Here is a 72,089-nt window from a genome sequence, read left to right on the forward strand (position 1 = left end):
AGTTCATGTTCAGAGTCCTGTTATGACTCCAATCAACCTTGTTCAACAGAGAGTATCTGAAAGCTGAACAGGTGGGCTGGAGATCTTTCCTCCAGGACCCGCAAGAGTTTGGCTCATTCTGCCTGGCAAGAAGCAGACTGCAAAGGGAAGGGATGCAGCTGCTGCCCCAGCAAAGAGCTAAAAGAAGAATTTTGAGGGGAGAAGAGTTACTGAGTTTGACGGTAGAAGAGATGAAGTTATAAAGCCTCAATATGTGTTTCAGCTGGAATTAGAGGTTCCTCCACCATGAAAGGAGCAAGGTTGTGGGGCACCCTCCAATTTAAAGGAGATCCATTCACTGCCACATGAGAAGCAAGGACACCTTCTCCTTGCCCAACATCAAAACCAGAGACCTTTTTTAATTCCAGCTGGTGAGCCCAGTAATGCTTTCGTGCCCAAATAAATGTATGACATAGACCTGCTCACACTCTACAGCTTTGTTTAGGGGACAAGAGCTGCCCTCAGGAGCTGGCAGTCTTACCCCACCAGCTGTAGAAGGATGGCCTCTTCATCCCAGTATCGGCTTTTCAGCCTCTGCTCTTCTCCTGAAGGTCTTCCTTTTATTCTGCTTTTTGTCCCTTTCCAGACATCAGCATGCATAACGCTCTGCCTCCTGCTATTCCCCCAGCACCTCCCACCCCTAAGGTCTCCACAGGTGCCTTATGCATGCGTGTGGAGAGCAATCAGTGCCTCACCTCCAGTAATTGGAGCTGAACCTCAGGAGATGAGAGATGAATTTGATCTCTGCTGTTCTGCATGTGAGGGATGAGCCAGGAGCCGAGTGCTGCTGATTGCGGTGCGCTCAGGAGAATTCGCACTGTGCCGCGGAGATCAGGACATCCCAACAGGACACGAGTGTGCTCCTCTCCCACCCCCTGGACTCTGCTCATCTGCTCTGAGGGGGTCCAGCTCCTTCTAAATGAAAAACACTGATTGCTCCGAAGCAGCTTTATTCCTCTAGCCTCTATCTAGGATATTGGTATTGGTGCGCCATGCTGCACTGCTCCTTGTAGAGTGGCATTGCCATCAGCGTGCTGCTACAGGCACAGATAGCCCCACTGCCTGTGCAAAAAGCCACATACATCCAAGAATTGACACAGCAACTTGTGCACACCTCCATGGGCCTGTATATACACATGTGGCTGTGATTTTAAGGTGGCCTCACCTGCAGACAGATACTCGGGTGTGAATATCTGAAGCTGTTTTAGCACAACGCATCCTCTTGCATGTGCACAAGAAGTCAGGGGATGCAGGAAAGGCCGACCACAAATCGTCTCCTCCCCTTGCACAGCACCACCTGCATCCTGACCAGGGCTGGGATCCACAGGGGAGGAGAGTCCAATCCCCACAGGTGCCATCACATTTAGGCAGGCGGTGGCATGTGCAAAAACATGTTCTTCCGTAACACTGGAGCAAATTACTGTCTGGTGATTATTTATATGAAGATGTGTTTGTGGATGAATTACCAACCAGCCTGGAGCAGGGAAACGGAGCAGTCACTCCACCTAACATCTCAGCAGGCGAGCCAACAACACACTCGGGGTAATCATTAACAAATTAACTGATCACCCAGGTCTCTCCCTCCCCACAGGGGTTCTGTGTGCCGTGAAGCCCAAAGCAGCAGATGTGCATTTGCAACATCAGTGCATCGGCAGCAGGTTGGGGCTGGCTGGCAGCAGTCGGGGCTGGGCAAGGCCATGCCAAATCCAACTTGCAAAGCACAGTCTGTGAATAAGAGAAGAAGAAAGACCCGAGGAGCAAAGAAAAGAAAGGGGAAGGCTCCTTGAGGGGCAGAGGGAGGGAGTCTGAGATGAAATGAGGAAGTGAAAAAAAAAAATTAACAGCCTTTTTTATTCCTTTTCATTTATAGACAATATTATGCTTCTGCACAGAAGGACTAATTTAGCCCTCCATGCAGCCCCAGTGACCCTTCCTAATAGAAACCATTTAAATCTTTAAACAATTTACATGAAAATGTAACTTTGCTGTGAATATATTTCTTCCCCCTCCTTCTCCCATCACAAGTGCAATCCTTCAAATCTCTGACAGCCTCCATTATCTCTTAATGAAGTGAGAGCATCTTTCTTAGGAGACGCGCCGGCCCCGAGGTTAATCGCCAGAATGAGGTTCACAAATAAAAATCAGAGGAGGGAAAAGAGAAGGAAGAGCTCCAGTGGGCGGCTCCATCACATGAGCCCCCACATCCAGCAGGAAGATCAAATCCTCCCTGGGAGCAGCAAGGGCCACCATGGCCAGGCCAGAGAGGCTGTCCTGGGCTTATCCCGTCAGGAGCAGATCACAATGCAATCACAGAGGTTGGAAATGACCTCAAGGATCCCCAGGTCCAACTCCACCCCATCCACTGATCACTTCCCTCAGTGCCACATCTCCACGGTTCTGGGACACCTCCAGGGATGGGGAGTCCTCCACCTCCCTGTGCAGCTGTGCCACTGCATCACTGCTCTTTGGGAGAAGATGGCACGGCCATCCAGACAGTATTTTACCCAGCTAAGTGTGCACATGACCAAGCCACGGGCTGTCAGCTCCTACAGGAGAGTCAAAAGCTTTACTAAATTCCAGGCAGACTTTATCCACAGCCTTTCCCTCATCCACCACGCAGTCACCCGCTCACAGAAGGAGCTCAGGTTGGTCAAGCTGGAACACGAGATTGGTCAAGATTTTGCAGGAGCCACCCACACTTCCAGGCCAAGCACCAACTGCAAACCCCTCCGTGTATTTGCTTTCTGAAAACAAACGAGCCTCTGGGGCTGATGTGGGGAGCGACGGCAGAAGCGCACAGGGCAAAGCGGGGGCTGTGCTCAGGCTCTGCCGTCTACCGGTTGCTCTCTGCTCCTCTCCAGGCTGGCAGGCTGCTTTGCACAAGCCTTTGTGGCGATGTGGGGGAGGTTTAAGAGAGAGGAGGTAATGAAAAATAAATGTAAAGGGCTGAAAATGAGGAGAGAAAGGCTGAAAAACTATTGAGCTGACAGGAGCCAGTACAGAAAAGGGGAAAAAAATCAGGAAGGTCTCAGGGGAAAACAGACTCACAAGAAGGGGGACTACAGACTCAAACAGAAGAGAGATGAAAGCTGAAAGCAACAGCATAGGAAAATAAATAGCTATTTCCAGAGAAACAATAAAGTTTGAAATATTCAGAGCCAGAAGGAAGAAAAAAAAAATAACAACAAAAAAAATAACACCAAGAGATAACAGTTCTGGCTGTAGAAGTTGCTTAAGTAAAGAGGAAAAAAAAAAAGCAGGAAAATGGAAGCACCAAAGTGCAGAAACAAGGAGATGAGTGAGGCAGGGAGCTTCATCATGGTGCAGCCTGCCCCACTCTGTGCTCCAGCATGGGACGTGGCAGCATCAAAGCACAGCACTGGAGCTCCCTGAGCACAGCATCTTTTCCAAGCTCAGAGCATTGAAGAGATTCTGTGTGGCCTCGGCGCAGTTCCATCCAATTGCCTCCAAAGAGAAGGACGGAGGAGCCTCTGGCCACAACTGGAGTATGTTTACGTCCTGTCTGACCTTAACACAACCTCACTGCTGCCCAGCAAACCCAGTGCTCCAAGAACACCCACTGCTCACCTGCAGCGGGGCTGGGAGCTGCTCCTGTGGCACCATGCATCAAATCCTGCATCTACGAAACCTACAGCCCCAAGTGGATGACAGATCTCCTTGCTGATAAGCACACAAGACAGCTATCAATCGCACCTAAGTGGAGGCAAATCAGTCCTTATCTGTGCTGCTTGGCTTTCCCAGCTGGTGTCAAATCAAACGTGACTGTGAGTGCTGCTCTGCAGCTCCAGGATGTCAGAACATGACGTGTCACCCAGATGTCCCATGGTGGGGCTGAGCCTGGGGTGCACAGGGTACACCCAGAGCCCTGACTGCTGGTGTCAGTGCTGCAAATAGGCAAAGAGAGGGACCTGGTGCATGCCCAAGGCTTAGCATCACATTGGGGTTGCACGGAGCTCTCCTGTTCACATCCCATAGACGCATACAATCACAGAACCATTAAGGTTAGAAAAGACCTCTAAGACCCCCAAGTCCAACCCCAGCCCAGCCCACCATGCCCACTGACCACATCACGCAGTGCCACATCTCCATGGTTCTGGAACACCTCCAGGAACAGGGACTCCCCCCATCCTGTGCAGCTGTGCCTCTGCAGCACCACTCCTCTGCAGAAGAAATTGTTCCCAATATCCAACCTGAACCTCCCTTGGCGCAGCTTAAGGCCATTAGCCTTCACAGATTTGTTGCCCTTGCATGGACATCACTGCCATTCATCCGCTTCTTTTCACGTTGAAGGGCATCAGTGGTGTCCCCTCTTGTTCTGGACACAGGTCCTCCATTCCGTTTGGAATTTAACTCCTCCCTCAGGGGAGGAGAGGGGCTGCAGGGACCCCATCCAGGAGGGATGGGAGGTGAACCATCAGGGGATGGGGGAAGTCAGTCTCTTCCTCCGCCACCTCCCTGGCTTCTCACTGAGTTCCCTCCCCGCAGCACAGAGAGGCACAAACAGCTCTCGTTAGGTGAAGAGGGTTTTGGAGGGTGAGTGGGTGGCAAATAACAGTCGCATGTCAGGCCTGAGTGCCTACAGCCCAGCAGTCAGCTCCAGCAGGGCTTTTAGCTGCTCCCTCCCGCCCACCTTCCCCTCTCCCTGCGCACGGTGAGCAGGAGCGAGTTAACCCCACAACCTTTAATCAAGGGCTTGTGTACACGGACGGGGATTGATGGAGCTTGCCTCCCTCACGGCCTCACACCACGGCTCCGATTACACCATTAACTCCCCAAGCTGAGTGCCTGGGCCAATATTGGCAGCCAAGAAATAATGGGCCTGAAAAATGCATTACGGAGAGATCACAGGGAAGTGGCGGGCTGCAGAAATGGGCATTTCCACCTGCAGGTGCTGCGGGGATGTGAGGAAGCCAGGAGCTGCCCATAGGAGGGGGAAGTCAAGGGCCCTGGCCATCCTGAGTGCATGGTTACAGCTCACCCAGGTCTGATGAAGGAGGCACATCCCAGAGAATGCGGACACCCCATCACCAGCTCTGAGCAAACCACCAAAGCCAGGGGACTGCAGAAACCAGGGCACCCCATGCCCACCTCGTGTCTGAACCCTAGACCTTCTCCCCCTCTGTTTCAAGGACTAATTGGGTCTTTATAGATTTTGTGACCCAAAAGAGAGATCTCTCATCGCCACACAGGGCAGTGAATGCAGCTGGGATGCAGATCTGTGGGTCTGCATATGCAAAAAGGAAGCACTGAGCATCACTGATACTGAAAGTTGTGGAGGCAGCCCTGTGTTGATCTGGGGAAAGCTGAATTATTAAGGTCAGCCAGAACATGTCCAGCAGCAGAACTAAAAGGATGCACACAATGTGGCAGGCAGCGGCTCCAGTCTGGACCATGAACAAGGAGAGCCCTGCAGCTGTACATAGGGCCATAGTTATGGACTGACTGGCTCTTCTGGGGCACTGGAGTTCTTGTTCCTCCTGGTTTGAGTCAGAAGTGTCACCCCTAGAAGTGTCACTGGTACAGAGAAAATCTGTGCTGGTAAAAGACCAGCCACCTTGGCCAAACTCAACAAGCACTCAGCACAGAGCCAGCTCTGCACGGCTTGGTTGCTGCTCAGTGTATTGCTGCAGCTCCTGCAGTGGAAGCATCCCTCCCTGCAGCTCCATGGGGTGCCATAACCCACTCGGGGAGCAGTGCTCCGAGCACGATGGGGCTGTTGGCACCGTATGATGACAGCCCCGAGCCACTCTCCTGGAGCAGCGGCCCATGGGGTGCCTGGGGACAGCGCTGCTCTTCATGGAGGAGGCTCAGCCTCCTGCCTCCACGTCCATGAGCAGCTGGGAAGTGGGATGCTACTGACACCCAGTGGCTCCCTGCATCCTGCAGAAGGGGAGCAGCTCCTTCACAGGTGGAGGAGACCTGTCCATCCTCCCCCCGTGGTTGACGCTGGCCTCTGGGGGGATCTGGGGTTCTCATCTTTGGGTCTCATCTGTGAAAGAAGAGGTTGAAAGCCCTGGGTCACCACGCAGGGTTGGCAGAGGGACCCCAGCAGAGTGGCTTTGCTGGGTGGCAAATGGGACACGGGGCAGAAGTGGGAGGATCCCTGAGGGCTGTGGCCCCACTCTCATTCTGTACTGCCCACCTCACAGCACAGGATGGGAGATTCTGTGCAGCCTCCTCACAGCTGTGCCCACCTCTGCAAATGGCGAAATAATTCTCTTCTAGAAGCTTTCATGTGCCAAATAAATGCTGGAGGATGGGAGGAGGAGAGAGGTTGGGTTTAGTTTCCTCTGCAATGTTCTGGTTACCGCTTCCCTGATTGCTCCATCAGCTCTGGGCAGCTGCTCCAAGCTCTGCAGACAGCACACACAGCACAGGGGTGGCTGGGGCTTCAGGAGGAGCTCCATGGCACGCTGCACACATGAGCTGTCCCCTCACAAACATGTTGATTGCAGGCAAAGAAGCAGATTAGAGCTGGAAGAGGATCAGACTCCATCAGGAAGTCCCACTTGCATTCCAGAAGAAGGCCGTCTATGTAGGGAGCTATTTTGGAGCAGCAGTGGAGATTTGCAATCCACTCCACGTCATTTCAGCCCCCAAAATCAAACAAGCAAGCAAACAGCAAGGAAAAATAACAACAAACTGCCTGCATTTGGCACCCTGCAGTGCAGAACCAGAGCAAATACAGCCTCTGACCTGACAAATAGCAACAGATAAGATGGACACAGGGTAGAATAAAGAAGGGGCTTGGGAGCTACAATTCACAGCTGAGAGAAGCACAATTTTTCATGGCCTTTCACACTGACAAGCTCTTGTTTTAGCTACGGAGCGTGCCCAGAGATTGCTGGAACTGAACTGCATTTTTAATTATTTGTTTTTATCAATTGCTTTGCATTTAGAGGCTGCTGATAACAGGAGCCCACTGCACTGTGTGAGCAGACGCTGACTGCACAAGGGCAGTGATTCACCTGAGGAGGATTATCTCGGAGTCCCACAGGGGACTGGCATCACCCCTACGGGATCACAGGAACAGGGATGCTTCCTCTGCAAGAGCCTAAATCAAGCGGCGGGTGGAGAAAAAGAAGCAGAAGCAATAAATGAAAGTGATGGTGGTCACAGCGCATGGTGCACAGGTTTTGTGAGCTTTCCTTCAGGAAGGGTTGTGGCTCTCTGATTACAGGACTGAGGAGTGCTTGTTGGAAATACAGCACCAAATGTGAGCTGCAGACAGGCACAGAAGGCAAAATGTGGAGTTTGTATCTGTTTCCAGGCTTGCATTACCCCTCATCATGCTGTGTGTGCCATGCCTTGAGGATGACTCTGCAGTGTCCAAGGAGTGCAAAGGAACGCACCGGCTGAATTAATGCATCATTTCCATCTGTAATTTCTCACCCAAATGAGTCTTGTTGGCATACACTTGCAGGCACGCACATCTAATTCTGGAAACAAAGGGGCTGATTAGCATCGACCCTATTATCATTACTATGGGCAGAGACAGCTGATCGATGCCTACTCAATAAGGCAGAGCTGAGTGCCAGTCTCTCAGTGACACCTCTGTCCCCCCTGTGAGGACAGGTCCACAAAGGACCCACATGGGGAGGACAGCTGCCAGGTGTTCCCAAAGCTATGATGACAGCTTGATCTCAGGCATCAGGGCCCTGCTTGCAGCTGCCTTCCTCATGGCAGGACCTCAGCCACCCCCAGTCAGGACGTGGATGTGCCCAAGCACACGGTCTGCACCCAGGGATGAGGATGAAAGCTCTGTGTTGCTCCACACTCCCCTTGCCCAGCTTGGTAAACATCTTGTGCCAAAGGATTAAAACATAAAGATCCTGAGCCGACCTTTCAGCTGGCCCTGGCTACATCCTGCAAGCTGTGGCTCGGCATTAATAAATAGCTCTGCTCTGCCTTCCCACTCTTCCCAACCTGACACTTTTTCAATAGCCTTATTTTCTTCGGTTTGTTTTGTTCCCTGCAAGCGCTCCCAAACTCTTCGCTTCTGCTTCTTCTGCACAAATTGTCTTTCTCTCCTGTACTGTCTGGAGGGTGGCAAAAACCCCAAGGTCAGCTTCAAACCCCAGCTGAACCCCAGCTCAACCCAAATCCCAGTGCTCCCCTGTCAGAGCCTCCATGCCCTTCCCTTGGCTCAGACCCAGCGTGGGGACCATCCCTGGTGTGGACTGGACAGGCAGGGCTGCTCGAGGGCTGCGCCTGCAGCTCACAGTGCTGTCATCTGGCCAAGGGGCGATGAAGTCATGAATTACTTCAGCCAGGTCGTTATCTGCCGGGATGAGGTAGAAGCTCCTTGCCAGTTAGGGCTGACAGAGGGCATCGATCACGGCCGTTCCCTTGCGAGAGGAATCCAGAAGCACAGCCAACACCGGGTTGTGGGTGGGGAGTGACCAAGAAGAGGCATTCCCAGGGGAAGCTGCAGACTCTCCAAACTGCCTTCTCACCCATGTTGCTCAGATCCAGCCTCCCGTGCATGAGGACACTGTATCACCGCCCTGGCCTGGTGCCACTGCTGCCAGCTGAGGCAGCCCCATCCTGCCTGCTCCAGAAGGCTGCACGAGGACACCGGCCGGCCCCAGGCAGTGGGAGAGCATCCATCGGTGGCACTCAGGTCCCTGCAGCTCACGCTCAGCTGAGATCCAGGTGCCGAGAGGACTGGGCAGCAGCTTGCCAGATGAGCGTGTTGCTGGCTTTGGGATAACATTTCAGATCCTGGCTTTCAGGAGTCTGCACAATTCATTGCTCTTCAATAAACACAATGCGTATCACAGCCCAGGGCAATTTGTGCACCAGGAAATCCCAGTCCCTTGTCTCCAGGAAGCTGTAAAAACCAGTAAGACACCAGTGCACCCCACTGGGCTCTGGCTGCCCTGCGACCACAGCAGCAGCAGAAGGGGGAGTGGGGCTGCGTTGGGGACGTGGCACTACGACAGTGCTGCCCCACCGATGCATACAGAATCATAGAGTCATTATGGTTGGGAAAGACCTTTCAGACCCCCAAATCCAACCCCAATCCTCCCCACCATGCTTACTGCCCACGTCCTTCAGTGCCACATCCCTGTGCTTCTTGAACACCTCCAGGAACAGTGACCACCACTCCCTGTGCCACTGCATCACTGCTCTTTCTGAGAAGAAATTGATCCAAACATCCAACCTGAAGCTCATCCCCTTGGCCTCAGCCCAGCGATCAGCCTGCCCAGATCCCTCTGCAGGGCCTTCCTATCCACAGGCAGATCAACACTTCCTCCCAACTCGGTGTTATCTGCAAACTTCCTGAGGGTGCACTCAATCACCTCATCGAAGCCATCAATAAATACACTAAACAGGACAAGCCCCAGGACCAACCCTGGGGAACACTGCTCACGGCCGGTCACAGCTGGGTTTAACCCCATTCACCACCACCTTCTGGTCCCAGCCCTCAGCCGATCTTTTTACCCCGGTTCCACATGGCACAAAGGTTTAACAAACGAATGAATTTTGTTCTCAGCTGCGTGCAGCACGTATTCAAAAGCTGGAAATTCAATGTTTCCCTTTTCTCACTTAGCCTATTTCAATTTGCCATACACACAACTGCATACATACGATCTCCCCATATCTCCCCCGGCTGCAGGTCAGTGGTTTCCCCTGCAGGCAGCAATGAACACTCCATCAACTTCAGGCACCGCTCTCAGCCACCCACGTCTGCTGTCTCTGGCACCTCACGGTCCCACATGTTGTTCAGGAGCCCAGAACTGAGACTGCATCTCCCTTTGGTCACTGTGGCCAAAGACAACCCCCTCCTTCCTCTGCTGGTCCAATTTTTTTTAAAATTTCCATCTGAAGTGCACTTATGCCCATTTTCCTCCATGCCAATTTTCTATTTAAGCATCTGCATCCTTCTCACTCCACGGCTCCGTGCAGTGTGATATACACGAGGGGAGTGACCCTGTTCCCACTCAACTTCTGTTTTACTGGGCTTAATAAGCCAAGAGTCCATTGCAAAAGCATGCTTCTCACTGCTCTGGCCAGCCTTTTCTCTGCTGCTGCAAGTTTTGGATGGATGCCATAGCAATGGTGACCATACTGTGAAAACCTTTAACAAGCTGCTTTTACGTGAATGCAGCTCAACCAAACCTTTTTTCCTTCCCCGTAGCGTACATGAGATTGAACCCACACCCCAAACTCGGATGTACATCCATGAGGGCAGTGACCTCATGTGGCACAGCACACAGAGTGCTGGGATCACCATCCCTGAGGTGTTAAGAACTGTAAGGATGTGGTGCTGAGGGATGTGGTCAGTGGGATGGTGGGGTGGGGTTGGAGTTGGGGATCTGAAGGGTCTCCAACCGCAATGATTCCATGATTCTATATGGACAAGCCAAGGCTGTTCCCCAGGGCAGGGGCAGAGCTGCAGCACCAGCACAGGTATTTGCAGTCCCTCTTCTAATAGAGGCCATGGGCAGCCTGGCGGAACAATCTCTCCCATTAAACTGTCCCAAAAACAAAGCTGCCCTGGAAAGCAAGAAGCTCTTTAGGAAGCACTAATAGCTAAAATTTGCAAAATCCATTTTCCTCCAATGGCTCTGCAAATCCATTTTAGAATTTGCAAATTTGTTCTAGGATTAGATCAACAGGTTTCCTGATTTACAAACCTTTTCTTCTCTCTCTCCATCCCCTTGACTTTAGGAAGCAATCACAGACTTCAGCTCAGTCCAGATCTTCAAAACAATTTCTCAATCACATCTGTTGAGATGTCCTGGCAGGGCTTGGTACGTTAGAGGGGAGAACATAAAAAAATCCCAGTGCCAAACACTGCATCCAAACAGGACTCTCAGAAGCCCCAGTATGGTGCCTGCTAGGAAACCCCATGCTGGCAAAAGGAGCACGCCATCCCCTGCAGGTGTTACCAACAAGAGACCTGCTGCAAGTCACTGGCAGGCAGTGGATGATGAATGACACTTGGCCATTACCAGCTGTGTCCAAAGTTGCACAAGAGGGTGAAGGTGTTGTGATATTACCCTGAACACTCCACAAGCATTCAGCTTGCAGCTCAGGGACTTCACCAGCTGGCCATGGTGAGTTTGTATTCATTACCCTTGAGGGATTTGTTTCCTTTGCCCACAGCCCCGGTGTGCTGTGGGAAATCCCATCTCCAGCATCCTCCCTTGCACATCTGCACTCAGGCTGTCTCAGCATCCCTCTCTGCCTTCCAGTACCCAGGTGGGAGCAACCAGGACACCAGGAGACGAGCTGCAGTGAATCCTAAGGCAGTGCAGGCCCTGTGCCTGGTGAAGCTGCTGGAGCAAATCACCCATCAGGCACCAATAAAACGCCCTGCTGGGCAGCCCCAAAGACATCCCTCAGCACTGCTCTGCTCAGTGTCCGCATCGCTCCCAGCTTGGGCTGATGTATTCTTAATTAGCATCTTAATGTGAGGAGCATATGTAATGAAGCATGAAACGAAAATCCCCATCATTTAAATTCATTAACAGTCATCGAAAGTCTTCAATGCAGAGGTGGAATTATCTCCAAACTCCTTCTGAGAAACCAGCTGTGCTCACTAAACTGTGCTGGATGTCGCCGCACCGGCGTGCTTATTTATTTAGCTGCCTCCTGCAGATCTGTCCCCAGGTTACTGCAGACCACGCTCACCAGGTCTCCTGCTGCCTGTGCTGCACAGGGGGCTCCGGCCACCAGCCCACACCTAAGTACAGAAGCATCATTCACAGGTTGGCCATGGAAATATCACCAACATCCCTGCTGAGGATGCTCGCCGGTTGTGTTTACCACACGGATTACTCTGTCTCTGGTGTTTGCTCTTCTCCTTATACTTGTGGCGGGGAATACCTCCAGTGGCTGCCGTGTTTGATCACCCCCTGCTGCAGTTGCTGTGTTTGTAAGGCAGTAGGAGCACCGCCTGGTCGGGCAGCAGGAGGTGGTGAGAGGGAAAGGGATGCGCAGATGTGCCAGAACTCAGATCTGCAGCATCCAGATGTGCCGGTACCCAGATGTGCTGGCACCCAGATCTGCCTGCATCCAGCTGTGCTGACACTCAGATGCACTGGCACTCCTCTGTGCCGGTACCCAGATGTGCCAGCAGCCAGCTCTGCCTGCACCCATCTGTGCCCAGGTGTGCAGGGCTGGGTGGACACACGAGAGAAGGTCCAATTCAACTCTGGATGCCACCCAGAGCAGGGACAGAGCGCACCCAAAAGATGCCCTGTGGTTGCCTCGTCCTGGGGAAGAAGCTGTGCCCTCTGCTTCCCAGTGCATATGGTGGGACTTTGTTTGGCTGTGCAGAATTTTCCTGCCTGGAGATGGGAGCAGAAGAAGAGAGGAAAAGCTTGTGCCATGGAGATCACACTGCTGAGCATCCCCTGCCTCCCTCTGCATTTTGTCTGTCCCGAGTGTTTTGCCAGAGGCAAATTACCAGAACCAAAGAGGCAAAGAAATCAGAATAAGCAGCTCCAGAGCAATTACAGGGAAGGTCTCATTTACAGGAGGAATCCTGATTTAATGCAAAATGGGCTTATAACCCGGTGCGAGCCAGTCTGTTTAAGGGTGTTTGAAGCTTCTTGAATTTCTCTCACTCAATTAGAGATTGGTTTTATAAGCCGAACCCAAATTAACCATTAAAAAGGAATAAAGCATCCTTGCACAACTTTGAGCAAGTTGAAATAAACCGGATCCGGAGCCCATCTGCATTCAGTCCGCGCCACGTTCTGAGCTCCTGAGCTGGAACTATCAGTGGACAGAGACAGCAACCAACCAGATAAATCCTAAAAGCCACAGAAACGTCCAATTGTCCACAAATAAATATTGTTGGAGGTCAGTCTCCCTGTGCAGGTTACAATCACATCATCTTTCTGGTGACAAAGCTGCAGGCGGATGACAGGAGCATGTGAAGAATGCGGTGATCTGAGATTCCTTCAGCCATCTTTAATAAATGATGGAAAGAGTTGTGGTGTGTTGTTTTTTTTTCTCTCTGTGCCATAAGATTTTCACATTGGGTTTCAAAAATATCTTTTATCCCCAGAATGGGAAAATAAAACCATTTCCATTCAAAACGCCGCTCCAAACTGCATTTGCCAACTTAATTTTTAGAATTCAGAAGCAGAGAAAATGAACCTAAAATAAGAGAAAACTGTTCTAAGGCGTGTTATGCACATGTTCCCATCTCACCTCAAAGGTTTTGTGAAGGCACTGTGGGCTCCTCTCCTTCTGCACCCCTATGGCAAGAAAAAAGAAGCCGCAAAGCTTTCCATTTGGGGCTGCTTGGAAAAAAAAAGGCAATCTCATTTTGCATTTTTCCTGGTTAGGCAGTAAAATGGAAAAGCAATTATTCACACGGCTCTCATTAACCATCCATTCACAGGTTGTTTAGTGATTAGTCAATCTTGGAGGCATGTCCCAGACAGGAGCAGCATGTGTTTATTAAACCATCAGAGGAAGGTGGTGAAGGTGCCTGCAAGCTGTGGCTGAGAAGAGTCAGCAAACCCTTCAGCTATTGATCAGCGATTTAGCCGGCCCGCTCGTTGCAGTGTCTCTCTGCCATGTGCTAATGAGCACTTATGAACAGAACTGTAATCTAAAGCTGAAACGAGGAGCTGCTCCAGCTGCATGCTGACAGACCTCACCAGGCACGGAGCCGTTCTGTTGCTCGCCGTGCTCGGTGGAACTCTCCCTGTGCACAGCCCTGACTGGGGGTGAGGATCAGACTCAGGCTCAGCTCGGTAAGAACGGGAGGACTCACCCTGCCAGTAATTCAGCTCAGTGATTCTGTTCTTCTCTCTCCTACTCGCTTTGCCCTCCTTCTTTTTCTTTCTCTCCTAATGAAATAACTAAATGACAAGGACTGAATTCTGCAGCAGGAAATTTTTCAGCCCAGGCCTCCTCCCAGGATAATCTATTATCTTCACAAATTACTGCAGACAGTTCTTTACTGTTTAAAACCTTTTATCCAAATAAATGCATAAACCTTTAGGAAGGGAACGAGAGTGGGGAGACGAAGGAAATGAGCATTTTGCATGAAAAGCACCTTCTTCTATTGGCTGGTATAAGCTAAAAAAAATAAGGTTATTTAGAAAAAGCCCTGAAAGCAGAGAAAAAGAATGAGCCCAGGGGAACAGAAAGTGGTGATCTGCAATGGATTCCATTAGCGTCTCCCCCTTTAAATATTACAAGTGTTTGTTCTCCGCAGCCTGACACGTATCTCGCTGTGTTGAGATTGAAAATTGATAAGCCATGCAACATCCATCTCCTTCAGAGCTGCAGCCTCCCTGCAAGCTCATCACTTTGGGACGGGCATCACGTTCAGGAGTTGCTGGGGCGATGCACCCTGACAGCCTGGGAGCCTTGCAGTGCCTCAGCGACCGTACTGGAAACAACATCTTCCTTATACCCAATCTAAACCTGTCCTCTGTCAGTCTGAAACCATTTCCTCTCGTCTTACCACAACAGATCCTGCTATTGAGTCCCCTTCTTTCCTACGGCCCCCTTTTTGGATAATGGGAGGCCACAGTAAGGTCTCCCCAGAGCCCTCTCTCCCCCAGGCTGCACATCCCAGCTCATCCCTGTCATCATAGGGATCATTTCTGTGTCCCTCCTCTGGATGTGCTCCAACAGCCCCATGTCTGTCCTGCACTGAGGTCGCAGTGCTCCAGGTGAGGTCTCACCAGGGCAAAGCAGGATCCCCTGCCCATTTCAAGGTGAGAGTTTGCCCTGTGGATGGCAATTCCTGCTCATCCAATCAGAGCCATCACTGCTCTGCACATCACCAAGGGCTGAGCACTGCTCAGTAGGGAAATGGCTCAGAGCCGAACACAGCAAAGACATTGCCTGGGAGAGTAACTCCTCTTGTCGAGCCCCGGCGACTCTTTATCAGGGAAGCCTCGTTCACTCTGACAAAGCACAGCTAATGTTCTGTTTATTACCTCCGCTGGTGCATTTGGACTGTCAGGAGATGAAGAAATATCCCCAGAATTAACAGCAACATAACAGAGGGAGAAGAGCCAGGGGAGAGGTTAAGGCAAGTGCTGCTATCTAAGAAATGGGCTCATAAACCCTCCTCACTGCTGAAGGCTGTGCCAGGACAGCAGCACCCTGCCGGTACCTGAGCATGGAGTGGGGCTCAGCCCCGAGCTACGGCAGGATGGGTGCTGGGCACAGCTCCAGGCTTTTCCACCACCGTGTCTGTCTTTGTAGATGCTAATGCTCAGATGCTGAAAATTTGTCTGATTTCACAAATGCAGAGAGCTAAGGCAGGGTATTAGGAACAACTTCTCCCAAAGAGTGGTGATGCAATGGCACAGCTGAGTCCCCATCCATGGAGGTATTTCAGTACGTGGAGATGTGGCGCTAAGGGATGTGGTCAGTGGGCATGATGGGCTGGGGTTGGACGTGGGGATCTGAGAGGTCTTTTCCAACGTGAATGATTCTGTATTTCCAATTAATGTTAAGTGCTTGGAGGCTCGAGCTGTAGTGTGTACACATGGAGCTTAAGATGAGCAGTCGTGCTCCAGGCTGCTGCCTTTGGGTGGCCCATGCATGGGGAGAGGAGGAAATTAATCTGCACCCAGCACCAGGCTCCAAGCTCAGCAAGAGAGGCTGGAGATTGCACTTATGTATGGACAGGAGGAAATCCCTAAGACAAATGCTGAGCCTCTGAGCTGAGGGAGGTGTCCCTGAGTGCAAAACGGGTGTAAATGGAGAAATCAGGAAGGGTATAAAAGAAGACATGGGATGAAGAATTCAACAACCCAGTAAGAGGACAATGGAAAAGCCTTTAGTTCTGATACACCCTTCAGAGGGGCTTGGCTGGTTGGAACCAGTGCTTTGGATCTGGCACCAGAACGACTTTCCTTTCCAACATCTCCCAACCAAGGGCTTCTCACCTGCATGGGGGTTTTCAAGCTCTCAAACTGCCCTGCATGCAACGTGCTGCACAAAAAGCCACATGAAGCAAAGCCAGCCCCAGCACTGCTCCGAAGTGAATCAGCTCCCGGCCGTGCTGCACTAATCCTCTGCAAACATGCAGGTTTTCAATTTGCTTCTACAGTGCCTTGGAGGATGGAGCTGTCAGAGCAGAGTGCTGCAGCACAGGGAGAGAGAAGCATTTCTCCCAGCCAGGGTGTTCACATGAGCCCTGCAGCAAACACTGGGATCCTGGCACCGTGTCCACATCCACATAGAGAGCACTGAGCTCTGAAAAAACACTTCCAGATCTTTTGGTACCAATCCATGGTGCCATGATGGATGGTAAATGTACGATGATCTGGAGATGGGACATCTGACCGAAGCAGAGGAGAATTCCCAGCACATCTCCCTTCTTGCATCCCCAGGAGATGGAGGCTATTGTCCAGCATGGTCCCACCCCATGCCCATCACAGCTCTACCCGGCCCTTTTCCTTTTGCTTCTCCATCTCATGCTGGGAGGCAGCAGTGCAAGCTGCCTGTACAGAGATGCCCTCTCGACACGCTCGTGCCCACACATCAGCAGCTTCAATTGCACTGCCTGCCTCGAGGTCGGGGATCTGCAGTGTGCTCCCTGTGCCCGCAGCCTGGAGGAATAGCAATGATCCATTAGGCTCATGGCACGCAGCCCGGCGAGGCTGGGACAGCACATCCAAGCCAGGAGGGGACAGGTGGGGTCATCCAGGGGGAAATTCAGTAGCATGGAAAGGTAATGTCTTCCTGTCTGCCCAGGCATGCTGAAACACCCTTGCTGATAGGGTGCTCCTCTGGGCTGGGTGATCTTAAGGGATGTCTCTGGCATAAAACACAACAGTTTTCATTGTCCCCGCTTGGGTTGAACCCACACAGAAGGATGCAGCCCCGGGTCAGTCGGGATGAAATGTTCTCCAAACACCATCATGCTGGGAGCGTGAGCAGCACTGTCAGAACAATGCAATTAGCCACTTAATTCCTAATGTTAATTAACTTTCACTTGCTCTAGCACCTTTGTCAAGGTATCACCCCACTCTCTGGGGTGCTCTTGGGAAAGCAATTATACGCTAGTTACTTGCAATTAATTACAGCTTTAAGAAGGCCGTGGGAGAGCATCTCTTCCCGTTTGATCTTGTAAATGCTTCATTAAAGGCCCAACAAGGAATAGAATATTTTTGTAGTTTTGCTCACCTGGCAACTCTGTCCTTCCCTCCTTTGAAGAGGCCACGGTGGTATTTATTTATACTTTGTTTTAGAAAAAAACCAAAGACCAGAACCAGGGGAGCTCATCTGGTACGGACAGTGCACACCACCTCCACTGCTTCCCCCTGACGACACAGCCTGCTAAAATTAACAGTGAGAGTCTCTGGTATTAATAGGGAAGGATGGGTGACACTTCTCTAATGAAACAGCTTTCCAGTAGGCAGGCTGCAAATGAAACCAAACTCTTCACCTGGAAGATGCAGACATGTCTGAGCGCTGGAGAACATTTTGACTGAGATGCTTGGGGTCAAACGCTGCACCACATTCGATCACTCAAGAAAAGCTTTTAAGCCAAGAAATGGATACTTCAGGGCTTACCACTGATTAGTATTTAACGGAAGATGCTGAGGTTTTGATTTTTTTTTAATTAGGCCATCGGAAAAAAATAATTGTGTTGAACTTCTTCTCAGAGCAAGCGCAAATCCTTTGCTTCTGCACAGATGCAGTTTGGTTACACAACGGCTCCTTTGTTTCCTGCATTCTCGCCCCGTCTCGCAGCGAGTTGTGCAACGGCCATCACAGAATGTGTTAAATGAATAATTGACGGGGCTGTGCCTGCTGTGCAGGGCGCAGAGCTGACCTCCTGTGCACAGGCACCCTCTGAGCGAAGCTCTGCAGTGAAGCCGTGGTGGATGGGAAGGGGAGATGCCAGGTGCAGATTCTGTGGGCTGGTGACCCCCTGCTGGCGGTGCCATCGCATCTTTGTAGCTGTGCTGCATCACTCGACTTGGCCAAGTTGGCCAGCAGACCGAGACCCTTTTCCAAGTCAGCCTTCATCCCTTCCTCGCCAGCCCCTGCGTGGCCACCTTCTCCCCATCCTTCATGGAAGCACCCATGCCATACGGAGCCTTCTGCTCTCCAGCTGGTGCTCGTGCTCCTGCCTTTCCACGAGCATCCTCCTGGGGAGGGGAGAACACAGCAGCTCAGATAAACTTCTTGCTTGGATTATTTTCAACACTGTTGGCAGCTGGAGAGTGTTGGAGGTGCTATGAAGCCTGGCAATGAAGTGAGAGAGGGAAAGAGGAAAGAACAGATGAGGAGAGGAAGAAAAGAGTGAGCATTCGCAGGGCTCTTCACTGTTTCTGCACCTTGGAGCTTACCTACCGGATGCTGACAATTTCCATGTTTGTTTTACTAATACTGCCCTTGTGAGCACAAACGGCACAGCTGCTCCCTGCCTTCCACCGCCTGCTCCGAGCACTAAGTCAGCAACAGCCGGGTCCCCACAGCCTGCCATCTCAGAGACTTTTCTTTCCTATCTCAGCTTTCTGCTTTTTTCCCTTTGAAATGATGCAGGGAAAATTGAAAGGAGGATTTGAAAGGAGACGCACGCATGCCTATGGCAGTGTTGGCTGATCTCTGTCTGTGATGGGGTAGAAGGGGAGGATGCTCATCCCACTGGTGTCAGTGTGGCCTTTCCTACCACCCTGTTACCCCATGACAATGGGACATTTCTGCTTCCAGCCTTCATTAGCCCCATCAGGGCTGCCTGCACAAAGGAATCCTGCACACTCGCCACCCGCGTGACGAGGATAAATGGGAGCCATCAGTCACCAGGGATATCAATCAGCCAAGCCGCATCAAATCTGCCGTAAAAGACATTTAGAAAGAAAATTGACATTTTGTTTTATAGAGTCACAATTTAACAATCGAGGAGCGAGGGCTGCAGGTTCCTGGGCTTCCTCACATGGCTGCTTGGTGGCACCACAAGAGACAGGTCCTGTTCCCAGCCCAATCGGGGTCACCCAGCTTTGGGGACCGGCGTCCCCAAGGACTCTGGGGACAAAAGTCATCCTCTGGCACCAAGGTTATTCCCAGCAAGGGCTCAGAAGCAGCACAGGCAGAAAGCACAGCCCTGGGTCAGTCCCACCAGCTGAACCCTGTGTCCTGTCCTGGGGGCACCGCATCACATCCCACCAACTCATCTGCTGAGCAGGAGAGCTGGAAGACATGGCTTTCCTTCGGTGAGGTGGAGCTGCTGACTGAGCTTTTCCCACCACCCAGGGCAAGCAAATGCCTTGCTCCCAGGTGGGTTCTTTGGCGTCTAATAAAGGCTAAGCATGCTTTCAGCCTCTCCCTCCGCAGCAGTGCTAATACAGCCACTCTCTGTTGCTTCCATCTGTTTCCATCTTGAAATGCTTGTGACTGCTGTGGCACTCAGCACTGAGCGGGAGGGCAAAAGGGAAGCTTCTCCCTTTTTCCCCTCGAGCCTCCATCCATCTTCTTGCCCCGACCAAGGAAAGCCCACATCCTCATGCTGCCCCTGCTGCATTACTCTGCCTGTATGGAGGGGGAGTCCCTAAGTGCTATCTTTCTGTAAATAATAATAAGCTGTAAAATCTGGGATTTATGGAGTGTCTTCCACTGAGACGCTGCCATGTACTTTACAACCAGTGATGAATGAAGCCGTGTGGTGCCCTACGAAATACAGCAGGAAGAAATGGAAGTGTGGAAAAGGAAGGCTGCAGCCTGACCCCAGATGAACCCAGACCAAGCTGTGATCCCAGCTGGTGCTCGTGGTGCAGGGATGCCATGCAGAGCATCCCCCAGCAGTCCCCTCCCTGCCCCAGGACATGTATTTAAACCAGAGGGTCCAACCGCATCCCATTCCAAGCCTTAGCTCCTATTTGCAGTCTTCAGCTGTTAATTTCTGTCTCCTTCGGCTATTAATTAATTCCACAAAGCACTTTGGGATCCATTTATTATGAGTGACACAGTAGCAAATAATCTCTCCTGTTTCATCAGCGTGTGAGTGCAGCAGATCGCCTGCAGATTGATGGCTGTGTATCAGTGTGGCACAGTGGGCAGTGCCAGCAGTTAACCCACAACCCCATGGTCACAGGATGTCAGTCGTGTCGAGGCGTCACAACGCATCAATGGAAATCTGGGCCCCATCCAAGAGGGCTGGAATGCTGCATTCCCAGCTATTCGCCTCTTTTCGACACCTGATGAATGGGAATGAATGGGGCTAAAGGAGCTGAGGGCTCAGATGCAAAATTACTGTGCCCAGTAATTATTTCATGGGGATGAAGACACCACATGCTTGTCTTGATCGTGTGAGATCAAGATGAGAAGTGAGGAAGGCCCCAAGATGCAAATAAAAAGTTCCATCAGCACAGAAAAAACGAAGCCAAATGATCGTCATCTTGATAGTAAATCTAATTAGGCTTGTTGCTGATAGCTCCCTTTATTTCCTCCAGCCCTTTTTTAGGCAGAAGGACAGATGTCACGACCAGCCTCACAGATATCATTACCAACGCAAGTATGGATATTGGGGAGCAAAAACTGTTTATGTTCCTACTACTGAATAGCATAAAACAATACTCTTTACAGCAACTATTAGCTGGCTAATGGCATCCCATCATTTCTCATATCAGTTAAGTGACAGATGGAGCTGACGGCATAATTAAGCCACTAAGAGTCTCATAAATTACAGAACTACCACTGAAGCACCAACCACGCCGAAGGAGCCATTGCAGATATGATGTGTGAGAAGCAAGCGAGCAGCCTTCATTAAGTGACTGCAACAAAGCCATTATGGGGCTTGGTTGTGCCGCGAAGAAACCCCAACGTCAGACCCACCAATGAGACACACGGTGCTGAGCACAGGAAGGTGGCCCAGCCTCAGGTCACGGAGGATCACAGTTCTCAGGGAGCTCTGCAGCTGCAAATTCAATGTCTTGATCCTGGAGGGAAGTGTGTTTTGGCAGCAGACACTGCATCAGAGCAGTACCTGCAAACGGGGCTTGGCTGCAGTGCAGGGTGCTAAAAATGAGCCTCTTCTCCATCACTTCCCCATCGAAACGAGGCAGCACGCTGTGCCTCTCGCCCAGGATTACTGCACTGTTCAGCACTGAGGATGGCAGCGTCCTGCAATGCTCTGCATAGCAGGTTTTGTGCCTGTCACTGTTGTGTTTTCCCACTTGTAGTACATTACCCAACCCTTTGTGTTGCTGGCTGAACAGATTTGGTGGGAGTGGAGCAGTTTTCGACAGCGGTAAAATTTCGAGGTCATTACAAACCCAAGTTGTTCTCCTCAATCTTTTCCTTTCGCTTCATTCTGATATATAATAGGAAAATGAAACAGCAAACCAAATTACTCTGGATACATCTGTCAGAAGTTTTCTGCTGTTTCCAAGATGTGAGGAGGTTTGAAATAACAACTTTTCATTCACCTCCCTGGTAAATCAAGCTTTGTGCTACCGAGGAGCGGAGCCCTGCCAGGAACCCGGGGTGCTGACTGCTGCCTCTGCTTGGAACTGCAGGGTTGAAGGAAATGAAAGGCAAGAGTGAGATTCCTACTGCTGGATTTCCTTCAAATCCCGAAAGCACAACACTAAAGAGCAAAGCTAAGGCTGTGGGGAAGAGGGAACCGCAAACAACGATGCATTGGATTTTAAACCAACGGTTGAGTTGGAAGGCACTTCATGGCCCCTCCATCCCCACCCCTGCCATGGGCTGGGTGCCTCCCCCAGCTCAGGCTGCCCAGAGCCCATCCATGGCCTTGGGCACCTCCAGGGATGTGGCACCCACAGCTCTGGGCCTCACCTCCCCATGAATAAATGTGAGTATCTAACTTATATCTCCCCCTTCTTTCATTTTAAAATCATTCCCCCCTGTCCTAAATGGGCTCCTCTCCTTCCCAGCCCCTCAAGTGGTTCCTCCTGCTGCACTGCCAGCTCCTGGGAGAAAAACGGCCGAAAAATGACAAGTTATAAACAGGCTTTTGTATTACAGTCCAACACTGTGACCTGCAATGCTGCAGCAGATCATTTTATCAGAACATTATACCTTTGAATTTTAAATGAATTTAATTTACAAGACCAAGGATAGAAGGAGAGAACTATCCATAGAGATATTATTTCATCAGAAAAAAAATCACACAGAGAAATCTGTAGCTCAGACAAGTAGAAGCACATTAAGGCTGACAATGAATGATGTGAATTTACCAGGGAATTGTATAGAGAGGGTAAGAGAAGTGGCAGAATTTACATTTGGTGCCTGTGTTTACTGCTTACAGCTGAGCATTATAAATAATAAACTGTGTTCGTACCGCCTGTGTTGTAAAGCTGTATTTTTCCCCTTTCTCCCTCCTCAGAGCTCATGGATATTGAGACATGCAGGAAGGACCTTGGAGAAGGAACCCAGGGAAGAGGTTTGCTGGAGAGGAGGAGAAAGGTGGAGGTAAGGGATAGAGCAACTGGAAGAGGAGGAAACCCCATTTCTCCACTGCAGAAATTGCCACGAGTGTTGTCCAGGAGGTGTTCCCTCGAGAACTGCATGCAGGTGTCACGCTGCTGTCCCTCATTTCTACCCTCTCTGTCCTGCTTTTCCAACCTTGCTCCTTCCTGGTGGTCCCAGCTGTGTCCTTTCACCCCTCCCTCTCATCCCCATGGCCTCTGCCGCACGCTCTGCCCATCGCAGAACCCTCTGCAGACCTCCTGCAGCAGCTAATGGCATGTTATTTTCCTTCTTCCCCGTGGCAAGAAAGAAAAAGGAAATTTGATACCAATTTATCTCCAGTTATTGTTTGCGCCTCTACCAGAGGCTCATTCAGAAAGTTTAATCACTAGGTACCTTGTTCTGCTTCCTCACTGAGCATCTTTTGTGCTGCAAGACACGTTGCGCATTGTGTTCAGTCCCCAACACAGGTTTCGTGGAGAGAGCTTTAAAAATCACTTTCCTGGCCACTTTTCTTCTTGAATCTTTAAAGAGCCTTTCCTTTGTGAATCCTGTCTCTCCTCCCTCTCAGCTCTGCTTTCTGGAGCTGCCCTGATCCTGCATGGCCCAGCCTGGAGTCCCATGAGATTCATGGTCGCTCACTTAGCAGCCAGAGCCCGTCGTGCAGATGTGGGCAGGATGGGACTGTGCCACGTACTGTGACACTGAGCTCCTCCCAGACCAGGAAGGGTTAAAGAGGAAAAGAAAGACGCCAAAATCAGAACCAACCCAGCCTTGATATGTAGTAACTGTCAGTGCAGAGAGAAACTACTCCAGAACATGCAAAGAGAACTGCTGCATGAGTTGCTGCACAGGTGGTTGATGCAGAGACAATAATTGTGGCACACCTTGGAGAGCACATGTCCCATGAGCAGCAGATGGGCAGCTCCTGGAAGGCCCAGGCTCACTGCAGCAGCAGTCACTGGGCCCTTCTGGGTAACAATGCATGGAGTCAGGGCTCTGCTCCAGCCTTGCACGCCCCTGGAGCTGGGGACACTGCAATGAAGGCTCAGCTAAAAAATCAGATTTCTCTGCCTCGGTGGTGTTCTGTTCAAAAAGCTGAAATGGAAAGCAGTATTCCACTCCTCCTCCCCCAGTAACTAATTCTTAAGTAGTTTAGTGTGACAGTTTTCATAGGGACCACTCTAATTTCTCAGCACACACTGCTCACTCTTTTCATGCAGACTCCCATTCCACACAACCACACTTGAAAGGGTAAAGCCTTCCCACTTTTCATTTGGGGTTGAACAAAGCATTTCATTTAGTCCCATGTGAAATCCTCGCTGATTTCTCCATCCACTAAAAATTCGAAACCACAAAAGCAAACTACCCACTCCAGCTCCGTCTGAAATGAATTCATTTCCTGGCTTGTTTGGGAGCAGCAGCTGTTAGAGTCAGATTGCAGCACAGGTAGCGAATGAGCTCATCAGACCTGAGGCAGCAGAACTTCCACCCTGGGTTAGGGAATCCAGCCCCGAGTCCTGCAGTCAGCTGAGAACGGGGCAGCCTGGAGCTCTGTGCAGGTGGCCCTGAGGGCAGGAGATCTGGGATAAAGGTGCAGAAATCCCACTGCAGGGAGAGGCAAAATGAGCCCCATGCAGCTGCAGGCAGTGAGGGGTCGGCGTCCCAGCAGCCCTGCCCATGAGCTCCGAGCCGCCAGCACTATCTGCTCTATGCCTTTGTTTTTGCTGATGAAAGGACTCCAGGATTTGCACACAGTGCAATTTATTTGCCTTTTTAACAACTACACACCTCTCCTCCTCCCTCGCTCTCTCCTTCCCCGAGATAATACTGACACCAATATCCATAAAGGAAAATATTAGACTAACCTCTTCCATTACATCCTGATTTAACTACGTCCCCGCGCTGCGCGACACACCTGGCTGTCTCTGGCTGTTTGTAATGTGCTCCTTCATTCCTTTCTGAGAGCCCCTCTATTCCATCAAATTCCTCCTCCTCGCACGCTAAGCTGCAGATTACTTTTTCATAAGGTGCAATTTCACCTAGATCTCATTACTTACTCTCTTAATGTATTTTCTGTATTTGTTTCATCTACAATTTCTCCCGTGCTCTGTTCTGCTGATAAAATAGGCAGTTGAGGTGCTATGCAAAGCAACTTGCTGGAGTGCATTAACTAAAATTCTTATTCCCCATTTGATATGTATCCTCTGTGCCTCCAGCCTGCCAGGCAAAGTCAGTGCGGTGCAGGAAGGACCCTAGGATGCAGCCCACTTGGTTTACCAGCACCTATCTGGTAATGGCATTTAAGCAAGACGGGAATGCAGGGCAAGAGGAAGGTGGGCAGGGAAATGCACTGGAAATGCTGAATTTTCAGGCTAATCTCAAAGATGTGGGGAGGTTGGTGGCCCTGCATGTGGCAGGGGGGTTGGAGTTTTGTGATCCTTGAGGTCCCTTCCAACCCCGGCCATTCTGTGATTCTGTGATGCTGAAGTCTTATGAGGATGCTGTGGTGCTCCAGGAGATGTGCAGCTCAGTGCAGACACTCCCTTCCTGTGATATGTTGTGGTCTCCCTTGGCACGTGCCAGGATGTGCATAGCAGAGGTACCTGCAGCACATCACCGAGGATGGGAGCCTCCCTGGGTGCTTCTGGCCCAAAAACTACTCAAGGAATCAGCTGCCTCCAGGTTGCAGGTCTTGTTGGCATCACATCAGCCTACCTAGATGGAAACTCTTCCATTTTGCCTAAATTACAGCAGTTCTGGGCAGACATCTTCTGCTTTTCAAGTGCTTGGGGGGAAGAGTGAAAGCAACTTTTCTGGGGAGAGATGACAAAGTTCAGGAAATTAGTCATTAGCTGAGAAGAAAGGAGTTTCAGAGGAACCCCTCTAATTCTGAATCTGCAGACGAGCACTGCATGCTGCAGCTCCAGCCCAGCCTGGAGCACAGAGCTGCTGGTGGCAGGGGCTGGGCACTGAGGTCCCAGATCTGACACAACAGGAGATGTAGCACAAGAGATGTAACACAACAGGGGACGTAAAGCACAGCCTGTCCTCAGAAAAGTGGCATTTGCCCTAAGAAGCTTAAAGCACAAGTTTGGGGTTTGGCCTGAAGTCAGGATGGAAAAAAAAAAAAAGAGTGCTGTAATTACAGGCAATATTTTCACTGTGCAGAAGATTAACAGGTCAGGAGAAGAATTTAAGTCTCCTTCTTTCCTGAATTCCAATTTAATAGCGAATAATCCTGCCCCTGAATGCAAGGAAAATATATTACCCTGGAGAATTGTGTTGAAGTTCAAAGGAGGTCAGACAACAAAAAGGTCAAAAATGGCACAGATGGCATTTCATGATGGGGTACAGAAAATAAAAAGGGATCTGCCTTCATTCCATCCCTCCTCTCCTCCCCTACCACCACACTGACACCCCTCCTTGTTTATGCTGTGGCTACAACAGGAGTCTGGAGTTGCTCACATTCCCTGCTCTTCGTGTTCAGGAGTGTGCACCATTTTTAATGTGTCTGGAGGGAGGAATTTATTAAAGAGGCACTGCATTAAAAATATGCAAATGTTCCCAGTAACTACACGGGCCCATGAGGAAGGCTGATGAAATGTCAGCCCTCCCTTCTCCCCTCCCTGTTTTTATGCACTGAGATGGTTTATGGCTGCTCCTGTTTTATACTGTAACTGGAGGCACGGCGGATATTTAATCTGTTTGGAAATAATTGCAGCAATAATGATTATTTTATTGGTTTTAACTACATTCTGGAGGAAAAAAAGAAGGGAAATGCTGCAGGAACAACGCCAAGGAAGGGAGAAGGGAGGGAAGAGGAGGAAGGGTGCTCAGTGTGCGTGTGGCTCCGTACCCACATCCACAGCACGTGGGCAGGCGTGGGGATGGCGGTGGGACGCAGGGGAGGGTGCCTGGTGGGCACACATGTTGCATGGACACCTTTGGAGCCACCCTGCCTCTCACCTCTACACAGAGCTGCATTTCTAACATGAATTGCCTGACTGTACACAAGTTCTCTGTTCAGACTGCAGCAGGACGGGGGGAGCAGAGGAGCCACGGCCCATTTGCTGTTTGTGCTTTGAAGTTACACAGCCTCAAGGCAGCTAAAAGCCACAGCGAGATGGACTCTGGTCTTAATCCCAGAGAAAACGCCTCTCTCAAGTTCTTTTTATATCTTCCCAACCTTCCCAAATCCTGCCTAATACCAAGCTGTGGAGAGCTTCCTTTTACGTTTCCTTATTTTACCCCCTGCCTGTTTCCCCCTCTCTCCCAGCTGTTGGAGGAGCAAAGCAGCAGCCTCCTGTGCTCCTGAGCCCTCGTACGAAGCAGCCATGTTCTCCTCCATCCTCCTGCTTGCTGTATTTTCTAAGATGTCTAAGGAGCAGCACATCTCAGTCAGAGGAGCACCTGGACGAGCCAAGCAGGCACTGAAGATGAAACACCTTCCAACACAGCCTTTTCCCAACAACAAAGCTGCTTTTCCTGCCAGCAAAGCCTATCTATCTATCTTCAGCATCCCACCCAGGTCACAGAAATGTCCCAAGCTCCAAGTTCTGCCTCTCCCTGAGGTTTTATGGATAGCTGCAATATGCAAAACCCCAATCACTTCTGCTGCATCCATTTATCTCTCACAGCCCGCAGTTAAACCTTCATAAATATGGTTCCTGCCAGCAATTGGTGCTTAATTATTATATAATAACTATCTTAATAAATAGAAACGGGAGTCTTTATTTGAGGCACTTCATTTAACAGATGAGACACCATCTTCCCTCCCATAAATCCTGGAGCAGATCGAGATGTCAGAAGGTCCCGAGGATGCAGTGGGAGGTGAGGCTGACATCCATGCCTACAGCAAAAGGGAACAGATCCACGAGGTCTTCTCTGATCAGCACAGCACCCATTCCTTTGATTCTGTGACAGCGTTTGGAGCCCATCAAGCCCAATCTGCCCCATTTAGATGTGATGTGTAATTATCAGTACGATGGAAAAAAGAGTTGGAGAATAGAAGTGGCCAGATGGTTCAATCCTAAAGGGGCTTCCAGTGAGGAGGATCCCTCCCTGAACCCAGAGCTGCTGGATCTGTGAATGAGACATGAGAGGTTTCCCATGACCACGGCAAGCACTGGTCTTCACCAACATGTGCTAACCACCATTCGTTGCTTGGTGTCACCTTCTTTCATCTCAATTAACTTCTCTTCTTTTTCCTCCCTCCTGATACTCAATTAAAAGTGTGACCAAAGTTAATTACTGTAATTCAATTTAGCTGCAATTCCTGTGGGGGAATGGGGAAGAGAGCGTGGGTGAGGAGCTGGGAAGGCAGAAAAGCTGTGGTGGAGACTCCTGAAGCACAAGGAGGGCTGCTGAGCCGTGGTTCTGCTTACCTGCAGATGCCCAGCATGGCTCGGTCACACCCAGCTGATGGGACATGGCAGCATGCAGAGCCTGGGCAGCAGGACACAGCCATGGCACTGTGAGTGTGCATAGTTTTGCAGGGGCCGACAGCTGGACTAGAGCACTTTTCCAACCTTCATCATTCTGTGATTCTATGATTCTGTCCCACTGATTCCATGGGAGGAGGAGCAAGAGCTGTCTGTGATCAGCAAGGCAAGGACAACAGTGAGGCTGCTGGCTGGGCAGCTACAGGCAGGCAGGTATGCATAGAGAGGGCTGTGCATTGGGATGGGTGGACAGAGGAAAACACAGAAATCAGGAAGAAGAGGTGAAGCACAAGCCTGACTTCCCTGGCAAGACATCCAAATGGATTCTGCTAATTAACTTCCTCCTCACAACATCCTGGCAGGGTTGCAGACTAATTAGGGCCCCCTCTCCTATGCTGGGAAGCTATCTTGCCTTGGCCACTCACGGCCGCAGCCCTCAGATTGAGGACATATGGCAGCTGAATGTGCCAGACGAAGCAGCATGTCTTGTCGGAAAATGTCGGCAGCTGGGAATGAGCAGCCCAGCTCGGTCGTGAGCCCTCTCCAGTCTGCTTCCCCCGCTGCCTGCAAACAAAAGGGCCTTGAGTGCAAAGCAGAGGCACTTCTTGGCAGTGTCGCTGGGCCAGCTTAAGTCAGAGGTGGAAATCAGGACACCAGGCTCTGATAAAGTTACTCTGCGCTCCTTTTTAGCCTTGAAAACAAATACAAAAAAAAAAAAAAGAGTCATTGGCAAACTTACCTTCCTCTCTAGTCAGCCCTGTCTGCAACCATTAGTAAATAGACTGAGCAATACTTCCATCTAAGGCTGACCTGCACGAACCCCTCAACAATCACCATTTCCCTTGCTGAGAATTGCCCATTTCTTCCCATTCTCTCCAATAGCATTAATCTGTCGTAGGGATTTTAACTTGCACCCCCTGGTTGCCATCGTGCCTTGATAGCGTTCTGTCGGGGTCTTCATCAAAAAGAGGCTTTTGAAATTTAAAAGGAGGAGTGTGTGTATATATACTTTCTCATTCCCTTTTATCCACTGGTCTCTTAACTCAACCAAAAGCTTTAGGAGGGTTGGAGAAATACAATTTTCTATAGCAGAAACCACGCTGACTGTCCCTTATCCTATAGAAAAGCCTAAATATAGATCCTGAAAGTCCTCGCAGCCGGAATGTGAATGCAGCCATCCTGCTTTGAAACTGTCTGAGACTGGTGCACTTCCCAGATGAAGGGCTGGCTGGCTCTGCCATAGAAGGAGACAAGTCTTTCAAAGATGCTTGGAGATACCAAGGAAGATGTCAGTGGCCCACAGACTCTCCTTCTCTTCCTACTTTTTTTTATATTTTCTGCAGCCTCTTTAGCACCTTGTCTGTCGCTTTGTGCCGAGGAGGAGTGAGGCAGTTCTGCAGCCTACACCCACCTGGGAAAGGAATACAGAAAGGGAAAGAAATCCAGAGAACGTCAGATGGAAACAAGAGAAATACAATAGAAGGGACAGGCTGTAGCTGGGTTCTGCCCACCCAGTTGCCTGCCCACTGACTGTGCTCTCCAGGGATCCCTCAGAGCTCGGAGGCTCTCCTGGGCAGCCCAGCAGTAAGCATACAGGCTCTTTTCCTGCACGCAGATGGCTGCACTTTGCTTTTGATAAAGGCAGGCTATCAGGATCTGCCTTGCCACCAGGGAATAGCTAAGAGCGACAGTTATTGTTGGATTCTCCGACCAGTCAGTGACCCACTCACCAGGACAGCATACTTGGATTAAATTTCCTTCTCCACCCAGAGCTCAGATGTCTCTAGGATCTGCTATCCATTTTCTTAATGCAACTGCCTGACAGTTAAATCCATGCCTCTGTCTATTAGGGAAATGCATGTGCTATCAGCACCACAAATTCAGGCAGCCCTGTTACATCAACTTGATGCATTCGTGGCAACCCTAACCCCTTCCCCCAGAAGTTACCTGTCGGCCGGGCACTGGAGCTGTCAGGTCGTGAAGGATAACAACGTTATGGGACTAAAGGAGAGCAAGGCACCAGGGAAGCAGACTCGCTTCGTGCTGTCTGCATTAGGCACAGGGCAGCTTTGGGAAAACAGCACTTCTGCATCAAGTGTGAGGGAAGACATCAGCTCTGCATGCTGATCTGGAAGCACTTTGGAGATGTTCACTAATGGAGATTATTGCCCTGAGGGGAAATGACAAGTCAAGGAAGGTAACAGCTTGCATTTTCAGCTGATTTTAAGGCACTGAAGAGAGGCCACCGTTGGCTCTGCTGGAGCCAGACCAAAGAAGACTAGAAAGCATCCCAATAATGCCTTTATGGGCATGGACATCTAGGGACCATCCACAGACATCCTGGGCCACCACTGACTACTGCTTGTGCTGCTTTAGAATCCAAACCAGTGTTACAGGTTGTCACCAAACAGTTTCACAGCTAAAAGTGAATTCCCCTACAGGCCCTTCCCAATGGGCCTGTATGCAGCAATTTCCAGCCCAGTCACGCCGCCATGGCTCCAGCATGTGGCTCTCCCTCCCACTCCAAGCTGCTACCAGGGCTGGGATTTTTGTTGTTTCTTTTTTTCTTCTTCTTCTTTTTAACCTTTCTCTGAGCTCTCGCTTGCTTCCTCAGCACCTACTGTAATTGCTTGCAGTCTCGGAGGATCCTGGTGAGGATTTATGTAACGCGCCAGGCAGCAATTTGAAAGGCTGCTTTTGGATATAAGAACTTAATGCTACACCAGCCTTGGGGAAAATGAGCTGAAATCCTTGGGAGGGTTGTGCAGTGTTTGCTGCACGCTGCTGAAGCGAAAGGCTGTGGGGCAGCGCGGGCAGCTCTGAGCTTCCACCCGCGCGCCGGCGAGGAGGGGAGGTGAGCAGCAAGTGGCTGCTCCTTCTCCATCTCATTATGCTGCAGCTTTATCTGGAGGGCGATGCAGAGGCAGCCAGCAAACGCTCAGCATTGCTAAGCAGTTCGGAGTGGAGACAGAGGCAGTGGTGTTGCTGAGGTTTCTCTCCCTCCTCTGCGTTCCCGTTTGTATTGGGGCTGAACTGACTCGGGGGTTCCTCTGCTGCTTTCAGGATTGCCACGTGAGAAGGGAATCGGGACACTGGGAGAGATTCAGGTGGGAATGGAGGGAGGGTACTTTTGGGAGGAAAGCAGTGCTTCTGTAGGGAGCAGCTCTCCAGCACCCTGAGGGCTGCTCTGTTTGGCAGCAGAGGGGAGAAAAGCACAGGCAGCAGCAGGATGCCCCCAGCTGCCCCAGACCAGCCCCAATTTCAAAATTCTATTTACCTTAATTTAGTTTTCCATCAGCTTGCTGAAGGAAATGGCACTGGAGCTTTTGAGTTGACTTCAAGTGCATTCAACAGAGACTTGAGGACCTTAAAACTGAGCAGCACTGAGGAACAAAGTGATGTGCAGCAGCAGAGCAGAGCAGGACGTTCCTCTCATGGCTGCTCTGAAAGTCAGCAGGGAGCCAGCATGGGACAGGGACAGGAGAGCACATACATCATTTCTTACTTACTTAGCCATGTTTTCTTCTCACTGACTTCGAAAATTCATGGCTCAATGGCTTTCTAAGGGTTGTTTTTTTTCTTTTTATGATGGAAACGAATAGAACAGCCTTTACCAAGTGATGCAAGCTGCCGGCTGGGGCAGCTACCAGAGCTCCAGGTGCGGCTTCTCCTCCTCTGAGCCTCTGCACTTCCCCTTCCCTGCCCACAGGAGTTACCAGCACTGTGTGTCACCCGCAGCATCAAATAAGCATGCTGCCACATTCCTTCTCTCATCTTTGGATCTATAAAGAAACAGAGTGGAGGGGGCAGGGGGGGACGGCAAACAACAACAACCGACCAAACCCAAGTAAATTAACATCGCAGCTGAGGTTTTACACGCACCAAAGTCAGAAGTTCAAAGTTATGGTTCCCCCTCCAGCTGTAATTCTGGCACACCGCACGTATATATTAAGACATTAAAGTTAGCCCCATAAACTGTAATACAAAATACTACACGCACGCGGGGGGGGCAATGTACGACAGCCATGGGAGCCATAACTCCCGCCGCCCCGACTCCGTGCGTGCGTTTCTCCCTTAAAAAAGGAATAAGTCAGCTCTCATTCACTTGTAATTCAAAGCTCTGGGTGCTGAAAGGGAAGAGAAAAGAGCGATTGTTCTGTCTGCCTCTTCTTCCTCCTCCTTTTTTCTCTCCCTTTTTTCTACTGCACAGGCTGTTGTCTGGTTGCTTGCGATCAATGCTCCCCCTCTGTCTGACTCTGATATATCGGGAGAGATCTCAGATTTCTGCTCCCATCCCCTCCTGCTCTGTAACTGATGCAGCTCCCCGAAGCGCCCCGGCAAGGCACGCGCAGGCAATAGATAAGGGATAGCCTTTGATTGAATTTACTTAATTTATACAGATGATGGGACACAAGAGGAATATTAAAATACAAATGAGCGGCTTCTTATTTCACGTGCATGGAAATCTCCCCAGCTGATAATGAGCCGCGGGAAACCTATCTGCCTACCTAGCAGGCCCCCTGTGTTAATGCCAGGCAAGTTGCTAACTCTGGAGCTAAACTTTAAGTCCTTAAAGGGGCAGCGGCTCAGGTTTAACGTTTTTAAACAGGTGTGAGGGAGTTGTAGAGAAGGCACAAGGAGCTTTTAGAGCCTGAGACTGCCCTGCTGTGTGCTGAATGGGGTGGGGAGAAGGCTCCAAGGTGCTGGAAGGGAAGGAGAAAGCTCGTCCCACCATGCAGGACCTCCTCCAATGAGGGCATTAGCTGGACCTGAACAAGAGCCTGCCAATAAGCTGACTTTGAAATGCCTACAGGCAAATTAAACCAATGGCAGCGCCAACCTGGAGGTCAAGCTGGCATTGTACGCTTGAAATAAGTTTTAAAAGACCCTGATGCTTCTTGGTCCAAGGTCTTTACTTAAGTAACAGCCAAAGCCAAACAGAAATGAAATACTCTGCTATTCAGCTCTGAGGAAGGCAGGCAAGTGTTGAAGTTGGGCCAAGGAGTATGTGAGTTCTGCACGTCAGGCCAGAGAGCATTCCTCCCAGAGCAGCTCTGAGGTGATTATCTTTGCTGAGCTGAAGGCATCAGTAAGATGAGAACCTGATCTGCTCCAGGAGCTTCGATACAGCTCGAGCCCTGCTGCTGGTGGTGCAGCAGAAGGCAGATGATATTCCCAGAAGTGATGGATGCCCGAGAGCAGTGAATATCCCTCATCTCCCAGCATCAGAGCCGTGAAACAAGAGTGGGAGAGGGGATGTGCTGACACATCACTGAGAGCTGGGGGCAAGGGGACTGCGGTGCACAGCACCTCCAGGCACGCTGGGAGGGCTGGGCTCCAGTACAAGCATGCAGGGCTTAGAGGCACAGGGACGGAGCTGACACGGCCCTGCTCAGCCTGTTTGCTCTGCTGGCCCAGGGCATGCTTTCCTGCTCACAGGTGGATCAGACTTCCTGTGATGTGAAGAACTGTGCAACAGCTTCACAAGTGCTTTCCAGACATCCCACTGGAGTGCCGAAAAGCTGGGACACAGCCTTGCAGGCAGGCACGTCCCTGCATCCCACCACCACAGACATTCCAGGTGCTTCAGTGCACACTCCATGCTTTTATCAGAGGGGCACCAACGCTTTTTAAGCTGTTCTGAAGCAGAATGATGGGCTTTACCAAAGCCTGCTGGGCACAAGTGGGGTACAATCAACCACTGACTTTCAACCCACCTCCCAGCTTTCACAAGTGCTTTCCTTCTCCAGAAGCACAGAACAGCGTGGAGAGAACCAGTCTGCTTTTTCTCTGGCTGATCCTCTGACTTGCCATTAGAAAGCAAAATGACCCAAGGAATGGCAAAATTATGCTGTCACAAACAAGGCAGTCACTTTGAAAATCAATATTACCCCAAGGTGTCATCGTGAGCTGACAGCTCTCCTCGGCCCGCAGCGCAGAGCTGTATTAATGCCATTCCCAGCAATGTCCCCACTGCTGCCGTTACCCGAGAAAATCTCTGACACGGAATTCTACTTAAAGCAGTGCAAAGGATGGATTTTTCAGTTCGGTGACCAAACCGAAAATCATCAAGAGAGACGAGAAAAAGAGAAAAAAAGGAATGTGCTACATAAAGCCTAAATGCTTTATGTAAGGCAAAAGCAAAATATTATCATTTTACTTTGGGGTGATTTAACAGTTACCGACTCCCACTCCTTTATTTTCATTTGTTTGTTAAAAGCAGCCTTGGAGGAAAGGTTACTTTGGAAGAGAACGGCGGGTTTGTGCAGTGCTGGCAGCATCCTGCTCACACCGCCTGTCCCTTCCTCCTGCTCAGCCCAACCAATGGCACTTCGTTGAGCTGTGCCCAAACTGGGTCAGGCTGTCCCACAGCTACGGAAACGCACTTTAGAGCCAATTTAAAAATGAACCCCCAAAGCAATCAGCTCCCAGCGTATGGATGGTTTCAAGAGAGATGAAAGATCTGGGATGACTGGTGAAGCTCCTTCTGTATCTCCCAGAAGTTAGGGAAATGCGTGCCCCTCGGAAGGTACATTTGTGCACCGACAGGTACAAGCTGCCTTGAGTACCTCTGCCATTTCTAGATTGCTCGGGGGGAACTCAAATAGCAGTGTACACAGCTGGTGCCACCACGCCAGGGAACTGCAGGTAACGCAGGAGGTGTGGTGCAGCACTGGGAGCCCATTAACCCCCACTCCTGGGAATGGGCACAAAGCTGCTAGGAAGGCAGTGGTGCTTTTTCCATCACCACTCAACGTGAGCAGGCAGGGCAGCACCGGCGAGGGATCCTTTGTGGCTTTTTCATGCGTGGCAGAGAAATGCTGCTCCCAAGCAGCTGTTGGCAGGAAGCTCCTGCTGCATTTTAAAGCGTTAGATCTGCCGTGCTGTCCAGACATCAGGCAGGGGTAATTAGCTGCTGCCTAAATCCTGTGCTGGGACCTGCAATCAGTGCACACTGCTGTCATCTCCTAAGGAGGAGGGAAGGGAAGGCCAAGCTCGTGGAACAAGCTCATACAGTCATAACATCATTAAAGCTGGAAAAGATCACTAAGATCACCAAATCCAACCCCAACCCAGCCCCACTGACCACATCCCTCAGTGCCACTTTGATCCTGAATGCTGCACAGGTGTCCATTACCTGCCAAGGAAACACAGCAGGAAAATGGCTCAAGTACAAGACGGCAAAAAAAGCAGAGGGTCCTCTTTGCTCCATCAAAGCAGGTGAACGGGGCAGAACGGCCTCTGACCACCCCATGCCCTCACGCACCCCCTGGCCTCAGATTTGGGCACCCCCAGCTATGGGGAGCTGCACCACTGCAGGGTCTGTGCTGCCGTGCTGGGATTGTGCACCCACACACCATGGGCTCCAGGGGCTCCCAGCTGCACAAAGGTCCTGCTGAAATTACACATTAGTCTCAAAAAAAAAAAGGTCCAAAAGGGCCTTCTCTCCTCCTCCTGTGACCAAGGCAACAATCAGAGAACATCTCCCGTCTTGGGCTCCTTATTAGTTTAATTAGATGATTTTCTGCATGATTTGTCCTGAACACTGCAATTGTGCAATCAAATCACAGATCAGTTGACATCTTCATTTAAAAAAATTAGCGTTTAGCAGCTTTGCGGGCTCTAAAAGCTCTGGGGACATCTGTCAGCAGTGACCCCTACTGATAATGACAAACAGTCCCAGTCTGTGTCCCCACCTCCTGTCCTGCTGACAGACTGAAGGGACGTGGGAGAACACAAGAACCAGACCACAGGGCATTCCCACCTGGGTCTGCCCGCACTGTGGCCGTCCTGCTCACACGTCAGCCCTTCAACATCACTGGATGTCACTGACCTGGCAGGAGGAGAACAGATCCCGGGGCTCGGGGCAGGCTCAGCATGTCAGCCTTGTGGTTTTGCTAAGTGAAGTGAGAGCTGATGGTCAGTGCAACGGCTGCCCAGCACCCACCCAAGAAGCTCAGGAATCAGTGCAGCCCCCACTCTAAATCTTCAACTGCCTGAGATAATGATTGTAACAATCTTGGCTAATTAGACTGTTCTATTCCAAAGGCCAGCAAGCTAAAGAGATGTGAATCACAGGAAGTTTTGTGAGGCAATAGTTGGGATAACAGCCAGCCTAACTCCTCCTAGCAGCCCACTGACAGTCCTCTAGCAAACGTATCCCCTCCCACCTCTGCAGAACAAAGCTTTGTTCCCAGGAAGAACCAGGAAGGTCTCCAACCCACCAGGCAGACCCTCCACTCTCCATCAGTCCCCCTGAGGAACCTCCGTCTCAGCACTGATGGGAGTACCCTGCCAGCTGAGCTCTGCCTCTTTTGCAGCTGAAGCAACTTTCTGCAGCTTTTGTTCCTCCCCTGTGGATTGCTTTCCTAAAACCCCTGAGAAGCTGAGGTGTGAAGGTGCTGCTGGTGGTCGCCGTGGCTGCAGCCCTGCACATGGACTGACGCACAGTTCGTATCTTGGGGTGGATACTGCCTCCTACTCCTAGCAGATGGGGAAATGTGAAGGGCATGGCAGTTCTATGGGGCCTCAGGAAGCTCCCTCCATGTGCGGTAATGCCTGCACAATGCTCCAGCTGCTGTCTATGGGTAGTCCTGCACATATGCATATACACCTTTGCTGAAATAGTAACAGAAGGCAAACCCTCCCTCAAGAGGACAACACAGGTTTTCAGTGCCACCGAAGTCCTTGCTTCTCCTGGAGTTCATGCAGCACTTACAGCGTTGCTACAGGACACACCTGCATCTCATCCCTTCTGTTCACCCACACCATGGTGGTTTGGAGGAAACTTTAAAACACATCTCACTCTCCTGGTACCCGTGTTCAGGAGCGCTCAGCATCAGCTGCAGCCCTGGTTCAAGTCCTGCTGTGTGACCCATGTCATCAAGCTTCATTCGCAACAGAACAGAGCTGTGCTGCCCTGGAGCTGCGACCACGAGGCATGATGTCCCACCTCCTGCTCTACAGATGAGTGGAGATCTCCTGAGCTTTCCATCCATCGTGTTGCGGATGGGATCTGCAGATAAGGCAGCTATCTCTGACTGCAGTCTTTCTAACAGCCTATGGCTGGCTGGATGAATGCCGTCCCACTCCTGCCTGCTAATCCAGCCTGTAGCCATGTCTTTTCAATCACAAATACAACATAATCCTTAAATGAAGATAAGGAGCCCCTAACTGCTGGTAGGCCTGTGTACCTACCAGCAATGCTAGAGAGTTAGCAAACAGCTAATCGCAGTTTCAATGGGAAATGTAACACCCTCTGGGGTTTGCATGTCCACAGGAGGCACCCACAGTACATGGCAGAATGGATTCTAATACAATACCAAGGGAAGAATAAGGATGTGATTGCCAGCAAAGCCCCACTAACAGGAGAGGAAACGCAAGGATGTGCACGGGATGAGAGTCTGTGAGCCAGCTCATAGCTGTCACAGCAAAGCCAGACCTTCCACCTGTGCCTCAGCCATGCTTCCCAGAACTTCCCAGCAGTGTGCTCTGGGAACTGCAGGACAAGCTGCTGATCCTCTTTGGGCCTCCACTTCCCTTTTTATTTTAGCCACATCACACTCTGCATTCCCACAGCGACCAACTCCTGCCGTTACCTGTGTTCTGCACCTGGCACATCCCAGAATTCATCCCCCAGCGTGGCTGTCTGGGACGAGGCAAGCACTGGCCTGCCATGCCAGCTCCTTCCTCACCATGGCAATATCTCCTCCTGTCTCCCCTGCCTCTCTTCATTACCAAAATCCCCTAAAGACACCATTGAAGATGGAGAGCCATTGGAGAGGCAATTAGAAAGAAGTTAAAGTGAATTACATATGCAGGGTTTATTTTCTGTTTTCTGCTATAGCTGCTGCCAATTATTGTGCAATTAGGCTGCCTTCATTAGCAAATGAGATTAAAATTAACATCGTTAATTACTTGTTCTGTTAAACAGGGGAAAGCAGGCATTTAAAGGAAAGATGCAGAGAAGGTTGTTCTTGGAGCAGATGCAGTTTTGCTGTTTCTTCAAGGCTTGCACTGGGTGATTTGATTTCAGCTCATACAGCGCAGAATAGGAGCCTTTAAATGCAAGCCAGCAGCGCAGCGCCTTGCAGGAAGGCATTTAGTGCTGCTCAAGAAAAATCACCAGCACAAACTGCTAAACATCTTCTGATGGCCACAGTGATCAGCCACCGAGCTGCTGCTGCTAGGGACTGGAGGGAAACCTCTCTCCTGTTGCTGAGTGAGCACAAAGTGATGCCATCAGTGAACCACTCTGAGGGTCCCGGAATGGAAAGGATCACAGGAGGACACCCAGGCCGGGCTGCTGTCTCCATACGGAGCTGATGAGGCTTGATCATTTTTATCTGCTGCCTGTCTCCTGGTTCTTGGTGGCACAAATGTCCATCCTGAGATACTACGGCTGGTGTTTTGCTTTCGTGACTTTGCGAAGGCGTCTCTAAGTGTTTAATTCAGATCACAGTGGCTATGGAAAACGGATTATTTCCACTGCTTTTGCATCGAGCCTTTCTCATGTTTATGGGCTATTCCTGTTTTGCCTGCGTTCCTCAGTCTTCCTTGGCAGATTGTGGCTGCTACTCTTTGGACAGCCCTCCTGGAACTGGGCTCTGCTCTGTTGCTTTGCAACATTCTGGATGAGCTGTGCCCAAAACTGGACCCAGGCGAGGTGTGGGCAGAGCTGGGCAGAGCAGAAGCACTCCTGCCTGTCCTGCAGGTGACACTTCTACCCAGACTCTCCTGTTTGTCATTTTTCTCAGCAGCTTGACATCACTGACTCTCAATTACCTATTGATCAAAAATGATCCCCTCTCTTTTCTGCAAGATTGCCACCCAGTCACCTCTGTACTCCTGCATCTTGCATGCAAACAGTTCATTATTCCTGTCTAGATGTAGAATCCAGTAGTTATCCCTATTAAATTGCATCCTATTTCTTCCAGACCATTTCTTCAATTTGTCAAAATCATTTTGAGAGAGAGAGAGAGAGAGAGAGATTGCCAAGGTTCCCTGGAAAACATGGAGCGCAGTAAAACAGCCCTGAATTCCAGCCTGAACCTTGCCAAGCTGACTGCTTCCCTCGGTTTACGTCTGTCTCACTTCACTCTGCAACACCTGAAAGCAAAATGTGGCCCCTGTGAGGGACATTTTCACAAGCAATACACAGGCTGCCTCTTCAAAGCGTGCAGATGTGCAAATCATGTACTGAGCTATGATTTCAGAACCACTGCCCCTGCTGCTCTCTCTGCATGCAAACATCAGCTGATGCTAAGTCCTCACTTGCTATTCTAACAACCTGAGAGCTGCAAGCAAAAGCGAGGACTCCAAAACTGGATGGAAGACTTCAGAAACAACTGCTTAAACTGACTACCAAAATGCCAGCGGGGATCTGCTGAATGCTACCTGACAGCACGCCTGCCCATCTTGTCTGCTGGTGCTTCTCCTAATGGGTTCCCCCTCCTGATAGGGAAGTAATGCTATTTCTTAGTCAGGAGAGACTTTCAGGGTGGATCGTCTGTGAAATGTTTGCCTTGAACTTCCTTTGGATCCAGCACAGAGCAGTATCTGATTGAAAGGCTGTATTTAAGAATGGCAATGAACTTCATTAGCTGCGTGCTGACAGCTTCATGGACACCTTCAATAAGAAAAGCAATTGGGCTCTGAGCATTAGGATACCTTGTGCATAGCAACAAGCCAGCTGGCTCCGAAAAACGTTTCCTCAAGCAGACTTCATCAAAAAATGAAATGAGAAAATAAGTAGACATGACTAGGTGGGGAATTCTCCTGCCCTTGTGCTCCAAGGGGAGTATATCCAAATTAATAGGCCTTTTCCACCGCTAATGACTCAGTGAAGATGTGGGAGACAAGGGCCACATCGTCAGCTTGTGCAAAGCAGAAACTGGGGATACAGGAGAACAGCATCAGCCTGCACTCACTGGAGAGCACAGCCTGTCTCTCCAGAAGCCCAGGGCAGCTGGGCTAAGCCACAACAGCCTGGGGCTGCCTGGGCCTGCCGTGAGCAGTGCAGGGCCATGGAAATGCTGCCTGGTTCAAAAGTCATCCTAGTGAGAAAATTCCTGCTAATGTCAAATCCCCAGCACTGGGAATTCTGTGCTCCTCTCTCAGGTTTGAAAACTGGTTGGAGAAAAGCAGGACTGAGGCTGGCAGAGGAGGAGCGAATGAATGAGCGCACAAGGACAAACCACACTGTGACGGAATCGGTGGGCTGAAGGGAGCAAGGGAAGGCGCCAAAGTGTGCACAGCAAAAGAGAAGATTGATGTAAGGGTGCGAGAGAGAAAGCAGAAACAAGTGATACAAAGCTTTCACGTCAGACTCCTCCACGAGGGCAGATTTATTGGCCTTCCTTCTCTGGAAAATTCATTCAGCATTTGTGCATCCCTCTTCTCCCTGGCAACGTGCTCCAGGAGCGAAACATAACTCATGCCCTTGTGTTCTCCCTAAACAGCCACAAAACAACACAGCATCCTGCACCCCAGTTCTGCTCTTTGCTTTTTGGGCAGGGACCATACGGATGGGTGCTGAGTGCACCCTGCAGCCAGGAGCCATTCCTTGAGGAGCTGCAGGACAGGAGGCAGGAACTCTGCTCACAGCACAGGTCAGTGTGAGATCTGACCCATGGAGAGCAGCACTGATGTCACCCTGGAAGGAGGAGAAGTCTCCAGGAGCAGGACGTGCTCTCTGCTTTGCTCGGATAATTTAGCTATCACTCAAGCTAAAGGAAATTGAAGCGGCCTGTACCAACACTGCTTAGTTTGCTGATGAACTGGCTATGGGAAGAGATAAGAAATAAGGGCTGCAAACTTAAAGGAAGCCATGAGGACAACACAGAAGTGAAAACCAGCCGAAATAAAGTCAAATGAGTGTTTGTCAGCCGATAAGGCTCAGAACGCTTCAGCAGCTGATAGCCAGAGGTATCAACAAGGTAGACATTAAATTCCTACAGGCATTAATTAAAAGAAATTTGATGAGGAGAGAAATTAGGCCCAGACACCGAGCACAAATAACTGCTATTTTCCCTCTTCAGAGGATGCCTAGCTCCAAAGTGCTGTGAGGGAAGAAAGTTTGTGGATGTCAAGGTGTGAGATGGAGATGGGAGATGTGGGAACCCAGGAAAGGAGACAGGCGATGAGCTGACTGAAAAACACACAATACTGAGGTGAATCCGTGGTGGTGAAACGGTACTGTAGAAAGATGAGGAGCGGATCTCTGTGGGCAGCCAGCAGAAGTGCAGAGGTAGAAAATGCATGAAGCCCCAAAGATTTCCACGGCCAGGCTATGAGATCCCCATGGCAAAAGGGAGCTCAGAAAGCATCGCTTGGTTCTCAGCTCCTCTGTGGCATGAGGCAGCTTTTCCATTGAAGGCACAGCCCCATGGCACCTCCTGCAGCACGGCACAGCTGGCACCCTGTGGCAGTCCCTGGATGACACACATCTCCAGGAAAAGATATCACAGCTGCTCAGCTCAGCTCCTGAAATCACCACTTCTCTCCCTCTGTCGTCTTTTTTTTTCCTCCTGTTTTGCCTTATTTACAATACTTTTCCCCCAACAGGTTGACAGAGCAGCGAATGCTTCATGGCAGGGAGGGATGGTACAGCAAAGACTTGCGTGATGCTCGAGTGCTTCAGCTTTGCAGTGGGAGCACGGAGCCCAGGAGCACATTATAATGCAGCTGCCATGTGCTACACATTAAGCACCAACTTGGAAGTTCACGCGAGTGAAATGTCAGCTCGGAGGTTGATTTCATTCACCTGACATTCCTGTTAATAACAATGCCTAATTAGAAAGGCTTTTAAGCATCCGTTACATTAATTTAACGTGAAAATCTTATGGAGCTTTATTGGAATTTTTTTCCCCTATAAAATTAACCCTGCAGGCTTGTTACACATGTTTTCATTAGGGACTGTGAACAGTGGGGATATTTGATGAATTAGAATCAGCCCCTTAGTCTTTGAGCTTAACTTTGCTTTGTACTCCAAGTTCTTTTATGCTGATCAAGCCCTGATTTGATTTTTTCCCCTCTATTAGTTTAATATGTGCTACAGACTCCTCACGCTGTGGTTGTGGGCTAGAAATCCAAACTCACAGCCACCAGTTTCCATGTGAGGTGGGACACAAGCCCATGGCTCAGAGCCCTGCCCACCAGCCGGCGTCTCGCTCTGCTCCGCAGCCCAGCTCTGCTCACCACTCACAGCTTTCCTTTGTGCTCCCAGCTCCAGGCCTCCTTTAAGGGAGCTGACAATCCGTGACAGCACTGCCTCGGTGCTCTTTCCCCTTCATAGTGGGATAAGAAGTGAGACTTCCACCGCCGAGAGACAAAGTGCTGCAGCAGGAGTTAAAACATCGGCCTCCTTTGCTGGGAATGGAAGAACGGGGCTGTTAGAGATCACACAGCAGAGAAGGGACCAGCAGTCCTAATGGGCTCCTCATCACAGACCTCTCACGCTCCTGCCACGGTCTCACAGTGCCGGTAATTACGCACGGCTTGGGCAGGTGCCTGTGGGACAACTCTAACACAAGTCCACTTTGAAAGCTCTGCTGTACCCTGAGAGCCTGGACCTTTGAAGAACAGCCTAGGTTATTTCTAGCACTGGGATTCATTAAACCACGTTTTCATGTTAAAGTTTGGACCTCCGTTGAACCTCACAGCTTGTCGGGACACTGAAAATGCTAGAATGATCTTAATGATGGATCCGCTCAGGGATTTGAAGGAGAAAAGTTGGAGGAACAGGAACAAATACTTGACTGGCATAAATCTATGGAATAGTTTGACATCCAGCGGAAATCTGACATGAAGCTGACTCTGCTGTCACACAGACCATGCGGCTGAAATTGAACCTCAGTGGCAGAAGAATCGCACTGTCACAGCGATGGAAGGGAACACACCACCGCTGTTCGCTGCCCACCGCAGGATGGTTTCCCTCCTAATGTTTTATTCTGCTGCTGCTGCAGATTCCCCAGATCTACGGACCCCCACCTCTCCCCTCCGTAAACTACTCTATTGCCAATGCAGCACATGTAAGAATGCTTCCTGGTAACCACTGAGATTTCTCCTCTTGTTCAGAGTCTCCCTTGCGCCACTGAACACGAATATTACCCATCCTGGTATTTATTCCATTTCAGTACGCAGACACTTACCTCGCCTCTCCTAGCTGTCACTTTGCCAAGCTGTTCATAATTAGATTTTTTAATCTTTTCTCATTAATCAAACCTTTGAACTCCTCCTACCCCAGTTATTTGTGTTGCTCTTTCTCACACGTCCCCACTTTGTCAATACCCACCCCGTAATGAGGTGTGCAGAGCTCAGTGCCACGCTGTCTCACACTGACCCCACCATCCTCTCTGCACGCAGTGCCACCAATCCCATGCAGTGCAGCACATCCCATCTCTTCCCCAGCACAACCCCAGGCCCCCTGGGAGCACCTCCCAGCTCCAGCTCCTCCACGGCTGTGCCAGAGGTGCTGCAGATCTCCTCCAGCCCAGCGCCCTGCTTGCTGCCCATCACTCAGCTCACAGTATTAACTCAGAACTCTGCAGCAAAAGGATGTACAAGGATAGCAATGAAAGGCACGCAGACATCTGCTAAGCAAGTTTAGTTCCTCTGTTCACTACTGCATTGGCATTGCCTGAGAAACTAGTTCAGTTTGCTCCCTTCTGAGAATCAGTTTCTAGAAGCCTGTCCTGCCTAATTTCCTAGGCTTTCCAAAGCTGTATACTTTGAAGAACAGGCTCCTCAGCTCCCCTCTCTGAAACCACCCTCTGCTACACAGCTTTTCCCTGATCCTTCCCCACTGCTCAATACTTGCTGCCTGTTGTAACTCCTCTCTTGCTGCCGTGGGGTAAAACCTGCCCCACAGCTCTGCACAGGAGCAGGTTTGGGCCAAGGATCATCTTGCCTGATGTTTGGACTGAGGCAGGGACACCACCTGAACCAGATCTACTTGTGACCTCCTGCAGGGAGGCTTTCAGCACCTGCTAAAAAACTCCTGAACCACTGCTATGCTGCTCCTCCAGTTTGCCTGACCAGGGCCAGTGGGACTGGAGCACCATCATGCCAGGGAAACGGGCTGTATGGAAAAGGAGCAGGGCTGGTAAGGAAAGTTTGCTGTTTGAGCTGCTTTGGAGTCTTGAGTTGGATAAAGAGCACTGAAAGTGGGGCTGGGCTGAGCTTCCATATCACTTACATCCCTCTGATGGCACTGTCTCCCATCCCTGCTGTGGATGCTCTATGTTAGAGGCTGAATCTCACCACCTGAGCTGACAACGCTTTATCTCAGCAGCTCAGCCAAGCAAGAGAACTCAACACAAGTGACAAAGGCAGAAATGTGCCTGCTAATTGTGTGCATGCTGCTCTTCCATAGCTTGGCAGGCCTGAAAAGTGAAGGACTAAAAAAAGCTTGAACCTAAAAAAACCCTGACCTACAAATTGCCTAACATGTCTTCAGTCATTTTGGAAGGGGAGAAAGTCTATTTCTGCACATTTCCCCAAAATCAGGGAAGAAAGGAGGCACAGGGGCATGTCAGAGGCAGAAGATGCTGTGAGATGAGACAGCAGGAACAACCCAGAGGCTGAGCTTCTCCTATGGGACTCGTTTAAATATCAGAGCTAAACTCCTCCACCTACCAGTTCCCTGCCTGTCAAACAGGGTGCTGATCCTGCTTTATTTCCCAGAAGCAGTGCAAGGATAAATCCACATAAGAAAGAGAAGGCAGCAGAACCTCCCACTCACCAAGAGGTGGGAGGACATCCTTCCCCAGGGCTCCCAGAACTCCTGCAGGGACCGCAAGGCTGGGCTGGAGAGACGAAAGGTGACTCAGTGCTGGTGGAGGGGCTGAAGGTCAGCAGGCAGGGCCCCTGGGATCGCGGGCAGGGATCTGTGCAGAGAGCAGCTCAGTGCAGCGCGGGCAGTGCGGGTGATGATAGCACAGCTCCTGTGCTTGGCAGCCAGCACAGCGGCAGCCCCAGCCTGGTTCTGCGAGGCCCGTCTTCTCGCAGCAGGCAGTGAGGGGATTTACATCAGAATGTGCCTATGTTAACTTTGCTTCATTGATTCCTGACAAGATACGATATTTTTGATTAAACAGCTTCCCAGGAAGGAGCTGCTGCCTCGAAGCTCGCACTCTCTCTGACCCCATGCGATCTCATTAGCGGTCCCCTTCAACACCACCCAACAACATCCCAAATTCCTCTTCTCCTGTTGTCCCCAATGAGCTCAGTGGGGCAGGGCACAGCCCCCCTCACCACCTGCAGAGCTGACCCTGAGCTCTGTGCTGTGGCACTGCTGCATCGCCCTGCTGCCTCCAGCCCCGTCACTCCTGCGCTCTGCGTTCTCTCCAGATGCATCCCTGGCTCAGTCCTTCTCCTCCTTCTTTCCTTATCAATCTTTGATCTGCCTTTTCAGTTTCTCCTTATCTCAAACCATCTGTCTCTTTTCTTTGTGCTCTTCCTTTTCCCTTCTGTGCTGACCAGCTCAGCACAGACAGATAAATCTCTCCAGCCAAGGAGACCACGTCCTCCATATATATTTGTGCGACAGTCAGATGCTACAGCGACAAAGATCAAATCACCAGCCAGCTCGACGGAGAGATTCAATAAAAGCAAAGAGTTATATTGATAGGAACAAGGCAAATGGATAGTTTTGATTTTAGTAGATTATTGACTGCTCAATAGAGGCAAAAAAAGGCTTCCCAGCAGCACAGCTTAGACAGCAACTCTTCCTGATGCAACACGGCCAAACTAAGGAGTGAAATATGAGACAGGGAGCACTTTGTGGCAGGTCTGACATCCCATCATCTGTGTGAGGGATGGTCCTCCCTGCCGGAGGGACTGCGCAGCGCATGGGAGGAAGGATGAGCTCTGCTCCAGCTCAGCCTGAAGCACAGTGCTGTGCAGAGCCACAAACCTCCCCATCTGTGTGGGCATGGGGCAAAGCCTCCTTGGAGCACCCCACAGCGTGGGCACAGCTGGTGTGACCAGCTGTACGGGGTGCAGCTTCTCTCCACCTGACTGCAAGTGCTGTGTGCCCAACACGTACCAGAGCTGGGGAACTGCTCAGTCTGAGTGCATCCCGCTGCCCCCAGCCCGCTTAACGCCGCAGCTGCAGCACCACAGACGTGCCCATGCTTCTGGAGGAATGTGGGTCAGGGCAAGAAATGACTTTTTGTTATGGCTCTTTACCACCGAAATCGCTCCGTGCAGCTCACTCTGCATTCCCTCCGTGATCACATTTGGCACACAGATTACTTCCTTATAATCCTGCTGTAAGAGAGGAACAAACTCAGATGCAAAGCCCGGGCAGCAGAAGGGCAGGCTTACCTGCACACACCTCCCTGGAGAGGGCTCACGCACACAGGGAAAGCTGGGGCCTGTGGAGCACAGCCAGGAAACTGCAGGAAAGGCTTCAAATCAGTGCTGTGTCTCCGACCAGAGCGGGGCACCTCAGCACAGGAGGATGCACATTGACCTCCAGCAGCTCGCCCAGCCCTGAACGCGGGCAACCAGAAGAGAGGAGCGAGGATCAAATCGCTTCCCCCCCAGCAGCCACCAGGAGCTGCAGCATTTAGGGAGTATTAAGTAAACAGAAATGACAGGGGGTTGCTAAAGTATCTCTCTGAGAGCCTGAGACACTGCAGACGGGGTCAAAAGCAACGCGGAGCCATCTAGTGCATCAAACGGGATTAAGTGAAGCACCAGCAGGCTGAAAAGCTGGGGAGTGAATATAGGGTGTGAAGGATTTTCAGTGCCCTCTGCTAAATTCTGGCCAATTAGCACTCATCCAAGGAACCGGGGAACCCTAAGTGCTAAATAACAAGAGTGTGAGCTCAGTGGGGACAAGCAGGAACAGAGAGACACTTTGAGCAGCATCTGTGTCAATAACAGAAGGGGAAAAGCACCATGAAATCATTTCTTCTGCATTATGGGAAAGGAAGAAAATCTTTCATACAAACACACTAATGGGCTACGCGGGGATCTGAAGGAGGATTGCTGAGGTATTAGAGCAAGTTGCATTAGGGGAAAAAAAGAGCAAGAGAAGAAACAGGGTTTTCAAGGAGATTTCCTCCAAATCGATTAAGTGAGAAGTATAAAGGGGCAGCATTCCACAGGGAGGGAACTGAAATTGGCCCATGCAGTCCCGACAGAGAAAAGCACTCAGAAGGTGTGCAGGAGAACAGGCACGTGGCTGGCGTGCTCCCTTCGCTCAGCAGCCAGAAGGGCCCTCAGAGAGGAAAGTTTCTCTGGTGTTAATCCTCTGCACAAACCTACGAAGCCTCCCTTATTCCTCTGTAAATCACTGCAGTGCCTGTATTGCAGCAGCAGTGCCCTGGCAGTGCGTGCAGTGTGGGATCAGATATAGGTACCACTGTTCTGTGTGCAGCTCCGTGTGCTGTGTTCCCTTTCCTGTCATCTCCAGCTAAACTCTTTGGGATGGGAACTGTTGTTATGTTCAAAATGTTGTCCAGCAGCAGGGCTCGAGTCCAAACAGTGAGGTGCATTCGTAGCACGATGGCAAAACGCAGCACATGAGCTCTCTGTGGACAAGTGGAATGCAGGAATGTGGCAGGATGAACACAGGTCCAGAGGGAAACGGACAGCACACGAGGCCTCTGTAAAGCACCAGATGGAGGCTGTCACTCAAATGCTGTGTGCTTCCCTTGCACCAAGTCATGTCTGATTTCTACCCTCAGAAAAAGCAAAGCAAACAGATGAAGCTGCACCTGTCTCCGAAGGTAAGCACTGTCCAGACAAGATTATAATCGTGGGCATAAAGCAGCAGGGCAAGAATCCCCATTTCTCACTCGCTGATTGCCAACACAACACTTGGACAAGTGCAGAACAGACCAGGAGTCAGCTCCCACTGCCCTCCATCCCATGCCAGTGCAGCAGCAGGGTCCCACAGCAACATACAGCAGGTCTGCAGGGATCCCCATCTGCATGCACTCAGCACATTGCTGCCCAGCAGCGAGGTCTCAGCAGAGGAATGTCAGGATTAGGGCTTCATTTTGGCAGCTCTGGCTCTAAATCCCCCAGGATTGGCTGGGGAAGAAGTGCCATGTTGACATGCACTGCTTCTGGTTGTGTTTTTGGTCCGGTATTCACAACACAGGTGACAAAAGGTTCGTAAATGATGGATGGGTGTTCAGATGAATGACTATTCGATGCTTACAGATTCCTACAAAGCCCAAACAGTCAATAGGTTGCTTATAATATTTCATAATACCTTCTCCTAACATGCTTATAATCACTTGTAAAATTATGCTTCCCGTGTCTATAATGCCTATTAATCATTTATTAATCTTTTATAAGCCACTTGCAAATGAAAGCATAATATAAACCGTGACATCCTTTTCCTTCTGCCATCTGCAATCTCCACTTGCTGGGGGCTTAGGGAAGAATCAGTCAAGAAAAGACATGACTTGAGCCCCAAATGGAGCTTTTGCTACAGTGCTGGGTGGGGGTCATTCCCCCCCTGTGTTGGGATTTCAAGTTAAACGGGGACGGCGAGGCAGCGGGCAGCTTAGAGGTTCAGATGGTGCCAAGGAGTTGCTCAGAAAAGATGAAATAGTCACGCACACAAAAGCATCAGAAAGAAAATCCTCACAGAGAGAAGAAGAAGGAATTAACTTCAGGACTTAAGGCGAGGAAAGGGAAAATATGGGACCTGTAGGGATGGAGGATTGAAGCAAATGGATGACGGGTAGGTAAGAATAATAATAACCCCAAATCACCCCAGGTAATCACAATAAAATCAAAAGATGCTCCGACACAAAACAAGGGAAAGATGAAGAGCTGATGGCACAGCAGTCCTGTATTTCTCCCCTCTGATAGGAGCACTTTAAAGAAGCACATGTGCCTTCTCCAGATCTCACCAGGTCTGAACTTCTGCAGTGTCACCGCTGCCCAGGCACGCAGCTGCAGGCTGCTGCTCACTTCTCCTTTCCATTCCTGCCACCTTCAGCAATTGGCAGCTCCACGCAAAGCCCAACCAGAACTGCTGTGCAGCTCAAAGCAGCTGGGAGAGGTAACGAGGCCGCAGGAAAGGCAGGACAGAAAAAGCAGCTGTGGGCAGGGAAAGGTATTGAACCTGGCTTCACATGGCTCCCCATGCACAGATTTTCCAGGGTCTCACAAGATGGTTGAGGTCCCAAGACTGCCTGCTCTCCTAATTCAGGTCTTTCTCTTCTGCCCATTGCCATCAAACAAACAGGACTTTTTCTTCAGCCCTCTCAAATTCATTTGAAGAGCAATAGGTTCTAAAAATGTGCATCTTAGAGTGTGCCACGCAGATACAAATACACCGAGCTGATTTAAAGCCCTCCTTCCTTTGGGTGAAGCCTCCAGCCCTTCCACTTCCTTAGGCCAACGCTCTCCAAGCACTGCAAGTGGCCACCAAATCCTGTTACTTCCTGCAGGGCAGCACAGAGGGTTTGTTAATCATGTGTTGCCATGTGTCCCTGCTTCCAGACACAGAAGATGCCCCAATTGACTTGCATTCATCTCACCCCCTCGTCTCGTGTTCTCCTCCCTTCTGTGCCCCCGAATGGTTTGGGTTGGCTGTGTCTCCCCTGGAGGCATCTGTCTGCAGCAGCACGTCGTGTCAGCAGGGACAGGAATCTGAGCGAGTCGAAATTAAAAATAAAAATAAAAATAATAAAACACAATCCCCCTGATCAGTATGCCTGTCATTTTAGCAGCATTAAAGGCATTAAAATGGGATCTGCGCACCAACTTAATTAAATGAGCCAATTGAAAGTTCTTGCCAAGTATTAGTTTAAGGAAGAAAATACACTTATTTTGGAGCTTACGCAGATTGAATCTGTGCTGCCTTGTGGGGAACGCGGAGCATCCTGTTGGAAGACTCACAGTTTGGAAATTTATCGCGGCAATCTGAATTTTGTTTCATTACCAGCGTCAAGCGCAATCACGGACAGCAGAAGTCTCTTGGCTGGTTCCCAGGTTACAATATCCATTCCAAATTGATCTGTTCTTCAAAAGTACTGCTGCAACGTACGCGGCCGTCAGCGCCCAGTGGCAGCTGACTCATATCTGCCCACCACAGAGGCATTCCAAGTCCCAGAAATTACAGTACTAAACCTGGGAAGGGGCTTTGTGCTGGGTATCACCGTTTGATCTCGGCTCTCACTTTGGGGACGCGGGGCCAGCTGCGATGTGATTACTGAAATGGAGCGCCTGGAACACGCAGCAAAGCCCGTCATTTATTCTGGCCTTTTCTTATCCATGTAACGCTGCAATCAAGAATTAGTTGAATAGCAGAATAATGCATTCGGAACCATTTCTGTAAATCAAAGCGCCAATTTCAGCCCGCTGTCCATCTCGTCCCGCGATGCATCGCCTCCCTGGCAGCTGCTGGAGGCAGGCAGCACGGGCTGCCCCGAGAGGTGCTGTGCTTTGCAGGAGGCTGGCAGGCAAACCTCCGGGAGATCTGTGCTTTGAGTTAAATAAGCACGGTGCTGTAACCAAATGAAGCCTCTCTGCCGCTGTGTTTTCTCACTCTGACGCAGAATGGAACTGGTTATTATTTTCCAGTGATAGATTTTGAGATCTGGGTGTGTTTTCTTAACAGGAAATTTAACAAGCCTTTAAATACAGAAGTTGTTCCAAATTGATAAGTGGAAATGTTTCACTTCAGGAGTATCAGATAATTTCTTTTTTTTTTTTTCCTGATGTTTCATTTCTACTTTGCTCTGAAAAGAATAATTTGGGGTTTTCAGCATGGATCAGCCATCTTCCTGTAGTCCTCACTCACCATATGAATGCAGCTGGTGCTATTTGTATGGACATCTCTTGGTTTGAAGTTTTGTTTTAGTTTTTAGGAGATTTCAGTATTTTGACAAAATCTCACAACTGGAGGCTGGTAGTTTCAAATCAAGGGAAAAAAAATCTGTGGTGTGTTTTCCTCATGATGTCCTTCATTGCAGCAGCTTGCAATTTTCACTTGAAGCAAATTTTGAATGAATATTTCACCGATCTCTCTGATATTCCGCCTGAGGGGGAAGCAAGCACAGTGATCTCTGTTTCAGGCACAGGTCCACATCAATCCGGGGGAGGCTCAGCTCGGCTCGGCTGTCGGGGAAAGGCTCAGCAGCGGCGGGCGCCGGGCACGGAGCAGCTCCCCAGGGCGGTGGGCACAGCTGGGAGCTGAGGGAGCCCCGTGGGACTCTGTGCCACGTGGCCTAAGGCTGGGTGCTGCTGTGCGGAGCCGGGAGCCGGGCTGGGTGATGCCTGTGGGTCCTTGCAAGTTGGATAGCCTGTAATTCTATCATTCTATGGAATGGCTCAGCTCCGCAGAGTGATGCCCACTGGGGCACAACGTCCAGGGTTGGTTTCCAGCACCAATTTAGGCAGATCCATGCTGTCTGCATTCCCCTGAAGGTGCAGGGACAACCAGCCTTGCCCAGGGGTCACAAGCACCTTGTCAGGCACAGAAAATCACAGCTGGTGATCATTCGTAAGGAATGATCATCACACACGTTGGTCCTGCCTGCCCTGCTCTCCTAGCATCGTTTCCAGCCTCTGTGTCTCTTTGCCTGATTCAAATTGGACACCCAGAGGTTACAGAGCTCTGCTGCTCCTAATTAATCACCTCCTGAGCTGACTCGTCTCTGCCGCTCCGGAGATCATTTAAGGAGTGTGGCTCACTTAGCCAATATGCAGCACAGCACCAGTAGAGCAGCTGTCCAAACAGCTCCTCTGAGCGCACCTCAGGTGTAGCAATCAAGGAATTGCCTACCTGAATTGTTCAGAACACTTCATTTGATTCTCTCCAAGAGTAAAATACATTAGGAACATCCCAAAGTACATCAGGAAGATCCCAAAATAAAGTCAAACTGCCACAAAGCTCATTGAGACATAACCAGATTTCATCACTTGGCCATTTGCCCAAGAAACCAAGACGTGCCAGGAAATAGCATTATATGAAATTCTTTAACTTGCAGATGAAGTTATGTTGCTTTGCAGCAACATTCTCTATGAACGAGGTACTAATCTCCAAACTGCCAGAGAGACCCAACTCCAATTTCCAGAGAGACCCTTTTGGTTGAATATTAGACTTTCTGCACACTGCTGTCCAGACATTACAGAACATCTTCTGTAATTGTCACTTGTCCTTGAAACTCCGAGTCGTCCCTCCATAAAATCTCCAGTGCCATCAACAACTTGATTTTCTGATGTGCCCACGACCCGTTCATTCCTCCAGCTCAGCAACAACGCCCTGGAGGTGTGTTTGGTTTTCCATGCAGTGAAAATCTATCCCAGGTCAAACCCCTACAGCCATCCCCACCACCCCCACCTCAGTGGGAGACAGTGAAGAACCAAGAGGGTTATTTTCAAGCTGAGGTGGTACTGGCTTCATTCAATCTTAGCTCTCTGTGACAGCACTGGCTGCATGGTACTGCCTTGACATGACAGCGTGCTCACCAATAGCTCAAGCTGGGCTTTAGCCTCCTCTCTTGCTCTCTTCTCACCTTTTCCTTCTGGCCCTAGACTTCCATCCTCCTCCTCTGTTGCTGATTTCTTATTCTTCAGATGCTCATGCTTGTATTTCCCTTCCCTTGAGCATTTTATTTCCATTCACTACAATCACAAAGAAATCATTTGCTTGCCTTTAAGGATGCACAGCGCCCCACTCCTGGGCAGCTCTGCCCAGGCTCTCATTTGCACTTAAACAGAGGAGCTGGGCCCACATTGCCTCATCCTCCCCTGATCACCTGCTAAAAAAACACAGGCAGCAAAGAAAACTCGACTCAAAGGGATGACACAAAGGCCAGCGGCTCCATCGGCCCCACTTGTGGCAGCCAGGGGAAATGAAGCAGTCAGCCAGGCAGGGCTGGTGCCGGATGTGTGCTGCAGGCACAAAACTGCCTCTGCCAGGGCCAAGGGCTCAGTGTGAGGGCTGTGCTGTCCTGCTGGCATCCCGCTGCTCACCACAGCTTACACATCACTGCCAGTTGAGCAGCTCTCTACTTCTCTCACTCTTTGTCTTACGGTGATCTGCCAGGTGCACAGACACACCATCATGCTGCAGGACACAGGCCAAAAAGGAAACATACAGGCACTGCAGCTGTAGTATCTCCCCGTTCTCACCTCTTCAGCCATCATCTCTTCTCATGAGGGCAGGAGCTACCAGGATAAACACAGACTTCCACAGGGTAAAGGCTGACCTGCTCCAGTCTCCTTGGAAGTCACAAAAGTGCCTGTCCTCACTATGGAGAGTGACTGTCCTCCTCTTCAGTGGGTGTCCACAGGGGAGCCATGAATCAGACCCTCTTCTCTCTGCAGGGAAGTGTGAAGAGCTGGATCAGAGGGAGATGGTGAGTGCAAGTGTCTGAGGCTTTCTGTGGTACAGCCCGTGCTCCAGCCTTACCCATTCCCATCTCTACTCCTCCATGTGCTGCCATCTGCGTGGCAAAAGGCAATGGATGCTGTTTTGGAAGAGAAAGTCTAAAACCAGTGGTGTAAAAGAGGTGTTGCTCAATGCAGCCTTTGAGCTCTGCACAGATCTGGAGGGGTTCAGGGTCATTCCATGGAATACCTGAAGACCCTTCCCTAGCCTTCTGGCACCAGGAGCAGGTGCAACTGCTTTAGAAAAAGCTGCTTTAGCAAATGAGCAATGTGGAGAATTGCACAAAAACACGGGCATCCTCTATACTGCTTTATCTGCCAGATAATACAGCAATGGGGCTGACCCAGCTCCAGCCATGCCAGAAGAGTCCCATGTGTCCTCGAAATCTAACCAGTTTGGTCTTGCATTACCAGGACAGCCAGTAAGGAAAAGACACACAGGATGAAGAATTAGAGAATGAAGAAGGTTATGCAAAAGAAACCCAGGGTAAGCACATTAAGACTGCGTATTTTGTGTCCTTCCTCTCTGATCTTCACCTCTCTCTCAATCCTTTCTTCTTTGCTCCTCTTTTCCCTGCCTAAACCTCATCAGAGGCAAATCCTCACACTGCCAGGAGGGGAGTTATCTTTACTCCATTGTCTCCTGATCCCTCTGGGGAAAAGGCAACTTCAAGGCAAGTCAAAAAGCAGGCACAGCTCCCTTGATCCCACTTCTACCATCTGGGTTAGTCCTCCAACCAGCTCAGCATATTTCTTTTTACTACTTACTGCTGATAAATGGTTTCTCTGCTTACCATGGGTGAGTGAACACCAACTGCTCGTTCCAGACCCAAAGAAAACGTGCAGAGAAACCTTAAGGTTGTGTACTGACCTTTCAGACAATATGCATGCCGGTAAATACCAGGCAGCCTCTCGAATATTAAACAAGCCACAGCCAGCCCTGCATTTCCTATTACCCCAAAGTCCTTCAAACTGCATCTTCGGTTCAGCCCAGCATGTGCAATGACCTGCCTTATCTCACACTCTGCTCTGGAATTTGGGGGGCTGCCCAGCTCTGATGCAGTCACTTTCGGAGCAGACGCCCCCCATGTGCCATGCTATGACCATTTCCAGCCAGGCCTGCTCCTTCTGCAGGAGGATCATTGCAGCCTTGGAATGGCTTGACATCCACAAATGAACGAGTCTGTTTGGAGTAGAACTAACACATCCACAAATGAACGAGTCTGTTTGGAGTAGAACTAACACATCCACAAATGAACGAGTCTGTTTGGAGTAGAACTAACACTCTTGTAAAAAGTCGAGGGTTTTTTTCTCCCAATTGTGCATGCTGATTTCTACACTTTGTGCAATCAGGTGGACTGGAAAACAGAAAAAAGCAGAAATAATAAACTCTGTTTCCAAAAGTAGGATGCCCTGGACTGATAAGGAATGGACAGAACCACAGTTATGTAGGCTATGGGCTCTCCTGAGAGCCAGCTCATTCCTACTGTGGCTGGATGTCAACTCAGAGTGAGCACCCCACTGCTGGTGCCTCTCTGCCCCGTCCGTGTGCAGCAAGGAATGCATAAAGAGATACAACCTGCAGGAACAGCCTTGGGTCTGGGACACACAAGGTGCTCCTGAGGAAAACAAAAGCAAACAGCAACTCCCAGCGCCTGGTGCAGCTCTCAGCCAGAAATCTCCACTTGCCAATTAGATTTCCTCTGCCATTGGTATGGGGAAAGGAGAAGAGGAAATGCCAGATGCTGCTGGGCACGCAGAACAGACTCGATGCGTGCGTTTAAAGCACTAATAACTCCCTTCCTGCTGAAAGAGGGAAAAGACTTTCTCCTAATCCTTTCTTGCATCAGTAATCAGAGAGAGGAGCAGATGGTGCCAGAAGTACAGTAATATGCCCATTAAAATAACCTCAGTTGCTGATGAGTTAGCACCAGAGCCCATGCAACAAACACCTTTATGAGAGCCCAGCTCCAGCAGAAAGCAGCAGCTCATGCCATGAGACATGGGAAATAAGAACTTGCTAGCAATGACCTAGTTAAATTTCACCAGTAACACCAGAGCTCTCACAGATACACTCCTGGCTAGCAGATGTGCTCGGCAGGGTTTGTCCTCCAGGTACATCTTATCAAGGCGCACGGCCCATTCTCCCCTCACCAACACCAGCCTGTGGTCTGGTGACACTTCAGTGCCCAGACAGGCTATGAGGCTCCCAGCTGAGCTGTGAGCATCCCCAGCACTGCTGCTGGTTATTCCAGAGTCCATTCGTTCCTACGGAGGAACAAGCAGATGGAGAAGATGCCTTCCGATGACAAATTTCTCTTCTACACTTCTCAGCATAAGGTCTGCGTATGGGCAACCTTCTTTTCATCATACACAAGCCATTTCTTTAATTTCATAGTTTATTTGTGAGTTTTTGTCCTGCTGCATCTGTCCAGGAATGCTGTTCTTCTAAATGGGTCATCTGAGCACTTTCCTGCCCGTTTTCTACGGCATGCATGAAGAAAAGTACAAGTGCCAGCCACCACCATACAGCTGGTATTTTATTGCACGGCCAAAGCCATCATCTGGTGCTGGACACCCAGTAACAGTGCTTAAACCACACCACTGATGGACACTAAGAACCAGCAGCTGTACGGTCTGCTATTCAAGTTCTCATTACAGCCCAAGAGTTGCCATCCCCTAAAGCAGTACTTGGAAAGCAGCGTCCTACAGTCCAGGTAACAGCATGCTCTCTTCTTTCTCTTTCTCTGACCTCATAAATCTTCCTGGCAAGATTTCCATCCAGATAGATGTGCTCCTACAAACATTTATGCCAAGTCACACTCATGTCAGGCAGTGTTTTTCAACAGAGAAGCACTGCATCCAAAACAACGCATCAGCTCCAGCTCTGTGCCTCCAGAAGGGTGAACGTTTCTTTATCATTAATTAACTCTTTATATGACATGACATTCATTTCATTATCTCACTGAATGTCACTGTCCAATTAGCTCATCCCCAAGGAACGGGACCTAATTAACCAAGATAAGTAAACTGAACTCTACCAACCCTCTTCCCTTGCAAATAAGTTGCCAGTGTGTAAGTGCTCAGCAACAACCACCTCATTAAAGCTTGAATAAAGATTCCTTCTCCTTTTCTGGGCTTTATTTTTAAAGACATTTCTAACCCTTCTTTTTCCATTTTGCTTGCCACGATGTCTCAAACCTCCGTAGGTTCAGAAAATGCTTCCTTTCAGCATCAACTGTATGGAAGCGGTCATAAATAATGATACCTCTCCTTCTGTGGCTAATGGACACTGATTAGCACTTGAGGCAGTGGAAGCTTTCCACTGGCTGAAGAATAAGGAGTGCTGGCCCAAAGTCGTGCTTATAATGCAGGTGATGCCCCACTCAATAGCTGGATAGACTCACAACGACTTCACTTCCCAGATCAGCTGAATTCAGCTGCGAAGGAGCAAGCAGGAGGATTCCTTTCAGCTCACAGTCTGCCCCCCAAGAGCCTGAATTGGTTGAGCATGTTAAAAATCTGACAACACGCCTCCTTTTTCCCATTATGTCTTTCCTGTTTGCATTTTTCAGTTTTTCAGCAGCAAAGGACCCCCTCTGCCCCCACTGAACAACAGATCAGGAGCAGAGCCGTGTCCCTACCTGTCCCTGTCCCAGCTCTGATGCATGCTGTCAGGAACGACACTGGAGCCCATCCTTGGCATCTCCACCCATGCAGCTACAAAGGATGGAGGGAAGATGAATAGCTCTCCCCAGGTTGATGCAATGCGCAGGCCTTCACTTGCAAACAGGTTATTTTCTTTGATTTTTTTTTTCACAGGTAGCATGCTAGGGGCTATATTTTACACGGTACCTGATTTGAAACACAGAGATGAAGGTTCGTGAGATGAAAGGGAAGCATTAATCTCGCTTGTTCCCTCTGCATCACAATAAATTTCATCTCCTGATTGCTTTTGCTCTTGGCTAGAGGTCAGTGTTTCAGGGAGGAAGCTTCCCAAAGATGATGTTGTACTGGAGCACCAACACACCACTGCCCATACCCACATCCTGCCCAGCAGCGCCTGGGTTTTTTTCTGCCAGCGCAGCGACGTTTGGGTGACATCAGCAAATCTTCCACAACCCCAGGCTGCAGATCCCAAATTTCCCATCATTACAACAGGTTTTGCAGGGCATGGTACTGCTGAGCAGCACAGATCTGGCATGGCCACATCCCCGTGCCCACAGCAGGCAGAGGGCACAGCCCATGAGCGCTGCAATGTGGCAGTGACTAATTGTGACCGAGCAGTGCTGGATGTGGACCCTGCATCTGGGAAGAGGAGCAAAGGGAGGCGGTGCCCATTCCCCTCCAGTTCCATTTATAAACTGTTATTCTGTTGTATTTTTGCTCCTGGTGGGAAGCACAGAACCGTCCGTGATGATAAAAAGAATGTGCATAATGGCTGTCAGCATCACTGGGAAGGTAGGGTCAGCGCGATCAGATCTCTACATATGTTATTTCCTTGTTCTTCAGCTTAATGGGGCGTTCCACTTTATTATTGTATTTTTTTTTTTAATTTTATAAGACATGTTTCATTAAATCTGAATTATGGCAATTCGGGGAAAGAAATTAGCCATTAAAATTACAATGGAAACATCTTATAAAAAGAGCTGTCAACTGCCATTTCTGCTCTGCTGGGTGAGGGAATAAGGAGGGAGAAACAGCATCTTGGAGCGGGAACAGTGCCTGCCAAAGAGAGATCTGCCTGCCAGGGCTCTGAACAGGAGCTGGTGCTGGGGGGAGCAGACTGAGATTTTTCCATTTAAAGGTCTATTCCAGGTCTTTTAAAAGAATGAAGTGAAAAGAGGATCGCTGTCCTGCATTCACGTTTGGTCTCAGCTCCTTCTGACCAGCTGGGCAGCAGAAAGGAGCAGGCACCTTCTTGGGTTTCCCTCCTGCAAGGCCCTAACGAGGATGCTGAAGCACAGGTGATGTGTGCTGCAACCAGCCCTGCCGTGGTGCTCTCTGGGAGGGAGGAAGGGCTGTGCTAGAGAACAAGCACAGGCCTGGGCTGACCAGGAACCAGAAGCAAGGAGTGCCCCAAGAGCCTCATTTAGGAAGGTTGTGCACTTTCCTGTGAAACTGACTGTACTACTTGTGTCACAGTCAGCTTGCAGTACCAAGCCCAGGCTCAGGTGTCCCTGTGCACTGCTTTGTCCCTTCTGCAGCAACCACATTCTCAGAGGCGGAAAGAGATTTGTTAGAAATAGAAGTGGAAAGAAAAATAAAAGCTCTTGAGCTCACTCATTTATGGTCACACGGGCCCAAAAGCTCAGATCTGTTCTGCAGTTCAACTGCTGCACGATTCCTAAACCCTCTGAGTAAAACAGTGCAGCATCTCCCTGTGCTTTTCAGCAATGCAGCAAAGGTATTGGCTGGAGAAAAAAAATCTGCAAGGGAATAAAGGTCAGTTCTGCTGAAATGAAATAGATTTTGAGACTGCATGTCAATTAGACACACAAAAGAAAATGATAAAGTTAATCCACTAAACTGGAAAGCGGTGATAAAACAGCCCTGCAGGATATGTAGAAAAGAAGGTGGGGAAGGGGAGGTAAACAGAAAGGGAAGTGAGGAAAAGAATAAAAGAAGATGCAGAAGAAGAAACAGCGACTAAAAGAGGAGACAGGGATAACTGTGATAGTCATCCCTGGAAAGATAAAAGCAAATGAAATGAGATCCAGACGCAAAGCAGAACCTCAATGATCCACAGTATGCAGCTCTGCTGTGCCAAACCAACCACCAGCAGCTGTCAGGCCAATGCACTGTGAGCCTGGGGTCCCAGCTTCAGTGATCCACTGTTCTGACAGGCTGCCCAGGGCAGAAACAGGCAGATCCAGTGCTTCAGGCGGTGCTTCCACCCATGGATGCATGCAGTGAGCTGTAGGACCCATTCAACAGCAGTTCCTGCAGAGTTCAGGGAAGGCTGAACCTCCAAGAGGCTGCTGAGGACACCAGAAAACCTCGTTCTAATGGAGATGTCTGCACTGGAACCTGGAAATCTGCCTCTGACTTTTCTGCTGGTGCCTCCCTCTGACACGTGGCTAACGCTTGTTTCAGCATCTCAGTCACCTTGTCTTCCAATTCTTTGGTTCTTTTAAGTGAAGATGACACGCTTAGGCTCTAGGAGCACTTAGTCCTTCAAAGCCTGTTCCACAGTGGTAACTGCCTTTGTCCATTTGATCACCAATAAGCAATAACATTCAGCAGCAGTTTACCTGCACTGGGGAAATACACTTGGAAAAGTCCCATCACAATTTACTGGATGTTTTTACTTCCTTCTGTGGGTGAGGAAGAGTGGAAATGGTTCTGCACAATGTACACACAGTGGGTGTGGGGAGCGACAGGAGGGCTCAGCCCTGTGTGGGGAGATGTGCCTTGCACAGCACTGTTCCAGCAGGCCTTCCATGAGCTGAAATGGCCTCACCTGAGCAACTGCCCAGGGGGAGCAGGCAGCCAGGAGGAACTCAGGTGGGTCACAGCCCAACGTGGTCATGGACCCACCGTGGAGTTCAATGCAGTGCAGACAGAACCTGAGGGAATGATGGAACAGTTTAGGACAAGCAGTCGCCAAAAGCTGCTGTTACTTGACAGAGCCTTGAACAAGGCTCTCATCCTCATACAGTACCTCTGAGTGAAAACACAGAGCTGGCTCCAACTAGAGTTTGATCAGAGATGGCTCCTCTTAGGTCAGCTATAAGTTCTTCTGCTTATCTGCCTTCTCAGAAAGCTGACTGGCCACAACAAACTCCATCATTTCCTAGAGATGAGTCTCATCCAGGCATTGTAGAGGTACAGTCCTCCAGCCTGGATCCTATCCTTGATTTGGGAATGCTTCTGGACACAGAATATGCTGGCTGGAGGTATGGATCACCCAGCATATGGACAGCCCCTGCCTTTCCAATTCTATTTTACTGTTGCAATTGCTGCTTTGCTGCAGGGCATTTCCTGGGTTTAATGAACATCAGGTGGGCCTTCTGCCTGATGGTTCGTTACTGCCTTCCAACAGAGAAAGCGCCACGCTGAAGTCATTATTAATTTCTTACATGCACCACTGAAGGATTTCCATATGGAGAGGTAGTCAGCTGAGGTGACCCTGAAAACATGGAGCCTCACATCAAACACTGAATGGATGACATATGAAAGCGCATCAGGGAACTTGGAGCATCAGCAACAGCCCGGTGCGTCTGATCAGGCTTCAAGGAGGGAGCGGGGGCTGTGTGTGGCCTAAGCTCTCCTCTGACATTCGAGGACCACGCCAGCAGCCATCACTCTGAATTGTGCTCCTCAGAGATCTCTCCATGGACACAGCTCTGCAGTCAGCAAGAGAATCCTGGCTGTGTCAGTGTCACTGTATGAATAAAGAGATAGGTTTCCTTCTGGCTCAGGCTCTGTAACAACACCACACAGAACAGTAACACTGTGAATTCTCCCCACATCCTGATCAGCCCAAAAAGAGAAGCAGCAGGACGGACCCTCAGGACATCACAGGATCCTCAGTGATGACTTGCTCTTCTCTCCTTTTTTCTCTCTCCTTCTCTTCTCTTTTTCCTCTCCCGCTTGCCCACCTTTTAATAATAAATAAGGCTCACTCCTGCTCCATCAACGCCTTGACTCCATTCCAAGTCCTAATTCGGAGGGATTGGGATCGATACAACAAACTGCAGGCAGCTTCAGCTTGCAACAGTCATCCGTGATGGGAGAACTGAGGGACACAGGCTTCTTCATTGAGTCGTTAAGTGTGGATTTCCAGTGCAGGAAAAAGAAGGAGATTATAACACTTCACTGCAAGAGGCAAACATCTCTCTGAGTGGCTCATTAAGAGAAAAGAAGGGCAATTAAAGCTGGAATCAAAGAACTGCAATACTAATGTTATAAATATATGTGCAAAGTGGTCCTCCAGCCTCGTTCTCACATTCTCATGCGCCAGGTTTCTGTTCTCCCCCATCTCCTTTAAAAGGAGAGGTAGGAACAGGCTGATTAATAAGGCTACAGAAAAACAGAACAATCTCCAGAGAAAGAAATACATTTTGTTTAAACTCATTTCCATATTTTTCTCTCCCCCCTCAAATGAATTTTAACACTGATCTTTTCCCCTTTTTCTTCTTTATTGCCTTAACTAGTAACTTTCTGCTTCCAAAACAACTCCTTTCCATTTCCTCCTTTCTTCTTTCTGATAATCTCAGAGCAAGAGTGCAAGCAGCCTCCCAGCTCCCCCAGCAATGGAAGGGTCCAGTTTAAATTTTCTCATCAAAACCTGCTTATCTGATTTTTGTCACACACACTACTCAGGCCAAAGCACGTCTGAGGAGGCATACAGATGATGTATATCAATGCACATTTATTGCAATGCCTTCCTCACCCTTTATTGCTTTGCTCTTCTTTCTGAGAGAATTCTCTTCAGCTTTGCCCACCACTGCCAGCACTGTATCCACGTGCAGCAGGGAGTGAATGGAGCGCTGGGTGCCTTGTGCCTGGCCATGAGCATCCTTTGGGGCAGGGAGGGAGCTGTGCTGCCACAGCAGGAGGGGATGCACAGCTCCCTGAATAATGCCTGCACGGAGCTGGGGCGCTGTATGGTCCAGAAAACATGGAGGAGAACACAGCTTCTATTTCTTCCTGAAGAGACACACTGCAAAATTACGAATGCCAATGCTTTGCCTTGCTTCTGTATCTCACAGACAGAAGCACACACACTTATTGCTGCACTTATTAGCTGTCATCTGCACGCAGTGCTGTGGTGTGCTGGCAGGCAGCACGGTGCGCCCTGCTCACAGCACCAGACATCCCCCCATCCTGACCCACCAGGGCACCACCAGGCCCAGCTGTGCTGCCCGCCCCAGCGCTGTGCCATGCAGGGTGGGTGTGAGGAGGCTGAAGCCCTCCCCAGCAAACCTGCCTCTGCGAGGGCTGCTCTGGCATAGCAGCACCTCTGCAGTGAATTAGACAACGCTGACATCTGGAATCCTGCCTTAATTTAAGATGCATATCTTGAATGCCCCAAATGCAAAAGCATGACCCATTATTTACTAACTCGGGCCATGTTAATAAAGATAATACATAATTATTCCTGAAATAGTTCAATGCAAAGGTTCCCTCAGCTATAAACATATCACATTTCTCCTTCCTCTCTTTGATGTCCTAATTACAAGTATCACCGTCCATCTGAGTTAGAACTAGATTAAGGCTCTGCTTGCATTTAAAGCAGCTGTTAGCACTGCTTAATAGTGAGACATGACTAATTGGCCATCTCGTTGTGATGAATGAAGCTGAGATGCAAGGCAGCGCATGAAAATTACGTATGATTATTGCCAACAATTAGATTGAAGACAAACCCCGCGTGCACCCAGATACGCTGAGGCTGATCTGAATCCCACCAACAGCACTGAGCCCAACGGGAGAGGGGTTCACACTGCAGCAGGCAGCTGTGTGCCATGTTTGTCCCTGGGTGGGATGTGTGTGTCGCTGCGGGTGTGAAAGGAGCTGTTTGTCACACTGCAGCCGGTTCCATCCCCACCAGCTCCCTACCCTGTTATTTCCAAGGCTGCTTCCACCTCTGCAGCCCTTATGGGCAGAGCTCAGCTGTCCACCCAGCCCCAGCAGTGGCTGCTGTGCTCATCTCTGAGGTTCCGAAGGCTTTTTGCTGTGAAATGCTCACAACTCGTGTAGCTCTCTCACTGGAGCGCATGCTGTGCAATGAATTGCTAACGGGAATACTTTTCCTTCTCACCTCCTTGCTCTGCCCCTCCAAACTGAGCAGCAGCACTTCCTCCCCTGTCTCTCTCGGCTTACTGATACAAATCTTCCTTGGATGAAAGGTGAAGAAGTTGCTAGTAAAGCTATGAAAGGACTTTGTTCTCCCTCAGCCCCGCTGCTGGGACACTGGTGCCTGCAGATACCCACATCCAGGCAGGGGCTGGGCTGGCCGCTCCAGCACTATCTGTTCACAACATGAGAACAGCAAAATCTTCTGGGGAAATTGCTAAGCTGACCCCTAGCTTGGTCATTTGGCCAGGCCAGTCTGGGATGTGTGATAAGAACCCACAGCCTGAATGCTGACCTACTCCAGCAGTTCACAAAGAGCAGTTACCAAAATACATCACAGGAGGTAAATGTTTCCATTGCAGGAGTCTTAATGCTCTCTGTAGCTCAGTCCACCCAAACTGTGCAAGCTGGTATTTCCCAAGTAAAATTGCAGAGACTTGGCTGAGTTCTTTCCAAACTGTTATTAGGAGATAAGAAGTGAACTTTTGCTGAAGGACATCCTCCCTGCTGATGGTTTTTGACATCTTTTCACAGCAAGCCCAGAGTTCAGAAAGGAGTGAGGGGCAACATATCATTCTTATCATTCCTCCTGCTAATACCACAGGAGAAAGAGTCTGGGGTTGAGAAATCAACAGGTGAGTCCAACAGACATCCCACATCACACAGCCACTGGTGTAACAAGGCCTGAGATGCTGGGACTGTCCTGGTGCTTTCCCTCACCCCCACCTCACGCAGCTCCAGGCTGAGGTCACACATCTGAGCACAGGCTGGTGGGGTCTGTGTTGTTCTCTTGCACTGAACGTTGTTCCATCTTGAATGTACTGAGCTTGTGCCTCGAGGTTTCAGCAGTGCTGTCAGCACTGCAGGGATGCCTACATTCCAGCCTGAGGCAACAAGCTTGTTGTGACCTCCCAGAGGTGATTTACAGAGGGCAGAGATACAGCAGTCTCTTGTGCTCTCAGTCTTTAGTTCTGTGTGGGGTAATTTTCACTACTGTCTGCAAGTGGGAAAGAAAAGTGATTGTGATGTCAGTATCCCTAGGGTCTGCTACAGCCCATGCTAGATGCCAGCCTATGTGAGATCCACTTAACAGTTCTCAGTTGTCTGAAAATTCATACATCTCCAGAATTATCCTATTGACAAACCGAAATCTTAAGAAAGCCCTTGCTCCTCACTGTCCTGTCCTGTGCTGCCCGGCAGTCAGCACGTCTCCAGGATGTGAGGAAGCACCCCGTGTTCGTAGGGTGGAGGTGGGAAGAAACTAGCTTAGCCAGGGAAAGATTGCCAGTTGTACCTTTTATTTCACACATTTAGCCACTGAGATGAAACAAAACTGCATAGAAAACTAATTTCATCTGCTGCACAATACCATTATTGCCATAATCTAGTATAAAAGGGTGAACTTCACAGTACTGGTAATACATTAGGAAAGAGTCATTTAAGAGCCTAGCTCAACAGCTGAACATACACAGAGGCTCCAGCTATTGCTAACCTGCCCACACTTCTGCAAACATCAATGCCTTCCTCCTGCTATGATCCAAAACCTTGGGCTCAGAGTTACCTGAAGAATAACAAAACACCTGAGTGCACCATTCCTTTTTTCCCTTTTCTTGCCTTTAAATGTTTGTCTTTCCACCCAACCTATAGCCCGGAACCGTGTCTTCGAACAGCAGCCAGGAACGTGCAGGAAGATAACAAAGAAACCCTCATCTGTGCCTGCCTCCACCACCACTTGCCTTAGCAGTCTTGGGAAAATCAGTTCAACGTGTCTCCTCAGCTGTGCGGCACCCCAGGGCTCTCGCTCTGTTTGTACAACTGTAGTGCGGTGGGGAAAGTGCTGTCAAAAGGTGCCTGCAGCTGAAACCATGCTCGTAATTAGTTGCAGCCCTTGGCTCCCCGGCTCCACGGCTCAGCAGCTGTCAGCTCACAGCCAGCATGCATTTCTGCGCCAGACAGCCCTTCTGCCAGGACAGGATCCAGTGCTGCGTAACACGGACCCAGCTGTGACAGAGGGACAGGCACACACTGCTTTAACCAAGCATTACATTGCTGCTCGTTGCTTCAAATGAAATAGGAAGTTTCTTCCAAGCCTTTATACAGACATCTTTTCATCCCCCTTCCCCCAGCCAGCACCATGTCATACTTTCCTCATTCTCTGTGCTGACTCCAGGTGCTATTTTCCCACTAAGCCAGCAGTTATGCCTCTGCACACCCCAAACTGACAGGTGAGCTGTGCATGCCTGGTACCTCACGCTGGGCTTCTGCTTTCCCTACAGCTTCCCTGCATCCTTTCCCCAACTCAGCAGGGAGTCCTCACCCACCCTACTTCTGCAGAGGATGGTCAGTGGCCACCAACCTCAGCCACTCGCCATGTGATGCTGCATTAACGCCAGAAGGGCTCCCGGGGTCCAAGCAGATTTGTGTGCTCACTGGAGAATTCAAACTATCTGGGTTTGGGCCCATTTGCAGACTCTGGCCATTCCTGCAAAATGCACGAGACACGACGATCTGCTGGTTTAAACTTGCTGCTCCCAACTCCAAATGTTCCCTGATGGGCGTGAAGTCCTATGCAGAAGTCACACGTGGAGGTCAAGGCACAGCACAGGTTAACTTGCTTTTCTTCAGCACTTTTTATGTGCTCTGTGGAACTACGGAGCCCCATGGGAGACTGCAGCACAGTGAATGCCACTGGGTCTCGCTCCTCTGCCTCAGCTGAGTGCTGTCTCTTGTTAATCCTGTGCTGAAGATGATCTCTGAAGTAGCAATCATGCAAAAATCGACTTTATGTTTGAAGGACAAATGCAAAGTCTCTCTTACGCTCCTTTTATAACACACACTCCATCACACCTGACACAGCCACTCCTGTCAAATAGTGTAGTTTAAATAGCTCTGTTGGTAAATAATAAATGTAAGACCATACGTTTGGATACCCTTACACCCAGGAGAGAGGAGGGCACCCTGGATTTATGGTTACAATGCTTAATATTGCTTCTTTTTGTCCCAAGCAAAATACCAGTGCTGTTCACAAAGGTGAACCCTGTAAATCAATACAGACATTCCTGGTAAATCTGATTTTCAGCAGAGAAAGATTTTAGCTGTATTGTTAAGAGGGGCAGGGCGGGGGAAGCTGTTCTTTCCAAAAATAAGAGAAGAGCACAGAATGGAAGGATGTGTCTTCTGCTTTAATGCTTGGCAATCGGAAGTCTGCTGGCCTGGAAGATCTTCCCACAGGTTGTTAAAGCCCCACGCTGTTCAGCTTAGCAGCGTGCACAGAAAAGCACCAGTACTGGTCTCTAAAGGAGTGCCCACACTCTGCTTTCCTCTCCTCAGGATGAAGACAGCTCGTCCACAGGAGAGCCCAGGATCTGCCCCTGGCACCAGAGGGAAGCGTCTCACAGTGGAACCTTCCCACCCAGATTCCACCTGCCAGGGAAGAAAATATGAACGTAAACCCAGATATCAGCATCTGATAACATAGGGAGCTGAAGTCATTAATAAACCTATCCAGGAAACTAGTGGGAGAGCTTCTAATTGTACTCCTATAGGTTGTTTATGTCGGGCTTCACTGCTTGCTTCTTTGAACCTCCTTGATTTTGAAGGTTGGTTTGCAGTGTTTTTTTGTTGTGGTTTTTCTAGTAAGCGATGTGCTGCAATTTACTCTGTATCACAAAAAACAGAGGAATATCTCTGAAAAAAAGGCAACTCATGCAAGGAATAACTCCGGCGTACGTCCCATCCTGCAGAGAAGAGCAACGCTCGTGCCATCGCAGCAGAGCCTGCTCAGATCTGTAACAGGGGCTGCTGGAAAACAAGAACAACTTTGGACGAGTTATAGAAAAAAGCCAAACCCTCTGATCAAAGAATCAAATTAGAGACAAGAAAGAAAGACAGAACTGGCTGGCAATCAACCTGATGCCCTGTGGGACTTGGAGAACACGATTTCATCTCTCTTTGCTTCAGCTCCCCATCTTACAATGACTGTTGGCCACCTTATCCAGTTAGCCACCTGGAGTCAGGACAGCGTCTGGCTGTGAACTGTCTGTGAGCTCCTTCTGAAGCCTTTCCTACCTGGGACCTCCTTTTCCCATGGGACACACAGAGGACACAGGGCTGGGGCCTTTTCTTTCTGCAAACCCTACAAAGTCCCAAAGTCCCATCTGTCTGCCTCCCTGCTATTGCTGCGTAACTTGGACAGGGATCATCCTCTTAAGACCATTTCCCCTCTATCAAATCAGGCTGGAACTGGCTGGGATGTGCAGAAGTTGGTGACTTGAAGGATGTGCAGCTGCATAACCAGTTTCCAGGGGAAACAGACTCAAAACCCTGGCTGGAGCAAAGCCAAACCACCTCTCCAATCTCAGTCAGTAGATTGGTTTATATCCTCCAAACAGTCCTGTCTCCTTTCCCATTCTCAAGTCTCAAGGGGAACTTTATCACCAGGCAAATGAGAAGACAATCTGTTTCTGATTTTCATTCAGTCTCCATCGCCTTACTGTCTTAATGCACCAAGGACCTAGTGACTGTAAGATGAGCCTGAAATATTTAAACAGCATCTGGAATATGAATATCAACAGGGGAGGAACCATCCCCAGGAAGAGCTGACCAAAGAGCACTTAAGTGTTAGAAGTCTTTAGATTCAGACCAGGAGAGCACAGGAGAAACCACAGCTTATTAGACAAGGTGCAGAGGGGAGACATTGAGCTTTTCTGAGCCTGAGAGAGGCAGGCCAGGCCAGAGCTACACACAGGCTCTTTGTCACCAGATAAGCTACCAAATTGACTCTTACTGGTACAGAGTTTCTGTTGCACTCACATCAAGCCTGGGAGATGGAAGTGCAACGCACACACAGTAGAAAAGCACATGAGACACACGAGTAGGATGTCAAGCCAAAGCTGCATCATTCACACGTGAACATGCCATCCTCCCCAGGCTGCCCAGCTTCCCCAGGCCGCCCCTCAGATGGGCAGCCAAGGCCAGGGACACAGAAGTCAAGCTTCCATGGCCGTTCTCTTAGGATTCCAGGCTTGGTTTCAAACACAGGGATGTTTGGTGTGACACAGCTGCTGCTGTACACAGGACAGAGCCTGGCACTCAAGGTGTTAATGCAGATCCCTGCTGGAGACCATTCATTGATGTTGATAGCAGTCCACAAGAATCTTAACCTCTGTCTAATGCTGTCACACTGAATAGATGGTTTGCCCTCGTGTTTGCAGCTTTCACTGCCTTGTCACGTAATATCTTCAGGGGCCAGAGGCCACACCACTGCCTCTATCAATCCAGCTGCGTGCCCTGCCTTATTGCATTAGTTCTCTACATCTCTGTCAAGCTCTGGTAGGCAGTCAAGGATGTTTACTGATATCCTCTGCACAGTCAATCCGAGAGTGATCTTGATATCTATGACCCCTCTCCTTACAAATCGCATTGGTTGAAGGCTATAATTATGGGTTATAATTAGAAGTGGAGTTTCATTTAATGGAGGCAGCAACGTGTCAAGTGCCCCAAGAGTCCACCGAGCTGGAGGCTCTGATTCCTCACACTTCCCTCTGCTGCCGCTGTTGCTGTTTTGGAGCACATGAAATGCCTGTTGCACTGAGGACAACCCAGATGTTGCTGACCATCTTGCTTCTGGTGCTGCATCTCCAGTTAACAAGGAAAGCTCTGCATGTGAGCTCAGTCCATCATTACACCTACAAGATGACACAGCACAGCAAAATATATTAAAAGTGAACGGATTCAATCTGCTGGCTTTCAACTATTTCCATGGCCCATCCTTCCCTTTTCCCTTTTTCATCTCGGTTGTATTCATTGTCTTGAGAGAGGTTTGTCCTACTCCTGGACAGCCATGCAGTTGCAGACAAACCAAACTGCAGATCAGGAGGTCTTTGTTCTGAGGACAGAAGGAGCCAGGATCATCTCTCATAAAGTAAAAGAAGTGACGAGCACTCTTCTAATTCAATTGGTGCCAAGAGGAATTCAGGCCCTACTGAGGCATGTGAAGAGGTGAAACTGCATCAGGAATTTCTTTGGCAGCCTTGGCAAGGAGCAGATGGACATGTTTAAGTCTCAAACGCAGCAATAAAGTGTGTGCTAATACTGTTAGTTATCTGGAAAGCTTTCAGGTTTCTTCGGAGGAATACAATAAGACAAATTAAAAAGACAGCACTGGCTGCTCCTCCAAGCAGCATTTGTTTACTTCTGTGCCTCTGAATAAAAACCACGGCACAAGGTAAGAAACAACACCACCACTGCCAGAGAGAGACTCCCAAGTGCTGCCTCACCAGGAGTTTGAGTGGAGCTACCTGAAATGGAGAAGAAAGGAGCTGGAAGAACCAACGCCACAAAGATGTTTCTCCAGAGACCTGACTCGTCCCGGTGAAACTGTTCCAGCCAACACTGGACTCCATTCAAAGGGGAATTCTGGAAGCAGCTTCCCACCTGTCTTGTGTGATAATCCACTTCTCTTTCCTTCATCCTGACATGGCAGACACTGGAGAAAATGATGAGGATTTTATAGCTCTCTGCGGCAAGCAGTTAATAACCCTCTAAGGCTATAGATCTGGGCTCCACTGCAGAGCTGGCATAATTCACAATAAAATATGACTTTTCATTTATCACCATGGCACTCAATACATACTTCCTGGTGAAGCCAGGATGAGAAGGAGGGAGGAGGACACCCCATGTTTATGTTCAGCAGGTGTTTTCACAAACATGGCACATGGGGAAGGATGATGGGAAACAAACCAGGAAATGGCTTGGGAGTGTTAGAGGAATGGCTGGAGACACTGGAAGTAGTGAGGCCTCTGCTTAACAGGGACTTTTCTGCCCAAAACAATCAAAACAAGTCCTTTTTAAGCTCAGGCAAGGCCCCTGCCATCGTGTAACACTGATAAAGAAGGTCAAAGGGCCCGAATACCAAAGCAAAATGGCATGTATCTCCATCTTTCTTGTGCTGCTATCAACCCAGTGCCACCACATGAGGTGTCCCTTGGGCACCGTGCTGATGGCCCTGTGCACCAACACGCTTCTGCAGGCACCCTGGCTTGGGTTCAGAAGTGCCTCACAGACATTCATTGCTGTGTCTGTGCAGGGAAATGCTGCCTGTGTTCTTTGGGAAGAGAAACAAACCTGAGGCACAGACTCGCCCTGAGAGAACCAAAGGCAGTTTGCCTGGAGCACCTCCCAGGAGCTCCTCCAGCAAACCAGCCAGCCCCCCAGTACTCGTCTGTGCCTCCCCTGCAGGCATGAGTGATTCCTTCCAATGCGCAACCCAAGAACTGAGCAGAAATCAGATCCTCCTGCCTCCAAATCCCACCCAGCCCAGTAAGGAGATCACCCTCAGGGAAGGGAAGGGAAAGGAAGGGAAGGAAATGGAAGGGAGCAAGTAACTCTGGCAGTTGTTGGCAGGCAGCAGCAGTCAAGCTGCCTACCACGGGAGCAGCAGCACTCCCACGTGGCCCATGTGCTGAGGGGCTGCCGGCAGGCATGGTCCCAGGTCAGGTGCTTGCTGCATGGGAGAAGCCTTCATCCCCTTGTAGCTTTTCTCTGCTGGATTCCCTCTGCCTTGAGCTGTCAGTGGGAACAGCACAAACACCAGCCTTTGTAAATCAGATAGCGAGGCATGGGCTTACTAGGAAATAGAAAGCAACAGAGATTGGTGGGAACTGTACTTGCATGTGGCTCTTTTATGTGGTTGCATTGCAGGTGGTTTTTCCACTGCATCGCATCTCTCGAAGGTCTTATTATACATAGCTGCAATTTCCCTTTCAGTTCCTTGCACCTACACACTTCATCAGCTGATCAATGGAAGAAACTCTCGTCTTCCCTGAGGAGACCTGCAGCAGCTGCTTCTGCAGTCACACAAAACCAATGGAGCACAGAGCTGTGGAGGCTCCTGGTTCCTTCTTCTCCCCCCCCGGCTCAGAGCAATGACATCCTGGCTTTGCTGGGAGGGTGAGGATTTTTACTATATTGCTCTAAACACTCTGGAAGTGTTTTAGCAACAGAGGCAAACAACAAACATTATCCTGTGCACAATATCGACTCAGTTAATTGGCAAGTGAGGTGTTGGACTGGCCTCCTGCTTGGCTTAAATTGTATATGCACCAAACACTGTCTCCGCTCATCATGCTGTCAGTGGGAAAGGCTCCATACAGGGTAATCACATGCTGCTGCAAACACGGTGCTGGGTAAAGCTGCAAATCAAAGAAAATAGCAGACAAACAACGAGGAGAGATGGAAGGAGGGGGTGGAGGGGGCCATGCCAGAGAACAGAAGCAAGCTTGTAGCCTGCAGCCACAGCTGGAACATCTGGGAGCTCAAGGACTCATAAGAAACTTCTCTGGGATGGAAGCTCTGGGAGGTTTGTGCACGGTGGCTGTGGGCAGAACCTGCAGAAATGAACGGGCAGGAGTGAGCTGGGCAGCTGCTCACATCTTTCAGCCATGCTGCCAGTGGGTGAGGGAAGCACTGACCCTGCAGAATGGCGTAATGGAGGGAAGAGGATGTTCTGTGCTGCCTTCTCATACAGCCTTGGGAAAGTCACTGGTACCTCCTTTGCCACAAGTCCCACACGGCAACTCAGCACTGCCAGCCTTCCTGGCAGCCTTCCTGTGCCTCTGCCTGCTGCTTGCTGCTGAAGGACCAAGTTGTCTAAGACAATATAGACCCTTAAGGATGCATGTGTGCGCCCAGAAGTATTTAAAATTGTTCTAAGCAATTACATGCCTAACTCACTTGGGTCTTGTCCCATTTCAGTGCAGCCTCAGGCATTCAGATGCCTCTCCAAATCTTGCCCTTGGACTCTTTGAGGCAGCAAATTGTCTCTTACTATAACTATCTGTATAAATAAAAGTATCCGTGTACGCACGCACACGCACATTGCTGTTTTGTTCTAAGGCACAAGTAAACAAAGGGCTACAAGAGGTCTAAAACGAAAAGCTGTCTCTCAAGAGGTTTCAGGCATGCAGTCATCCTGTAGGTTCTTACTGCAGGTAGGAACAGCTTGGCTAGAAGACCAAAGGTCTGATCCTC

Source organism: Lagopus muta, chromosome 20 (genome assembly GCF_023343835.1).
Source record: "Lagopus muta isolate bLagMut1 chromosome 20, bLagMut1 primary, whole genome shotgun sequence".
NCBI classification, from domain to species: Eukaryota; Metazoa; Chordata; class Aves; order Galliformes; family Phasianidae; genus Lagopus; species Lagopus muta.